The 72,089-nt window shown below is 44.2% G+C and overlaps 3 protein-coding genes across 3 annotated transcripts in view; 2 read left to right on the forward strand and 1 right to left on the reverse strand.

Annotated features, from left to right (window-relative positions):
• Positions 1-35,528: 35,528 nt before the first annotated feature.
• LOC111962609 (protein FAM180A) lies at positions 35,529-42,177 on the forward strand. Its single transcript, XM_023985821.2, has 3 exons — positions 35,529-35,753; positions 40,913-41,010; positions 41,124-42,177. The coding sequence occupies exons 1-3, from the start codon at positions 35,675-35,677 to the stop codon at positions 41,469-41,471; spliced, it is 525 nt and encodes a 174-aa protein (XP_023841589.1). The 5' UTR covers positions 35,529-35,674; the 3' UTR covers positions 41,472-42,177.
• Positions 42,178-45,703: 3,526 nt separating this feature from the next.
• LOC111961191 (solute carrier family 23 member 1-like) lies at positions 45,704-55,459 on the reverse strand. The gene is made up of 12 exons (XM_023983279.2): positions 55,102-55,459; positions 53,205-53,339; positions 52,682-52,839; positions 50,176-50,335; positions 49,442-49,623; positions 48,986-49,106; positions 48,662-48,818; positions 48,153-48,406; positions 47,842-48,006; positions 47,399-47,507; positions 47,143-47,238; positions 45,704-46,941 (listed from the first exon to the last, which is right to left on the reverse strand). Exons 1-12 carry the CDS (start codon positions 55,147-55,149, stop codon positions 46,679-46,681), a joined length of 1,848 nt encoding a protein of 615 aa, XP_023839047.1. The 5' UTR covers positions 55,150-55,459; the 3' UTR covers positions 45,704-46,678.
• A 12,093-nt stretch (positions 55,460-67,552) lies between these two features.
• Positions 67,553-72,089, forward strand: part of LOC139027590 (uncharacterized) — a 64,042-nt gene continuing 59,505 nt past the window's right edge. Inside the window, exon 1 of the mRNA XM_070443159.1 lies at positions 67,553-68,732. Within this exon, the coding sequence (XP_070299260.1) occupies positions 67,851-68,546 (696 nt within the window). The 5' untranslated portion in view covers positions 67,553-67,850 and the 3' untranslated portion in view covers positions 68,547-68,732. The remainder of the gene's footprint in view (positions 68,733-72,089) is intronic.

The following is a 72,089-nucleotide window of genomic DNA, read 5'->3' on the forward strand; positions in this document are numbered from 1 at the left end:
GGCGGTTGACGTCACCGACCTTCTAGCCATCATTGATCCATTTTTAATTTTCCATTGGTTTTGTCTTGTCTTCCCTTCCTGTGTATTTAACCCTCTGTTTCCCCTCATGTCCTTGTCAGAGATTGTTTGTTGTATGTAGGTGTGTTATTTGTTCTGGTGTGCGACGGGTTTTGCACCCTATTATGTTATTTTTGTATACTTTGGTTTTCAGAGGTTTTTTGAATGTTTATTAAACAGCTCCGTTTTTACCAAGTTCCTTCTCCTGCGTCTGACATCCCTGCCACCAGCACACACCGCATTACAGTTCCCTTGGAATCATACAATTATATAGGCCACTTGAAGAGATAGGTACAAAGACGGAAGAAAAACTAGCCTATAATGAAAAGTTATATCAGCAAACTCAATTATAATCTCATTAATTAGGAACACATATTTCTACAGTACAGTACTATTCTACTGCTGTTGGTGCAGTACAGGGAATTAATCATTCAAAATAGACTATAGACATACATCCGACTTACAGCAGAGACAGCACACAAAAAAACAGTTGTGCAGTTCAAAGGGGTCCGAGTCAGTAAATAACCTGGGAGAGTGTTGACATCTGTAAGGTCATGACATCTTTCTTTCATTACTTTGCTTGCCCCACTTTTCATTGCAGAATTATTCCGGGCCACTTTCATGTTGCCGAATAGGTTTGAACTCATAATTTTAAAAAGCAGTGATTTTCCTGTAAATTTTTTATGATATTTCCAAACTATGAGGTTGAAATAAAACTGAAATTGTGAAAATTATGATAATGCCCTTTTTGTGTAAATACAAAATAATAAGCCTGGAATTTCAGCCTGTTCAGGTGGGATGGAGTTTTTGGCTCAGATCATGATTCAACATTTGATCTGATTATACTGACCAATGACCAGTCATATTTTATTTGCATATGTATCCTCCTACTAGATGCTCTACAGATGGTCATGCTATCAACAAACTATGGTCATACTATCAACAACCTATGATTGGCAATCAGAGCTGTCTATATAAATATATTTACATTTGTATCAATGCCCACACTGTCACGTTCCTGACCTATTTCTGTTAGTTTGTTGTATGTGTTAGTTGGTCAGGACGTGAGTTTGGGTGGGCATTCTATGTTGTCTGTTTCTATGTTGGTTTAAGGGTTGCCTGGTATGGCTCTCAATTAGAGGCAGGTGTTTGGCGTTCCTCTAATTGAGAGTCATATTTAGGTAGGTTGTTTCACAGTGTTCGTTGTGGGTGGTTGTCTCCTGTGTCTGTATGTATGTTCGTGCCACACGGGACTGTAGCGTTTGTTTGTAGTCGTGTACCTGTTCGTGCGTTCTTCATGTTGTATGTAAGTTCCATGTTCAGGTCTGTCTACGTCGTGTTTGTTATTTTGTAATTTTCAAGTGTTTTCGTGTTCGTTTCGTAATTCAATAAATATCAGTTATGTCATCATACCTCGCTGCACATTGGTCTTCAGATCCCTCTCTCCTCTCCTCGTCCGAGGAGGAGGAATTAGAGAATCGTTACACACACAATCAGACTGAGCATTTCAATGGCAAAATGAGGCTCAGGGGGAAAAACAGGTTACAAAATATATTTGGATTTATTTTCATGAAATAAACACACAGTGATATACTGTATTAGACATACAGTGATGATTTTAAAAGACTGCATGGGGGCTTTAAGACTTTATGACTCTATAAAAGTCAAATGAAGGAAGAAAAAAACGTCAATTCTTTTTCTGAAGGTTAGCTTGTTATAACGGTAGCTCTCTCCTCTCGCTAAAACACTGCTCTTACTCTGAAAGAGAGTTTCTGCCTGTATATTTATGTGCTAGGAGGTCACTAACAGTAAAGCATGTAGCAGGAGTGAAACCAAGCAGTATATGTCTCTTACAGTGAAACTAAAGGGCAAAATATCTTAAACACTGGCATGGCTCACGCTGTGTTTGCAGTTCATGGGCGAATAGTAATTTTATCTGAGACAGAAACCTATATTGAATTTAGGAGCTGCTTCTCACATATAACTGAAGTGATGTTTAACTCAGTGCATAAGTGAAGTAATGTTTTCCAATCAATTAACACAGGAAGCAATATTGTTTTTTTTATTTGGTAACACTCACATATTGTTTGAGTTTCTTTCCGACCTCATTCTTGAAAAAAAAGTCTAGGCCTAAAATGTCTAGGCCTAAACTCAAGGCAGTTATAATGCATGGTTATAGTTATAATGCATGGTTATAGTTATAATGCATGGTTATAGTTATAATGCATGGTTATAGTTATAATGCATGGTTAATATGATCCTGTGGGTTGATCTGAACTCTCCACGTGGCCTTGCCTCGTCATACAACGTCATGCTCATTGAGACAGGGATTGTATCACATTAGGAACAGCCAGTCAATGCGTTGTTTGGGAAAACACTATGGGCCGGATCCAAAGGCCTAATCCTAGGTTCTACTGAACAGATGTATCATACCGTTACCTTCAGTGTCGGCTACCTTGTCATGCACACAATAGGTATGGACTGCCACTAATAAATCTACATCTGATTCTGAAGAAAAAGTACCATGAGTCCATTTAACATACCATCAGATGCCTAGTGTAGTTGTAGCCACAATCAGAGTAGAGAGGTTTCACCATCTAAGGCCTCCTCCTCCTCCTCCACCTCCACCTCTACTTTATTGACTCATGATTCAGTGAGGCTCACCCTAAGCTCCTAGCACCTGGTCCTGATCACAAGCTTGTCCTCCCAGATAATATATGGGTTAGACATGCTCTATATTCATTTTCATAAAGTGACTTCTTCAGAAAATGATAACGGATAGCAGAGTACAATGTAATAACAAAGCTTTATCCTGGTACTGTGTTGACTGTCTGGGTTGTGGGTGGCATTTTGGAATGCATGTTCGTCTACTGAAAGACATTTGCTTTCTATACCCCTTCATGAGTCTCTCCATCATTGCACTCTACCTTTCACACTGCACAAAGTAGCCTACAGTATACACTCTACCTTTCACACTCCACGAAGTAGCCTAGACATTCTATTATTTGATTGGATTTAGAACATAAATTCAATAGATGAAGATAAATGCCTTTCATATCTCTTTTATAACACAAGTGAGGCACATGAACTCCCTGTCTCACTCTTTGGTTTCCCCTGTCATAAATAGTGTCCAGTCAAAAGGGATTATTACCCTCTGGTTAACGGGGCCCCTTGGGTTAGCGTGTAATAATTTATCTAAGAACATTAAAATAATCTATCATCAAAAATAAGGTTACTGATAGAGTAGTGACAAGTAAAGACAAATGTTGATAAGAAAATAAACAAATACTGAACAAAAACTCCCAACCGTGAGTAATTGGCATTCAGTTGTTTTAAATGTCATTATATTTGCACAAATATCCATAATAGCTACCTAAGGTGTAAGATGGACACTTGAGTTCACTTATGTTTGTTAAGGCTTTGTTCACTTTTTAAATGGCCTTTGATGATTGTTTCTCAATCAACCACAGTCCCACTGGGCCCTCAAGTACAGTTGTAATTGAAATCAAAATATGTTTCAGTGAAAACGCTTGGACCAAACATAAAAAGGGACTCTCAACAGCCCTTAAAAACTATTTCTCAGAATCTAGCTAATGTTTTAGACATTCCCCTGTGCTGATGTGGTAAGGACTATCTTAAGGGAGCTCATGGGGTGAGAACAGAAGACGCTAAATCTTATTTTGGATAGTAGTTCAGGTCTGTCATGCAGCTGGACAAAAATACAGAGACAAAACTCTTGAAAACAAGCCCTGTCTCAGCCACAAGAACGCAACTGAAATGTGTGTTTTCAATTATATAAAACCCACTCAACCATAGTCTCCTTCATTTGGCTGCCTGTGAAGAAGTCTAAATTACATTTCTTCACAGTAAATCAGTACACTGTCATGTTAATGCACACACAATCTCAAACGATTTAAATTAGGAAAAAACGTGACAAATCCTAGGTTCTCCAAAACAAATCTGTAAATTCAAACTAAAATAGGTGGCCTACTGGCAAAATGGAAATATCTGTGGTTTTCAACTGAAGAAAGTGAGTGGTATGCTGAAAATAATTTGGAAACCTCCCCTGCCATGTTCTTGCATACTGTGGTGGAAAAGCGGGGAATACTGTCAACGTTAGCCAGGGGGAAGGCAAATATAGAATGATGTTCTAGAGTTAGGGTCTATTCGGTGTGAAATAGCAGATATGTTTGTATTGATGGAAAATATCTAATACTGATTCAGCAGTATTGTTTTTCTAATGTCAAGCATATGAGCTTTGCGTAAATTATTTTACTTGACTTTAGTCAAGTTGCCATAGTTCTGAAGTGTCTCTACAACCTCATTCATTCTTACAGTATATAATGCAACACATTGCTACTGATAGAGCCTCACTACCCAAGCATATATTTTAGACAGCCAAACGTATTTGAGAAAAAAGCAGTAGGAATTCTAAATAGAATGAACATGTCACTGCATCTGTACACAGCCCATCTGTAAATAGCACACCCAACTACCTCATCCCCATATAGTTATTTATTTTTGCTCTTTTGCACCCCAGTATCTCTACTTGCACATCATCATCTACACATCTATCACTCCAGTATTAATGCTGAACTGTAATTAATTCGCCACTATGGCCTATTTATTGCCTTACCTCCCTAATCTTACTACATTTGCACACACTGTATATAGATGTTCTGTTGTTTTATTGACTGTACGTTTGTTTATCCCATGTGTAACTGTGTGTTGTTTTTGTCGCACTGCTTTGCTTTATCTTGGCCAGGTCGCAGTTGTAAATGAGAACTTGTTCTCAACTGGCCTACCTGGTTAAATAAAGGTGAAATAAAAAAGAAATAAAACATTTAACTGTGAGAGTTGATAACAAAAGCCTCAGACTGTCTGTTTACCCCGCATATATATTTCAAGTTGCATGTTTATCAAAACATGTATTTGAGAGAGCCTCACTACCCAAGCATGTATTTTAGACAGCCAAACGTATTTGAGAAAAAGCAGTAGGAATTCTAAATAGAATGAACGTATCACTGATGACAAGATATTCAAGGGGATAAGATAGGGAGTTATACAAAACAATGAGTCCTTAAAGTGCTGTGAATTGTGGCCTACCCACTCCAGAAAGGACATGTCACCCCTTTAAATGTTTCCCAGCCTCTCTCTCCCAAAGGAAGATTTGCCTAATGACTTCCCATATGTGGAGCACAATGTGTTTGTCCCACTTGTTTGTCCCACTTGTTTTCGAGTTGTGCATTGTGCCATCAGGTTCTTCAGACCCTTTAATTGTCCCTAGATGTCTTAAACAAGGCTGTCAGTCTCTGGTCTCTGGGCCTGGGAACATGGTCACCACCACCCCTCTCCTGGGCAGATAACTCCTACCCACTGCCTTGGCGTGGAGATGTGGTTCTCTGGTTTTCTCTCTCCAACTTCCTACTTCTCAGTGTAGAGCCTCAGTGGCCTGGTGTTGAGGTTGGAATAGGGGACGGGACATCGGGAGAGGATATTTCCTTTCACGAATTCCTCATTTTCTTCCCATTACCAGGATGCTTGGGATTGCTGGCCAGTCACATTACCAGGATGCTTGGTGTTGCTGGGCAGTCACATTACCAGGATGCCTGGTGTTGCTGGCCAGTCACATTACCAGGATGCTTGGTGTTGCTGGCCAGTCACGTTACCAGGATGTTTGGTGTTGCTGGCCAGTCACGTTACCAGGATGCTTGGTGTTGCTGGCCAGTCACGTTACCAGGATGCTTGGTGTTGCTGGCCAGTCACATTACCAGGATGCTTGGTGTTGCTGGCCTGTCACGTTACCAGGATGCTTGGTGTTGCTGGCCAGTCACATTACCAGGATGCTTGGTGTTGCTGGCCAGTCACGTTACCAGGATGCTTGGTGTTGCTGGCCAGTCAGGCTGTTTGATGACATGCAAAGCGCAGACAGACCTCTTATTAGATTTGTTGACCACTTGAAGTCATAACTAAGGATAAAAGCAGCTAATATTTAGTCAACTACAGTATCATTTATTCAACTTTTCTGTCGTTCAAACTCAGATGTGTCTAATTGTGAAATACAATGCTCTGAGCATCAATTGATCACACTCCATAAGAAAAAGAATACACAAGCTCTAATTATTTTCCTGTAGGCTCTCTTACATTATAATCCCAAAATGTCTAATCCAGCAGTGGCTCATCCCATTTCACATCTCAACATGTACCTACTTGCCCTTTGATCTTTTGTTCGGCAACCCCTCCTCTGCTCACTGAGAGACACGCTCAGGCCCCTACTCCACTTCCACATCATCAACAGCGAGATTAAGCTCTCTCTGATCTATAATTTACAGTGCCCACTGCAGCCGTTCAGCCAAACAGCAGGCCATAGCTCCACTCTGCAGCCTGCCCAAACCTGAGTTTGCTGCTTGATATTTGTCAAGCTTTTAGCAAGCACTTTTATATACTGCCAATAAAGACTCTAGCAGAGAGTGGGGCTCTATAGGAGCGTGGGTCTGCTGAAGAAGGGTTGCCCATTGATGGAGTATTTTTTGCCATAAAGATCCTCAGCACGGTAGGAGGGATACATTCCAGAGCTATGCACGAAGCGTTATGGAAGACTACAGTCTTCCAGTTTCCATCGCTCAACACTCTTAGAAAAAGGGCTTCCAAAGGGTTCTTCGACTCTCCCTGTAGGAGAACCCTTTTTGGTTACAGGTAGAACTATTTTGGGTTCCATGGATTAGCCTCTGGGGAAAGGGTTCTACATGCAACCCAATAGGGTTCTTCCTGGAACCAAAAAGGGTTCTTCAAAGGGTTCTCTAATGGGGACAGCCGAAGAACCCTTTTAGATTCTAGATTGCCCTTTTTTTCTAAGAGTGTAGTCTATATGATTGTGTTCTGAATGTTTTAATACTGTTTTTAGGTATGGAGACTTCTTAACCATACATACTTTCCATGCCACTTTTTGCAGTACTATACCACTAGTACTGTACCACTATGTTTCCTCTATATCTTCCACACAAATTGGTGTGTATAGTTTAGTTTAAAAAAAAGGTATATAAAAAAAAAAGATATACTTTCATGGACGTTCTTGTGGACAGAGAAGTTGTAAATTGTAATTATTACCCACATACCCTTAGTAGATAGTTTTCGCAGTTATAGCCTGGTGGTCCTCTTCTAAATTAAAAGTGAATCCTCTCGTAAATCAAAAATGGCTCGGTGGAAAACAATAACCAAGACCTGGAGACAGCTAATGTATACAACAGTAAACACTAAGACGATTTCATCCCATTACTGTCCACATTAAGGCTTTCAAAGGGATTTTCTTTTCTGGGAGACGCTAATGTGGTTTACCAGTCTTTTTACCGAAAGGTATTGTGGTCTCCCATTGCACTGGGAGACCACAAAAAAAGTATCATTAAAATCTTATGAGGCAGATGGTAGATCTGCTAACAGGCTTGGGGTATAGGCAATCCACCGCAAGATATCAAATATTATTTTGATATGTGTTAATGCAGAGACATTGATATATGGCTGCTGAATGCAAGTTTGCCTGTTTGTTTTGATCCTAATCATGTGGATGTCTGTGGGTAGGAGCCGTTCCTGTTTCCCCTTGCTATAAGTCACTGTCAGAAACAGATTTTCAGCATCAGCACATCAGCTTTCTGCTATTGGGAAACTGAATAGAGTGAGATTCACAATGAATCAACAGCAGCAGAGTTCTGTATTCTGTATATAGCACACGAGAGCTGCAAGCCGGCGGCTGGCAACAGTGAGAAATTCTAGAATACACCCTCATTATTCTGTCTTGACCTCTAGGGTCAAAGTGAGGAAGGAAGCCGGATACAGTGCCAAAATGGAGCCGAGACACTTGCTTTGAAACCAGCCTCAGACAACAAGATTCACTGTTTTCAACTGCTGGAATTAGAAGGAAGTGGTATCTCTGGAATATATCATTACCTTCACCCCTTTTCCTTTGAATTATCCTGTTGCTCATTGGTGGTTGGGAACAAATGCCCCTAGCCAATACAAACAGCGCTCTCAGTCTAAATACTAATGGCTATAAAGTTGCTATATCTTATTTAGAAAACATTCTCTGTATTTGGTTCCAACAAAGGAGAAAGTCTGGGTATCTGAGTTCAGTTGAACCTTTTACCAGTCATTAATTCATGGGGGAAAATGCATTTTTAGAATGCAAGCTAGTTGATTGGTTGATTAGGGATTATTATGGTCTCCATAGTACAATTGAATGGAAGCAAAATTACTGCAATAATGGTTAGTCTTCAGCAGAGTTTCTCTTTGTTTTTACATACAAAAAATCTAAATCATTGTGGCTAGGTACTTTTGAAATGTCATGCAGTTATAATCTACCAAATAAAGCAGTTTGCAGTATGGCAAAGACTTGGCACTCCCTTTTTTATACAGTATTCACTGCATACATTATAGGGCTAGTAAACACATGTGGTCTGGCAAATCCAAACGCTCTAGGGCCTAAGGCTAGCATCTTACCCAAATAGCAGTCCCATGCTCTCATATGACTCTTAAAGTCAAATCTCTTCAGAGAGGCCACTTTCACATTGAGTTTGGAATATTCATATAGAAGTCAGCACATTGTAATTACAAATGTATCCGACATTGTCTAGTAGTGTCATCCTTTAGTCCCCTAACCAAATGATTCAATAAGGATTTAAAATGATTGGAAAATCCTATTGTACGTGTATCTCGTGTTGTTGGCATGCCAAGACTTTCTCAACATTTGGCTTTGGGTTTTGTATATCATCCCTGATTGTGCATTACTGTGTACATGTAATGTAGAATTGTGCAGTATACAACTGTGCAGTGTACTGTAATTTATTCACGAGGCACAGACTTGAATGCCCCTCTCCTCAGCATCATCGCTCAGCATCATCTGCCAAACCCACCTCATCTATGGAACCATACTACACAGTCATTAAAAAGCTATAAATGTACCATATATGCCGGCTTTCTCTTGTCTGCATGTGGCTTGGATTGAAATGATCTGGTATTTTCTCTGTCCTCTATCATTTTCAGAGATCAACCACCTCCACTTAAAGCAGAATGAAACATCCCCTATGGGAGCTCTCTTCAACCAGATGTTCACTATCTGACAACTCTGAGTGCACTTTTTCCATTCCACATAAACACTTGGAAAACAAATAAGAGAAGACTGGGAATAGAGTTTTGGCACTATAAACTGCCATGAATTTCAGGGTTGTAGACAATACAAAGCAGTAGCTAGAATGACTATACATTGGGGGAGAGAAAAATACACATTTGTCAGTGTGAATTTCCATTATATTCTTGTCATCCTTTCTGGTTACACAACTTATTTTTAGAATTTTGTTTATTAATGTATGTTTATTATTCTAAAAGTCAAAATGAGAATCTGATAGTTAAAAACTGTTCCTTTAATTCCTAACAAAGCATTAGAATGAAATGCAATGGAGAGAAGCCATGCATTCCTGGACTGCCCCAGAGCTAAGATTTGTCAGGTCTGTTTGATGCCCAGTGCTGTAGTAGGCTAGCCATAACATTCAATAAGACTGTGACGTGTGGTGCTCATCTTCATTGGATTGCCACTGAACACCTGGACTCATAGTCTGAGGAATGTTGGGGGGTTTCATCATGTATGATTTACATTCTGTGTCTCTGGAACTAACGCTGTAAATTGCTCACGTCATTGTACGTATCTGTCCTTAATACTACATTGATGTGCCTCATCCAAAATGAATGTCATTTGTACAGTACACATGGTTCAACACACAGAGTTGTCCATATTACTGGCAAGATATGTATCACACTACACCATGAATGTTGAGCACAGTCCGTGCTTCTTAGCTGCCATGTTGCAACATCAATTATTACCGCACAGTGTGTCCAACAGATTACCATTCGACATACATATGCATCATTTATTGTCACGCCCTGACCATAGTTTGCTTTGTATGTTTTATGTTTTGTTTGGTCAGGGTGTGATCTGAGTGGGCATTCTATGTTATATGTCTGGTTTGTCTATTTCTATGTGTTTGGCCTGATATGGTTCTCAATCAGAGACAGGTGTTTTGCGTTGTCTCTGATTGGGAACCATATTTAGGTAGCCTGTTTTGTATTGTGGGTTGTGGGTTATTGTCTATGTTAGTTGCCTGTGTCTGCACTGTTTATATRTAGCGTCACGTTCGTCGKTTTGTTGTTTTGTATAGTTYGTCAAGTGTTCTTCGTTTCGTTTCATTAAAAGAAGAATGTATTCACTTCACGCTGCGCCTTGGTCCTCCTCTCTTCCACATTACGACGATCGTGACATTTATTAAGACTTTAATGTTTTGTATAGGCACCCGTATGGAAAAGACACAGGAAGTTCACATGTGAACACATCTGAAGTGTTCCAAAAACACATGTTTTCATGTGATCACGTGATCTTATGTGAAGTAAAGCAACATGTTATAACATGAAACTAGACATGGGAACTTTCATGTGAAATCATGTGATTTTCCACAGGTGAAAATTTGTTTTTTCTGTAAGGGGAGGAACAACATTGTAGCAATGTTCTACTAATTTAAGACACTACAGTATTGTATGTACGAAGCCTGCAGCGTACTACTAACCATAACACTAAAAGATGCAGCCTGTGGTACAGAGTCATTATAAATGCACATTTCTTGGAAGCATTTAATTGGTTTGTGAATTTAATGCTTTTCGCCTCTAGTTAAAAGATCCATTAAAGCCATTCAAAAGTAGGATAAAGTTTGGTGTGTGTGTGTGTGTGTGTGTGTGTGTGTGTGTGGTGTGTGTGTGTGTGTGTGTGTGTGTGTGTGTGTGTGTGAATTGTACAGTCCGGAGAGAGAACACTTTGTATAATAAGACTAATGCACTCTCAGCGACACTTCTCTCTTCTGCTCAGGGAGGACGAGAGTGGAGACAGCATGGAGGTGCACTGAGCTGAGCCCAGCATGAGAGACACAATACAGAGAGGTTCACAACAGATGGAAGGAGCTTATGATTTAATAACATTGTTTATACCTGCCGGGTTGATAACATTTCAACAGATTGAGAGGAAAGACTGCGTGCTGCTGAATGTCAGCCAGAGGACACAGAACTGCGTATTTTTTAGAGGATGACTTTCAAGGTTTCACTTTAACTATGTAGTATAATATCTGTAAACTAAAGATCTATAAAAAGGGCAATTAAAAAAACTTTGGTAAGGGGTACATTTTAGCATATTAGTCAAAAGATCCACTCAAACTACTCAGGCTTTAGCAGAGTAGCTCATTTGATCCTGGGTGTCGGGATTACACTCAAACTGATGTATTTCAACTATTATTCTAGTTGGTCTCAACCTATACCAAATTGAACGGTGATATTATCCTAGCCCATATTGTTTGGTGGTTACAACATACATCCTTTAGATATTCAACAGTTGTAATAGTTTCTGCAGCAATATCAATGTCAAGACAAGCCTGACCTCTAACCCCAAATATTTTAAGAACCACACAATAATAAGAGTGTTACATTTTGCTTTGCAGCTAAAACCTCTATTGGCTTTGTTGGATCTTCAACATTCCCTTATGTAGAGAAAAGAAGAACAACTTGCAACTGTTATTAAACATGTGGCTATGGTTATGTGGAAAGGTCTAAAATTACACTGGATTTGCAAAACATCTTATGATCAACATTCAGAGCTCCATGTAGCCAATACAAACCCAAATCAAATATTTCACAATGGCTGTTTTATCTGCTTGGTGTAGTGGTTGTAAAAAAAATCACTTGCAAGCAAAAGGTCAAACAGGACCATCCTCCTGATACTAAAGTTCTGCGATGGCAAATCAACTGGAATTTTATAATTTTGTCCACTCTCCCAAAAAGAAAACTAACATATATTATCAGACTGAATGACATTGATTTTGCCTGATTTGTAACCTAGCATTTGGATTGTCAGCTTCCAAGACACTGGCCAATGATATACAGTTGGTGACATAGCCTGTGTACTCTAGAAATGTATAGATGATACATTAGCACACTGGGAGGAGGGAGAGAGTGAAGTATGTGTCCTGTTTGTTTAACTTGGAACAAGGCGCAAATCTTAGCACATTTTGGAATCCATGAATATTTCCATCTTAAACAATACGCATCTCATCCCTGACAAGCAATTCATCTGAATGTGTGTTTTTTCTTTTTATTGACTTGCTACTGGGAATTAGATTTCCAAGGCATTGTAATAATGTTTTATGAAGAATATCTTTCCCTGAATAATGTATACTGCTTATTGCCTGCCAACTCAACCAGGGCAGGGGCATACTGTATAAACCAATCTAGCTGGGGACTGTTTGGACTGCTGTGGATTTTCAGAGGTGTTTGTCAAAATGTCCTCTACTATCGCTGTGATCTGGAAGACAGAGTTATAAATGCTACCCTGCTCAGGCCCAATGGGTGCAATGAAAATCCACACAGCTCTAAATGGTACTTACTTGTATTGCATGAGCTATATTCAGAAAGCCTTTATGATAATTTCACACACCCACTCCAAACACATAATTCTCATTGACAAACCATGAATTAGAAGGAATTTATTTTTCTATAAAGCATCTTCTTCGCAGCACAGAACTGTAATCTGGGGATCTCTGTCATGTGGTGGATATTCTTGTTTCTGCTGCATGGAAGATTTCCATGATGTCATTGTGTCTATGACATAGACCAATATCATCTCCAGAGTGATGAGGATTGTTTACACACACACAATAGAAAAGTACATGTCGGTTCTGTAAATGTGTAAAGGTTTTATGTCACCATCATAAAACAGGATTATGTCTGGTTTTGATTGTAGTCTGATCTGGTGCTAGTATCGCAAAACCATTCCTCATATCAGGTTTTCAATGGCTACATTTCTGACACCTACAGTACAGTAAATATACATACACACTACATAACCAAGAGTATGTGGACAGCTGCTCGTCGAACATTTCATTCCAAAATCATTAATATGGAGTTGGTCCCCGTTTTGCTGCTATAACAGCCTGCACATTTCTGGAAAGGCTTTCCACTAGATGTTTGAACAGTCAAGTTCTTCCACATCGATCTAGACAAACCATTTCTGTATGGACCTCGCTTTGTGCACGGGGGCATTGTCATGCTGAAACAGGAAAGGGCCTTCCCCCAAACCTGTTTGCCACAAAGTTGGAAGCACAGGATCGTCTAGAATGTCATTGTATGCTGTAAAACAGCCCCAGACCATTATTCCTCCTCCACCAAACTTTACAGTTGCCCCATCCATTGGGGCAGGTAGCGTTCTCCTGGTATCCGCCAAACCCAGAATTGGGATTCATCACTCCAGAGAACGCGTTTCCACTGCACCAGAGTCCAATGGCGGCGAGCTTTACACCCCTCCAGCCGACACTTGGCATTGCGCATGATGATCTTAGGCTTGTGTGAGGCTCCTTGGCCATGGAAACCCATTTCATGAAGCTCCTGACGAATAGTTATTGTGCTAACGTTGCTTCCAGAGGCAGTTTGGAACTCGGTAGTGAGTGTTTGCAACCGAGGACAGACTATTTTTACACGCTACGTGCTTCAGCACTCGGCAGTCCCATTCTGTGAGCTTGTGTAGGCCTACCACTTCCCGTCTGAGCCGTTTTTGCTCCTAGACGTTTCCACATCACAATAACAGCATTTACAGTTGACGGCCAGTAGGGCAGGGCAGAAATTTGACGAACTGGCATCCTATGATTGTGCCACGTTGAAAGTCACTGAGCTCTTCAGTAAGGCCAAGGTTTGTCTATGGAGATGGCATGGCTGTGTTTTCAAATGTATACATGTGGCTGAAATAACCGAATCTACTAATTTGAAGGGGTGTCCACGTACTTCTGTATATGTAGTGTATTATATATGTACTGTTCTGTACTGTAGGGTGCATGCTCACACACAAACTGACACACATTACTTAATCGACTAACTCGCACGTGTCACAGTCATACTGTACTCACACACACACACACACACACACACACACACACACACACACACACACACACACACAGACCACACACACACACACACACACACACACACACACCACACACACACACACCACACACACACACACACACACACACACACACACACACACACACACAGACAGACAGACACATATCCCTCTGTGACTAATGAACTGATTTGAGTGTTTTCTTTGGCTCATTTGGTATTCTTCATTAATCAACCCGGGAAGAAACTTCCCCTGGCCCTTTGAACCATAAAGAGTCAAAACACAAATAAAAGTGAAAGTTTGCCTCAGAAAGGCTGAGCCGGTGAACTTGAGCAATGTGGCTGCTGTTCCTGCGTGTGTAGATTTATGAGATAAATGATTGGCCAGAGAGTTCTCTGTAATGTGTATCCACAGTACTCATCATCAGAAGGCTGAGAGAGAGGGATGGCAGCCCTGGAGACCCTACAGCTGGACTCCCAGATCACCTTTCAATACCAAAGCCCCGCTCTCTGAGCTGCTAATGTTTATGTAAATAACTTGAAAAGGAAATGTTCGGTTTCCCACAGAATGTTAATCGATTTACCCAAACAATGTATTAAATCACCTCATAGCCAGCCAACAGTATATGAGAGACAAAAAATTTTTGGTAACAATTTATTTGGATAGTCCATCTGTAGATGCTCTATAGACTATCTACAGACTATCAGTAACATTTCAACTAACTATCTACTAACCCTATCCCTAGCCCTTAACTCTTATCCTAACCCTAAACTTAACCCTTACCCTAGCCCTTATTCTAAACCTTACCTTAACCCTAACCGTAACCTTAGCAAGCAGTTGCTTATCAACAAATAGTTTGTTGATAGTATGACCATCTGTAAAACATCTACAGATGGATTATCCAAATAAAGTGTGACCCATTTTTCTTTATAGAATAATTTGGATTACATTGCATTTCACTGTAAAAGTATAGATATCTTGATTTGGTTTAGTGGCAGCAGGGAGATGAAATACAGAATGTTTGTTAATGCCTGTACATCATTTGCCTGAACCACTGTTCGTTGGGCTAGCTACACATTGGAGCTGGTGTGATTTACTGTGTTGGATGCCTTTCCCATTGAGTCAGCAGGGAAGAATGCACCTTGACCCACATCTTCCAGTAAACCTTAGACAGTCAATTCATTGTAACTGGAATACAAGAACAGTCAAGATCCAATATTTAAGCATATGCTTTTGCTCATGTCCTTGTTTTTCACCAGGGCCAGGCAACACAAAAATGTTGTGTGTCCTTGTAATGTCAGAGTAATCACTAAATACAATTGATTTTACATTTAAAAGTTCTCAATTTTCCTAAAGTCATTTAATAATAGTCTGCTGATAAAAGACTGGGTACTTTGACTTGCTAGTTAATTATTAAAGAGATCTAATGACCTGCAAAAGCTAAATTAGGATGATTAATTGACCCTCTGTTCCCAGAACCTCTGTTACCATGGAACAGTATGGATGCTTGTTTTGAAGTGGTCTGTTGAAGTGCATGGCAAAGGGAGGGACCTGCCTGCTTAGTTACTCTAACAATCATCTCCTAAAGTCTGTGAAGCAGTGAGTCGGTCAGGCAGGCAGTGGTGCCAGTGGTGAGATCAGACCACAGGGCAGCGAGTAGCTCAATATTACCAAACAAAGAAAAGTTGTTTTGATTGACCAACTATTGCATGTGACTTCAGAATAATCCTTGGTATGATACACGTCTCTTTCCCGAAACTCTTGAGCATTGGTGTGAGTTGCCTGTTACCAAATCAGTTTGTCAGCATTTAATCAGCCAGTGCTGGCACGAGCAGCCATAGGCTGAGCCTATAATAATAGACTCAGTGGACTCAGTGGAAGATGTTTTCATTCACTTTCTTGTTTGAAAGGGTAACACATCTACTAGACTTACTGTGCTCTCACTCAAACTTGAGGGTTTTTGTTTCCATGGCTTGCTGGGAATAACAACAAATGTCATGTGTTATTTCATTAATCAGGCTACAGTATTATCAGTATATATTTATACAGGACACAGTATTAGAGGTTATGTTTACTGCTATTTTTTACAAGTGGCTATTGTAATGGGGAATTCCATAATATATGAATGTCTAGACTTATTTAGCATAATTTAACACATAAAGCCCTCAGCCTGAACTAGTGGCTGGACTGTGTGAACCTAGTAGATGTCTCTGTTTCTTTTAAGGCTGAAAGTTGAAGGTCGGGTGAGATTAAAACACTAAAGTGATGGTGGAGATCAGAGGACATAAGAGAAACAAGCATATTTCATTTAATTTACCTCTGGGTTCCACCATAGGGAATTCCTCTCCTCTTATGGGGACATTAGACTTACTCAAACTGCATTACAGCCAAAGAGCAATCCTTGCATTTAGCACTGGACTATGATTTCATTACAGATGCTTTATTTATTTATATAAACTCAGATGACTACAAGGCTACGAATCGATGATAGTGCGACAAGCAACCCTATCCATCTCCTCCCAACCTCCCCTCTCATCTTGGCTAATCAACAGGTCAACCTGCTCCACACACCATTCATCCATCGCTGCTTACAGCATCCTTATAAAGTCTATCCCTCTCTTCAACTGTGGTTGCCTGACACATACTCCAGCCTAAAGTGTTGGCGCCAAGTGCACAGCTGTGAAAACAATCCTTTCACATGCATTTCCCAATTTTAGAGCTTGAAATCATTTTACATTTGGGGTCTTCCCAGCTAGCACATTTGGTTCCTTGGAAGTTGTGGGAACATATGTTTTCAGCTTCACATTGGTTCTACGAACGAAGCCATACGTTTCCTAACCGGTAAAATATAACTTTTTTTTAACATTCTGAGAACATAAGTAAACATTTCGCCTGTTCTGGGAAAGTTTATTTTTAGGTTGCAGGGAGGTTCTGAGGGCATTTTACTCTGGTTCCTTAAGTTTTCTTGGGAAGTTTTATTAATGCTCTGAGAATGGAAATAATAGGTAATTTCAGGTTTTTAAATAAATTCCTTAAAACTTTCACTGAATGTTTCAATAAAACTTTAAGTAACACTGCTAGCTTGTTTTGTCACGATCGTCTTGCTGAGAGAGAGTGGACCAAGGCGCAGCGTGTGCAAAATACATTCTCTTTTATTTGAGAAGGGAAAAACACGCAACGAACACTTTAACAAACTGAAACAAAAGTGAAGCTATAGACGTAAGTGCACACRCAAGCTACAAACGTACAACATAGACAATTACCCACATTAACCTAATGCCTATGGCTGTCTTAAATATGGCTCCCAATCAGAGACAATTAATGACATCTGTCTCTGATTGAGAACCATTCAGGCAACCATAGACACAGCTAGACACCTACACTAAACACAAACCCATCTACTCTACTTAACCCCCTAAACCATACAACCACCCTAGACAATACAAAAACACATAATATTCTGTTCTCTATCCATGGAATTAGTCTACTGCGCCACCAGGACGGAGCCAGCATGTCAAGTTTTTTAACTCATACAAAACTGTTATTTTTTGTCTATTCAAACAGACCCCATCAAAGGAAACAAACACTTGTTAAGATCAGGTGTGGTCAATGAGTGGGCTCAGCCAAAACACCTAAACACACTTTAAATAATATATATATTTCACCTTTATTTAACCAGGTAGGCCAGTTGAGAACAAGTTCTCATTTACAACTGCGACCTGACCAAGATAAAGCAAAGCAGTGCGACACAAACACAGAGTTACACATGGGATAAACAAACGTACAGTCAATAACACAATAGAAAAATCTATATACAGTGTGTGCAAGTATAGTAAGATTAGGGAGGTAAGGCAATAAATAGGCCATAGTGGCGAAATTATTACAATTCAGCAATTAAACACTGGAGTGATAGATGTGCAGAAGATGAATGTGCAAGTAGAGATACTGGGGTGCAAGTAAGCAACAACAAAAAAATAACAATATGGGGATGAGGTAGTTGGGTGGGCTATTTACAGATGGGCTGTGTACAGGTGCAATGATCGGTAAGCTGCTCTGACAGCTGATGCTTAAAATTAGAGAGGGAGAAATGAGTCTCCAGCTTCAGTGATTTTTGCAAATCCGTTCCAGTCATTGGCAGCAGAGAACTGGAAGGAAAGGCGGCCAAAGTAGGAATTGGCTTTGAGGATGACCAGTGAAAAATACCTGCTGGAGCGTGTGCTACGGATGGGTGCTGCTATGGTGACCAGTGAGCTGAGATAAGGCGGGGCTTTACGTAGCCAAGACTTATAGATGACCTGGAGCCAGTGGGTTTGGTGACGAATATGTAGCGAGGGCCAGCCAACGAGAGCATACAGGTCGCAGTGGTGGGTAGTATATGGGGCTTTGGTGACAAAATGGATGGCACTGTGATAGCAAATTGGATGCAGTCTGAGTAGAGTGTTGGAGGCTATTTTGTAAATGACATCGCCGAAGTCAAGGATCGGTAGGATAGTCAGTTTACGAGGGTATCTTTGGCAGCATGAGTGAAGGAGGCTTTGTTGCGAAATAGGAAGCCGGTTCTAGATTTAATTTTGGATTGGAGATGCTTAATATGAGTCTGGAAGGAGACACCTAGGTATTTATAGTTGTCCACATATTCTAAGTCAGAACCGTCCAGAGTAGTGATGCTAGTCAGGCGGGCGGGTGCGGGTAGCGATCGGTTGAAGAGCATGCATTTAATTTTACTAGCATTTAAGAGCAGTTGGAGGCCACGGAAGGAGTGGTGTATGGCACTGAAGCTCGTTTGGAGGTTTGTTAACTTCTTATGGCTGAAGGGGCAGTATTGAGTAGTAGCTTGGATGAAAGGTGCCCATTGTAAACGGCCAGCTCCTCAGTCTCAGTTGCTAATATATGCATATTATATATTAGTATTGGATAGAAAACACTCTAAAGTTTCTAAAACTGTTTGAATTAAGTCTGTGAGATGAACAGAACTCATATGGCAGGCAAAAACCTGAGAAGTTCCACTTCCTGTTTGGATTTTTCTGGGGGTGCCATATTTTCAACCAAGCTCTTATTCAAAATACAGAGAGATATGGATGGGTTTTCACTTCCTACGGCTTCCACTAGATGTCAACAGTCAATAGAACTAAGTCTGATGACTCTAATGTGAAGGGGGGTCGAAGGAGACAGAATTTAGTATGAAGTGCCATGAGGTGACCATGCATTCAACACGCGCGTTCACGTGAGAGGCAGCTCTGTTCCATCTCTCAATTGAAGTCGATTTAATTCTCCGGTTGGAACGTTATTCAAGATGTATGTTAACAACATTCTAAAGATTGATTCAGTACATCGTTGCCATGTTTCTACTGACTGTAACGGAACGTTTGGACATTTCGTCACGTTATAGTGGTCGCGCTTTGAGACTTTGGTTAGGGTATTTGGTAAACAATTCGAAAGTAGCTAATTTGACATAAATAACGGACATGAACGAACAAATCAAGCATTTATTGTGGACCTGGGATTCCTAGGACTGCATTCTGATGAATTCATCAAAGGTAAGGAAACATTTATCATGTATTTTCTGGTTTCTGTTGAGTCCAACATGGTGGCTAATTTGGCTAATCATCTGAGCTCCGTCTCAGATTATTGCATGGTTTATATTTCCGTAAAGTTTTTTTGAAATCTGACACAGCGGTTGCATTAATTCCACTACATCCACTCCACTAAATCTGTACTTTTTACTCCCATACATTTTCGCTGACACCCAAAAGTACTTGGTTACATTCCTAATGCTCAGGCAGAACAGCAATATTGTAGAACAGCAATATTGTCCAATCCTATCAACGTAACTATAAGGGCACAAGGCGATACCCAAATGCAGACACAGGAGGCAGATGGTAGAGCTCCGATATTTATTATAACAAAGGGAGTAGGCAAAGGCAAGTTGGGGACAGGTGAGAGTTCATAAACTAGATCCGAGTCCAAAACAGTACAAGGGGATAGGCAGGCTGGTAGTCAGAACAGGCAGAGTGGTAAGGCAGGTGGGGTCGGAGTCAGTACAGGCAAGGGTTGAAACCAGGAGGACTATAATCAAACAGAGACTGGGAAAGATAGGAGCAAGAGGAAAAATGCTGGTTGACTTGGCAAACAAGACGAACTGGCACAGAGAGACAGGAAGCACAGGGACATATACACCAGGGATAATAAGCAACACCTGGAGGGGGTGGAGATTATCACAAGGATAGGTGAACCAGATCAGGGTGTGACAGTACCCCCCCCCCCCTTTCTAGGGGCGCCACCTGATATTGGGGTGCTGGGGTGTTTGGCGGTGGAAGTCGGCGATGAGGGCTGGATCCAGGATGTCTCCAGCGGGAACCCAGCACCTCTCCTCCGGGCCGTAACCCTTCCAGTCAACCAGGTACTGGAAACCCCTACCCTGTGGTTGAACACACAGGAGGCATTTTACATTTTACAGCAGTAGACTCTAGAGATGGGAAAATAACGAATGAAACAGGGGGAACAGTTTGCGGGACTCTACCCGAAGCGGCAGGTCCCATGTGGACAGCCATACCCTCTGCTCAATGCAGTAGTGGGTAACTGGAGTCCTGCGGCGGTCCGCTTGTTGACGATATCTGGAGTTGGTCTTGAGAAGTGCTACTCGAGCCCTTCTCCAGGTACATCGACAGACGAACATCTGGGCCGAGGGTACGTTGACTTCCGGTTCTTGTTCTGGAAAGAATGGAGGCTGGTACACCATGGAGCACTCAAAAGGGGAAAGTCCCGTGGCTGAACAGGGAAGGGTGTTCCGGGCATACTCATTTACATTTACATTTTACATTTAAGTCATTTAGCAGACGCTCTTATCCAGAGCGACTTACAAATTGGTGCATTCACCTTATGACATCCAGTGGAACAACCACTTTACAATAGTGCATCTAAATCTTTTAAGGGGGGGGGGGGGGTCAGAGGATTACTTTATCCTTCCTAGGTATTCCTTGAAGAGGTGGGGTTTCAGGTGTCTCCGGAAGGTGGTGATTGACTCCGCTGTCCTGGCGTCGTGAGGGAGTTTGTTCCACCATTGGGGTGCCAGAGCAGCGAACAGTTTTGACTGGGCTGAGCGGGAACTGTACTTCCTCAGTGGTAGGGAGGCGAGCAGGCCAGAGGTGGATGAACGCAGTGCCCTTGTTTGGGTGTAGGGCTGATCAGAGCCTGAAGGTACTGAGGTGCCGTTCCTCACAGCTCCGTAGGCAAGCACCATGGTCTGTAGCGGATGCGAGCTTCAACTGGAAGCCAGTGGAGAGAGCGGAGGAGGCGGGGTGACGTGAGAGAACTTGGGAAGGTTGAACACCAGACGGCTGCGGCGTTCTGGATGAGTTGTAGGGGTTTAATGGCACGGCAGGGAGCCCAGCCAACAGCGAGTTGCAGTAATCCAGACGGGAGATGACAAGTGCCTGGATTAGGACTGCGCCGCTTCCTGTGTGAGGCAGGGTCGTACTCTGCGGATGTTGTAGAGCATGACCTACAGGAACGGGCCCCGCTTGATGTTAGTTGAGAACGACAGGGTGTTGTTCCAGGATCACGCCAAGGTTCTTAGCGCTCTGGGAGGAGGACACAATGGAGTTGTCAACCGTGATGGCGAGATCATGGAACGGGCAGTCCTTCCCGGGAGGAGAGCAGCTCCGTCTTGCCGAGGTTCAGCTTGAGGTGGTGGTCCGTCATCCACACTGATATGTTTGCCAGACATGCAGAGATGCGATTCGCCACCTGGTCATCAGAAGGGGGAAAGGAGAAGATTAATTGTGTGTCGTCTGCATAGCAATGATAGGAGAGACAATGTGAGGTTATGACAGAGCCAAGTGACTTGGTGTATAGCGAGAATAGGAGAGGGCCTAGAACAGAGCCCTGGGGGACACCAGTGGTGAGAGCAGGGGTGAGGAGACGATTCTCGCCACGCCACCTTGGTAGGAAGCGACCTGTCAGGTAGGACGCAATCCAAGCGGGGCCGCGCCGGAGATGCAAATCGGAGAGGGTGGAGAGGAGGATCTGATGGTTCACAGTATCAAAGGCAGCCGATAGGTCTAGGAGGATGAGAGCAGAGGAGAGAGAGTTAGCTTTAGCAGTGCGGAGCGCCTCCGTGATACAGAGAAGAGCAGTCTCAGTTGAATGACTAGTCTTGAAACCTGACTGATTTGGATCAAGAAGGTCATTCTGAGAGAGATAGCGGGAGAGCTGGCAAGGACGGCAGTTCGAGAGTTTTGGAGAGAAAAGAAAGAAGGGATACTGGTCTGTAGTTGTTGACATTGGAGGGATCGAGTGTAGGTTTTTTCAGCAGGGGTGCAACTCTCGCTCTCTTGAAGCGGAAGGGACGTAGCCAGGGTCAAGGATGAGTTGATGAGCGAGGTGAGGTAAGGGAGAAGGTCTCCGGAAATGGTCTGGAGAAGAGAGGAGGGATAGGGTAAGCGGGCAGGTTGTGGGCGGCGGCGTCACAAGACGCGAGATTCATCTGGAGAGAGAGGGGAAAAGAGGTCAGAGCACAGGGTAGGGCAGTGTGAGCAGAACCAGCGGTGTCGTTTGACTTAGCAAACGAGGATCGGATGTCGTCGACCTTCTTTTCAAATGGTTGACGAAGTCATCTGCAGAGAGGGAGGAGGGGGGAGGAGGGGGAGGGGATTCAGGAGGGAGGAGAAGGTGGCAAAGAGCTTCCTAGGGTTAGAGGCAGATGCTTGGAATTTAGAGTGGTAGAAAGTGGCTTTAGCAGCAGAGACAGAAGAGGAAATGTAGAGAGGAGGGAGTGAAAGGATGCAGGTCCGCAGGGAGGCGAGTTTTCCTCCATTTCCGTCGGCTGCCGGAGCCTGTTCTGTGAGCTCGCAATGAGTCGTCGAGCCACGGAGCAGGAGGGGAGGACCGAGCCGGCCTGGAGGATAGGGGACATAGAGAGTAAAGGATGCAGAAAGGGAGGAGAGGAGGGTTGAGGAGGCAGAATCAGGAGATAGGTTGGAGAAGGTTTGAGCAGAGGGAAGAGATGATAGGATGAAGAAGGAGAGAGTAGCGGGGAGAGAGAGCGAAGGTTGGGACGGCGCGATACATCCGAGTAGGGGCAGTGTGGGAAGTGATGGATGAGAGCGAGAGGGAAAAGGATACAAGGTAGTGGTCGGAGACTTGGAGGGGAGTTGCAATGAGGTTAGTGGAAGAACAGCATCTAGTAAGATGAGGTCGAGCGTATTGCCTGCCTTGTGAGTAGGGGGGAGGGTGAGAGGTGAGGTCAAAAGAGGAGAGAGTGGAAAGAAGGAGGCAGAGAGGAATGAGTCAAAGGTAGACGTGGGGAGGTTAAAGTCACCCAGAACTGTGAGAGGTGAGCCGTCCTCAGGAAAGGAGCTTATCAGGGCATCAAGCTCATTGATGAACTCTCCAAGGGAACCTGGGGGCGATAAATGATAGGGATGTTAAGCTTGAAAGGGCTGGTAACTGTGACAGCATGGAATTCAAAGGAGGCGATAGACAGATGGGTAAGGGGAGAAAGGGAGAAGCCACTTGGGAGAGATGAGGATCCCGGTGCCGCACCCGCTGACCAGAAGCTCTCGGGGTGTGCGAGAACACGTGGGCAGACGAGGAGAGAGCAGTAGGAGTAGCAGTGTTATCTGTGGTGATCCATGTTTCCGTCAGTGCAAGAAGTCGAGGGACTGGAGGGAAGCATAGGCTGAGATGAACTTCGCCTTGTTGGCAGCAGATCGGCAGTTCCAGAGGCTGCCGGAGACCTGGGACTCCACGTGGGTGGTCGCGCTGGGACACAGGTTAGGGTGGCGCGGCACGCGGTGTGAAGCGTTTGTATGGTCTGTGCAGAGAGGAGAGAACAGGGATAGACAGACACATAGTTGACAGGCTACAGAAGAGGCTACGCTAATGCAAAGGAGATTGGAATGACACGTGAACTACACGTCTCGAATGTTCAGAAAGTTAAGCTTGCGTTGCAGAAATCTTATTGACCAAAATTATTAAAATGATACGTACTGCGGAAGTGGGCTAGCTAGCAGTGGCTGCGTTGTTGACTTTGTTTGAGAGTGTCGCTGGCTAGGTAACTCGGTAGCTAGCTATGTAACCTCGGTAACTGGTCGTTAATTAGTATAAACTACACAATTGTCTTAGATACAAGGCACAGGAAAAGACAACTATGTAGCTAGCTAACACTACACTAATCAATCGTTCCGTTGATCCGTTGAATGTAATAGTTTCTACAGTGTTGCTATTCGGTGGCTAGCTGGCTAGCGAGCAGTGTTGACTACGTTACGTTACGTTAAAAGGACGAAAAATAGCTGGCTAGCTAACCGAATTAGTCTAAACTACGCAGTTATCTTAGAAACAAAGACAGCAAAGACAACTATGTAGCTACTCCACCCAGACCAGTTGTCGGCACCAGGTAGTGGGGTTGGTTGAGGTCAGGCATCTTAGAGTAGTCTCCAGGTCCTGGTTAGCTCGCTCCGACTGGCCATTAGATTGGGGATGTAATCTGTAGGATAGGCTGGCCAACACCTTCCAGAACTGAAACGAGAACTGAGGACCCCGGTCGGAAACCATATCCACCGGGAGTCCATGGATCCGTAAGACGTGCTGCACCATGAGCTGGGCCGTTTCCATGGCAGAGGGAGGTTTGGGGAGAGGGATGAAATGAACGGCCTTTGAGAACCGATCCACCACCGTCAGAATGATGGTTGTTACGGATACAGGTATCCTGTGTGTGTATTTGTTTTCTTTCCTTCTGCCCTAGTCACAGGTGTCACTCATCAGTCGCCAATCAGTTGCCACTGAAGACACACCTGCTCCTTTTCCCTTACCCAATCACATCCCCTTTCCCTTGGTTTAAAAGTATCCCAATTAGTTCTCTCTGGAGATCTCTCTTTTGTTTTTGCACCTACATGTCACTTTGTCCGTTATCCTGTGAATATTGTATTGTTATGGTGTATGACTGTTTGTTTGTGGGAAAAGGGGATAACCAGCCAAGTTGCCCATGGGCCTACATTACCCGTAGGAAAACAGTTTCTAAATACCCTAGTTAGAACTGGGCGGACCACCCACTGTATTTTTGGTTAGTTAGCTAGCTGTTCTTAAAGCATGCTAGACTAGCTTAGGGGTTTATTTGGATATTTATTATTTATTTCCTTGGGTCCAGCTCAGCCCCTTTTTCCCACACCCCATTACTGTGTGTTTAAAATAAACCTGAAGTGTTTGACGGTAGATTTAGGTTGGCTGTGGTTGTTTTAGTTCTCACTGTTACTTTTTCACTGGGGTGATTTGCATGAGATATGTTACGGGTCTCGTTTCCATCCCCCCTAGACTGCAGGGCCAAAGGGGTTCGTAACACTGGTGCCAACAGATGGGGGAAGCCCAATGACAAAGTCCAGAGAGATATGGGACCAGGGACGATTAGGCACCAGTAGTGGCTGAAGAAGCCAGAAGGAGCTTGCCGTGGTGTCTTGTTCTGAGCACACACCGTGCACGGGGCAACGAAGGCAGAGACATCAGGAACCATTGTGGGCCACCAGAAACGTTGTCGGAGGAATGCTAGGGTACGGCGGGAACCTGGATGACAGGTCAGCCTGGAGGAATGAGCCCATTCCAGGACCGGACTGAGTTAGGGACAAACAGCCGGTTAGCCGGGCCCCCTTCAGGTCCAGGCTGGGAACGTTGTGCCTTGCAAACCAGGGTCTCAATCCCCCAACCCACTGAGGTTGCAAGGCATGAGGTAGGGAGAATGGTTTCGGAGACCGAGGGTGTGGCAGAGGAACTGTATAGGTGGGAGCGTGTGTCAGGCTTCACATTTTTGGAACCTGGGCGGTAGGAAATGGTGAAGTTAAATCTTGCAAACAAGAGAGCTCACCAGGCCTGCCTGGAGTTAAGGTGCTTGGCTGTATGGGGATATTCCACATTTTTATGGTTAGTCCAGAACAAGAATGGCTGTTCTGCTCCTTCCAGCCAGTGCCGCCACTCTTCCAACACAATCTTGACCACCAACAGTTCTCGGTTTCCTACGTCGAAGTTTCTCTCTGCAGGATTGAGACGATGGGACAGGAAGGCACAGGGATGAAGCTTTTGGTCCTGGGCAGATCGCTGGGACAGGATGGCCCCCACTCCAACGTCAGAAGCATCAACCTCTACCACAAATTGAAGGGACGGGTCTGGATGGACGAGGATGGGTGCTGTGGTGAACCGATGCTTCAGGTCCACACAGGCTCTGTCGACAGCTGGAGACCATGTGAATGGTACTTTGGGAGAGGTGAGTGCAGAGAGGGAGGCCGCCAGGGTACTGTAGCCCCGAATGAAACGGTGGTAGAAGTTAGCGAAACCCAGGAAACATTGTAACTGCACCCTGGACGTAGGTTATGGCCAATCTACCACTGCTTTCACCTTTCTAGGATCCATTTGGACATATCCCTCAGCGATGACATATCCCAGAAAGGAGATTGTCGAACGGTGGAACTCACACTTCTCGGCTTTCACGAACAATTGGTTCTCCAGGAGGCACTGAAGGACCTGTCTGACATGAAGAACATGTTCTTGGGCAGACCGGGGAAAAAACAGGATGTCGTCAAGGTATACAAACTCAAAACGGTTTAGCATGTCCCGGAGCACATCGTTTACCAGAGCCTGGGGACAGAGAGGGGTTGAGTGGGAATACCAAGTTCAGAAACAATAGTAGCATCCATAAAACTTTCATCAGCCCCAGAGTCAATGAGCACTCGGAGAGACTTAGACTGGTCTTCCCACAGAAAAAAGCACAAAAAAAGGAGTGCAGGTGATGGGAATTAAGGAACTCCCAGTCTGGCTCACCAGAGCACTTGTACCCACCAGAGGCAAGGGTTTTCTAACAGGGCAGGTAGCTACATAATGTCCTGCCCCTCCACAGTACAGACAACAGTTTGAACTCAGTCTACTTGACCGTTCCCCAACCGATAACCTAGCTCTTCGCAGTTGCATAGGCTCAGGAGTATCCAACTCACCCGTCATTGATGATTCTCGGGGAACCTTGGGTGTTTTTGGCTCTCCTCGGAAATACAAATGTCGGGGATTTCCGGATTCCTTAGGACGAGTGCCATCATACGAACGAGTGTTCCCGAGACCCGACCTCCTCGTAGGCAGCCATCAATCCTAATCGAAAGTGCGATAAGGGAATCTAGGTCCAGTGGTATTTCCCGAGCTGCGAGCTCGTTTTTTATCCCATTCGACAGTCCATGGAGGAAGGTGTGGAACAGAGCCTCCGGATTCCAGGAACTCTCGGCGGCCAATGTGCAAAAATCTACTGCGTAGTCTGCCACACTACGGGAGTTTTGATGTACATGCATTAGCTTGAGCCGCCTCCCTCCCGGGCACCGGAGAATCGAAAACCTTCCTCACTTCTGCCATGAATTCCTCCTAGCTCTAGCACACAGTGGATTGCTGCTCCCACACAGCTGTTGCCCCGGAGAGCACCCTTCCAGACATTAGCATGATGAAATACGCGGTCTTCGATTGGTCCGACGGGAATGAAGAGGGCTGGACTTCGAAGATGAGAGAGCACTGGGAAAGTAACGCCCGGCAGGTACCAGAATCGCCTGCATAATGTTCCGGAGGAGGTAAGCGGGGCTCTCGGGGAGCCGGGGTAGGTTGAACAAATCCACCACTAGTAGGAAGGTTACTGGGTGGTTGGGAGGTCTCAGATGTGGCGTGCTGCCTATGAGCTAATTCACTGATTTGCTCCATTATCACCTTGAATCCTTGGTCGTGGCGTTCCGTCAGGGAACAAAGCCCTTCTAAAAGGTCCCGAAGTAGCTCCTCATGCCTCCCAATGGTGGCTCCCTGCAGGGAGACAACGTGACGGAGCTTGTCCAAGTCTGCTGTGTCTGTCATGACCAGTTAGTACTATAAGGGCACAAGGCGAGAGCCAAATGCAGACACAGGAGGCAGATGGTAGAGCTCCGATATTTATTATTACAAAGGGAGTAGGCAAAGGCAGGTCGGGGACAGGCGAGAGTTCATAAACCAGGTCAGAGTCCAAACAGTACCAGACGATAGGCAGTCTCGAGGTCAGGCCAGGCAGGGGTCAGAAACCAGATCCGAGTCCAAAACAGTACAAGGGGATAGGCAGGCTGGTATTCAGAACAGGCAGATTGGTAAGGCAGGCAGGTTTGGAGTCAGGACAGGTAATGGTTGAAACCAGGAGGACTAGAAACAAACAGAGCCTGGGAAAGATAGGAGCAAGGGGAAAATGCTGGTTGACTTGGCAAACAAGACAAACTGGTACAGAGAGACAGGAAACACAGGGATATATACACCGGGGATAATAAGCGACACCTGGAGGGGGTGGAGACAATCACAAGGACAGGTGAACCAGATCAGGGTGTGACAATAACGCATTGTCATTCCTACTGCCTCTGATCTGGCGTACTCACTAAACACAAATAGCATGTTTGTAAATTATGTCTGAGAGTTGGAGTGTGCCCCTGTCTGCTTGTAAAGAAAAAATACAAAAAAGAAATGTGTGCCTTTTGTTTGCTTAATATAAGGGATTTGATGTATAGCAATTCATTTTACTTTTTAATTCTACTCAAGTGTGACAATTGAGGACTTTTTCCACCACTGTACTTAAGTACACTTAAAACCAGATACTTTTAGACTTTTACTCAAGTTGTATTTTACTGGGTGACTCACATTTACTTGAGTCATTTTCTACTGAGGTAAATTTACTTTAGCTCAAATCTGACAATTTAGCACCATTTCCATCACAGTACAATTGACACTGTTTCTTGCCTGTCACCTTGGACATCGTGTACTGTCCCTCTGTCCCTCTGTCCCTCTGTCCCTCTGTGTCTCTGTGTCTCCCTGTCTCCCTGTCTGTCTGTCTGTCTGTCTGTCTGTCTGTCTGTCTGTCTGTCTGTCTGTCTGTCGTCTGTCTGTCTGTGTCTGCTGTGTCTCTGTGTCTCTGTGTCTCCCTGTCTGTCTGTCTGTCTCCCTGTCTCCTGTCTGTCTGTCTGTCTGTCTGTCTGTCTGTCTGTCTGTCTGTCTGTCTGTCTGTCTGTCTGTCTGTCTGTCTGTCTGTCTGTCTGTCTGTCTGTCTGTCTGTCTGTCTGTCTGTCTGTCTGTCTGTCTGTCTGTCTGTCTGTGTCTCTGTGTCTCTGTGTCTCTGTGTCTCCCTGTCTCCTGTTCCCTGTCTGTCTGTCTGTGTCCCTGTGTCTCCCTGTCTCCCTGTCTGTCTGTCTGTCTGTCTGTCTGTCTGTCGTTCTGTCTGTCTGTCTGTCTGTCTGTCTGTCTGTCTGTCTGTCTGTCTGTCTTGTCTGTTGTTGTCTGTCTGTCTGTCTGTCTGTCTGTCTGTCTGTCTTCTCTCTCTTTCTCTTCACCTTTCTCATGAAGCAAGTCAACAATAGGCAGGCCCAGGTGGATGAGAGGAAGTTGTGAAAGCTGGGACAGAGCAGAGGAGGATCCAAGAGGAGTGGGAGGAGAACCTTGACTGAAGTAAATAAAGGACAGAAGGTCTGGCTGGCTGGAGGTCTGGAGTCATATCAGTGAAGTGTCTCAGAGTAGGAGTGCTGCAAGGGAGGGGGTTCCTAGATTAGTACTCCTACTCTGAGGCGTTTTGGACCCGATTCAGACTTAGGAAATGTATCCCTTTCCTACGCACACCTTTTTCTACGCACTTCTCAGTAGTTGGTATTCAGACTTACCTTATGCAGTTGTGTAACGGGCTTTGCAGATGTGGTTCCCTTGCGGGCGCTGAATACATTTAATTCAACTGCTGAAATGCTTCCCACATGCTGACCAACAGACTTTCTCGTGGATTTTCTCGAGTGGACTAATGAAACAAATACCAAAAGATCATTTTGGGGTTTTCCTTTAAGTTCAAGGTCAGAATATTCATAGAGAGAAAAGTGCATATAAAGGGAATTGCTATCCATTTATGCACGCTTAACTCAGGTCGGAATTTCCCCCAATGAATACGAGCCCTGGTGTCCTGTGTGCTAAGAGGGGGGTGAGAGAGCCTGAAACCTCATGGAGCTTCTGGCACTGTAGTAGGATCATCTGTCGCCCCCGGAGACCGGAGGAGGTGGATTGTGGGGCGATGAGACCAGGATGTTGAGCAGACTTTATTAAGGTCTGTGTGTCTCTGGGGGGAGTCGAGTGTTTAGGATCTAAATGTTTTGGAGAGCTTCAAGTTAGAAATGGGAGACAATACGGTGGAGTTCTCAGAATTTCCGCTATTCTCCTTTTGAAGTCTCCTTTTTTAAATGAACTAAAAAGTAAAGGAAAGTATTAACAGTACAATTTCAGATGGGAACCATAGAAATGAAGTCTAAATCAAGATAAAATTGTTCACGAATCACAAATATTTGGTGCCTCATAACAGTTTAACTTCTGAGAACCTTTATGTAAATAATATTGTTCAAGAATTACAAATGTTTGGTGCCTCATAACAGTTTAACTTCTGAGAACCTTTGTCTAAAAGTTGTTCCCTTTGGCGGTCTTGCTTGTATCGAGGCTGAAGTAATCTTTATAACCTAGACTGATAGAAAAATCATACAAAATTATCATAAATCCACACCAAAGATTACATTTTTCTCTCAGTAGATATGCTGGAGAGTCATTATTGGAGTAATCTGAACTGCATCAAGGTGGAGTATTGTGCATATTTGACAAATCTGACCATAGTGGAATATTGTTTTATTCTATTCTCATAGGTTTAATATATAAATGGAGTTTTTCGCTCAGTGGGGGATTTAATACTGTCATTTGTCAGAGTAATTGTGCTCAGTCAGTGCAGGATCCAGCATTTTCCCACAATGCTGTTTTCGGTGCAGATTTGATATAGCAAATATGGCCTGTCCTAGAAAGTCACGTTTTCTGTGGGGATTTGTTGACTTCTTCATGTGGTTAATTACAATGATCATTCTGCTGTCTATGAAGAACAGATGGACAATGGATTTGATGGTCATGCTTGGTGAAGTGTGAATGAATAAGGGGACATTTGTTCAGTCCCAAAACTCAATGTTGGTAGAGTTTAAAAAGGAATGGTGGACAGAGAAGGGGGAGGAGAGCTTCACCAACTGATTTTAGCCTGAGGATAGAGTACTGTAATGATGACAGCTGGCTTCTGAAGCGACTATGATCTCTCTGGAGCCAGATTGGGAAGTGCTTAGAGTGTACTTTAGCTTGGATAAGATGTGCTGACATTAAGTTTTCAGCCCACAACGTAGCATCACTATAGGACAATTATGAGTTATATTGGTTTACCTTAAAAGAAAACTACACCGAGAAACTATCTTTTGGCATTTGTTTAATTAGTCCATTGTTGATATTGGCACAAAATATTTAGCATGTCAACAATCAAGTTGACAAGATATGTGTAACTTTCAAAATACAGAAATCTGGCCCGTATGATGCATTTTGCATCATATAATGCCAAACGCAGCATCATATGATGCAAAATGCATCATACGGGACAGATTTCTGTATTTTGAAAGTTACACATATCTTGACAACTTGATTGCTGACATGCAAAACATTTTGGGAGAATATCAACAATGGACTAATTAAACAAATGCCAAACGATAGTTTTTGGGTGGAGTTATCCTTTAAGGTACATAATGCTGTTCTGGATAGGCCTATTGGTTTAGGCAGAATACTACCAAAACATCAGAACACTATTTGCTTAATTTTCCAAGGGGAATTATGTTTGCTGATCTTAAAAGTATACTCACTGTACTTCTATAGCTGTGCACTATTGCTTTATGCATTGCTGTGAAGCTAACAGATAAACAGGGGCAATGGTAGTTGAGGGAATTCGCTGAAAGGTTATATTCTGTTGGCTGCTGTCATCTAGTGGACATTTGATGGTAGCATTGATGGTTTCAGGACATTTTCAAACAAACCCTAAATGAGTACAGTCAATTTAGTTGTAGTTTTTGATTGGCCTACAGTATTAGAATTGACTGAGAGCATTAGTTTGAGAAGACTGCCATCTTCTGGCACATTGCAGTAGGACACTGAAATTGCTTCAGTATGTAATCTTGGCACATAGAACCAGGTCCCATGTTCACTCTGACCAAATACTTAATGGTAACAGTCTGTCACAAGAGACTACTTTAGTAGAGGATGGGAAGCATTGAGGAACAAACAGTGTGGCAATATTACAGTTTGCATGCCTGAGCTGGGTGAAAACGTGGACAATAGACAGTGAACCTGGAAAATCCTTCCAAGAAATGTTCCATACATCACACAGTACTACACATGATGAATCAGAATGTATCTGCCCAGTGAAAATCTCATATTCTGTTAACCCAAATAATGTTGTTCACCCGTCTTATGCTCATATTTGTGGCCAAAGCATAAATTGGAGAAAAAACACTTAGAAAACCCCATCTCAAACCTGTATCTCAAACAGAATGTTTGAAAACACTTGCTATTTTCTCATAGAGAATTATGTCATCCTGCCTCATTGGCTGAACTGGCCAATCAGCGGTCATCTCACATTAATATTTGTAATGGCCGGTATACGGCCACACCATTCGGTTACACTTTATTTGGATAGTCCATCTGTAGATGGTCTACAGACTATCATTAACATTTCAATGAACTATCTGTTAACCCTAACCCTAACTCTAGCTCTAACCCTAACAATAACCCTTGTCCTAACCCTTACCCTAACCCTTACCTTAGCCCTAACCCTAGCCCTAACCATAACCTTAGCAAGCAGTTGCTTATCAACAGATAGTTTGCAGATAGTATGACCATCTGTAGAGCATCTATAAATGGAAAATCCGGACTATCCAAATAAAGTGTGACCCACCATTCTGTTGTTGGGGTACGCCCACACCCTTCCAAAACAGATAATCTGCTTTTTAACAGACTTAATTTTAAAAATTGTAAGGAAAAGCATTTCACTGATATTGTAATGAATTATAGGTCATATTTCATAGAAATCTGAAATACGGGCCAGATACTTGAAGGGTTTGTTCTAGATGTGACAGTGAGTACTACATGTTTTACTCTTCTGGTTCTGTTGCATAAGTCCAGTCCTAGAATTCTGTCAGTGCTTAGGCATGTCCTGAAGAAAGTTCCTCACATATTTAAGTTTGTCAATAGATAACTTTACTTCTACAATAGATAACTGTACTTCAACAATAGATAACTTTACTTCTACGATAGATAACTGTACTTCTACAATAGATAACTGTATTTCTACTTCTACCATACTTTCTGCAAAGCTATGTCTATTTTGACATGACTTTTACTGTAACAGCATAAAGACAATTACCTTCTCCCTTTTTCTATGAATTCAATTAAACTAGATAAATATTCACTCACATATCAATTATTTCACATTCTCACATAGACTGTGGTATTACTAATAGGGCTAGGAGAAGAAACTACGTTACATAGGGCAACTCTTTGAATTGGAGTGTGACCAAAAACAACCAATTTTCTTTTAATTTCCCCTGTGAGAATAGAATGTTTGTCCAATGTTTGTCCAATGTTTGTTCTAATTTAGAGATTCTATGGTGGCCCCATCCATCTTTCCAACTATAACACTGTCTCTGCATTCCCTGGCAGCTTCATGACGGCCACATCTCATCAGTATGAGAGTGTCTCACTGGTCCTAAAGAGAGAGGAGTTCAACTTCGAATCAGAGGATGCATTATAAATTAAGGAAAAACTGAGCTCTTTCTGAATTACGTTTAATTTACTGTATGACTATTGTTAGCTATAAGTTGCACAGAATGAAACAAATTCCATAACACTACTAAATCACACATTTCTTCTTAGTGATGTTTCTTCTTTTGGTGATCTTACTGCCAGCCTTGGAATAGGATCTCTTTGAAGAAGCTTCTTCAGATGGTTTGTATATAGGCATTGGCTGTGTTCATTCCACCGTGTGTTTGGATAGCTATAATTTCTAGTAATAAATAATAATACCCATAATAATCATAATCATAATAATAATACATTTAATTTGTAGAGCAACAATATGCTGTGTTGGGTTGTGTGTTTGGAGTGTGAAGTCTCCACACTCCACCTCCCAGAAAACAAAACTGGGTTGGTTCCCTGAAGTGTTCCTGGAATAGACACACACGTTCCAAGTTCCAACCCTCCCAAGGATCCTCTCATTAGCACAAGCAGAACTAATGTTGACCATGGATACAGAAACATGGCTCAGCAGTCTGGACAACAATAAATGCTTGCATTCATCCATTCACAAACCTCAAACTCAAGGCAGAGTCCAGTAATATGTCCTCAAAGCTTTTTTTAAGCAAAAAGGGAACATACACTGATTATACAAAACATTAGGAACACCTTCCTAATATTGAGTTGCATCCCACCTGTTGCCCTCAGAACAGCTTCAATTCATCGGGGAATGGACTTTACAAGGTGTCGAAAGAATTTCACACGGATATTGGCCCATGTTGACTCCAGTGCTTCCCACAGTTATCAAGTTGGTTGGATTTTCTTTGGGTGGTGGAACATTCTTGATACACACTGAAACTGTTGAGCATGACAAACCCAGCAGAGTTGCAGTTCTTGACACAAGCCTGGCACCAACTATCGTACCCTGTTAAAAGGCACTTAAATATTTCGTCTTGCCCATTCACCCTCTTGAATGGCACACATACACAATCCATGTCTGAGTTGTCTAAAGGCTTAGAAATCCTTATTTAACCTGTCTCCTCCTCTTCATCTACACTGATTGAAGTGTATTTAACAAGTGACATCAGAGAGGGATCATAGCTTTCACCTGGATTCACCTGGTCAGTCCATGTCATGGAAAGAGCAGGTGTTCTTAATGTTTTGTGTACTCAGTGTATATTATTGATGAACACAAGATGTTCCACAGAAGAAACTGGACTGCACTTATTAACATCAATGTACTTAACGTGATCAGAACTAGGAGGAAAGTTCAGCATTAAGGAGAAGGAGGAAGAAGAGAAAAGGAAGATAATGAAAGAGAAAAGAGGAAATGATCGTAAGGCGCGCTTACGGTCAGAAGAGGACAAGGAGGCAACAGTAAGAAGTAGACGTGTCTCTCTGGGTCTGATGACTGCCAGATGACAGCACCAACAGTGTCAGCTGGTTTGAGAGAGAGAGAGAGAGAGAGAGAGAGAGAGAGAGAGAGAGNAGAGAGAGAGAGAGAGAGAGAGAGAGAGAGAGAGAGAGAGAGAGAGAGAGAGAGAGAGAGAGAGAGAGAGAGAGAGAGAGAGAGGGAGAGAGAGAGGGTGAGAAAGAGATAGAGGGAAAAAAAAAGGAAAAAAAAAAAAGAAAAGGGGAAAAAAAAAAAGAAAAAGGGGGAGGGGAAAAAGGAAAAAGAAAAAAAAGGGGGAGGAAAAAGGAAAAAGGAGAAGAAGGGAAAAGGAAAAAAGACAAAAATAAGAGAAAGAAAAAAAAAAAAAAATGAGAGAGGGGGAGGGGGAAGGAAGAAGAGAGAGAGAGAGAGAGAGAGAGAGAGAGAGAGAGAGAGAGAGAGAGAGAGAGAGAGGAGGGTACTATAGTGACACAGGATTTCAGAAAGGAGGAGAGTAGTTGCAGTGGTGGGATGGTCTGAGGTTTTTCCCAGTGGAGTGACTGGTCCTTGATCGTGGTCCTGGACCTGTGGCTCTGTCCAGTCTGTCCCTGGCTACTGGATGCCAGGTGGATTGCCAGGTCACCATGATGCCCTGGAAGATGGTCATTGTTGCACTATTCTACTGCAATATCAACACATGTGCCACTTATCGGCATAACAAAGGTAAGAATATCTTCACCCATATTAATGTGTTCAATTGGAAATGTTATACAGTTTACAGTATGTTTATATGCAATGATTATGTTTAATGTTGCTGTGTAATTGTAACCTGTGCATATGCCCTTTTAAAGGGTACGTTTTGCTGCAGTAGTTGTCCATAAATATAATTGATAGGAATGCACCTCATTCCCAGATGCTACATTAAACTCAACAGTAATTCTGCCAAATAATTCAAGGCATTACTGAGAATCAGCTCATTGTGGATTAGAATATGTATCCAGTGATGGAAAGATAATGTAATGCTCTTATTCCAGAGAAAGGACAGATTAACGACCATTCTGTTATGATAGTCACAAAGTCCAATATCATTCCTGGTATCAAATGTCAAGCTAAAGTCATTTTACATATGCTTCTCTCTTGGCCTCAGCATCGCCGTCTCAAATCCAGAAGACTAATACAGAATATAGACTTACCCTATCCCATCCCCATCACACAGAAAACTGCAATCAATAGTTAGCCTAGTCACACATTTAATTCTGTCCTCTGTGCTTTGTCTATCCAGCTGTAACCTCTGATTGAGCAAAGTCATTTCACAACAGTATGTGTTAACATTACCGATTAGTATGTACACAGATCCAGCAGCAGCATCCACCAGCACAGCTGTAACATGCTGCATACATCACAACAATGTGCAAGCTGTGTGGTGGGGAGTGTACTGGGGATATTTTGGTCTTTTGATTTTTTTCTGTGTTTATTTAGAATTAAAGGAGTGACATTGAAATCATTGTTTTCTCTCCAGCTGTTTCGATCCATCTGAAATTCAAGTGCCCTACAGATGGACCTTAATGATGCTGAGCAACTGTAGCAGTGCTGTACTTGGTTGGATAAATGATTTGACATCAGAAAAATTCAGATAATTTCTAAGAAATAGAATGGAGAACTCTTTTGTACTGTATATACACTTGGAAAAAAGGGTTCTAAAAGTGTTCTGCAGTTGTCCCCATAGGATAATCTATTTTGGTTCCAGGTAGAACCCTTTTTGGTTCAAGCTAGAACTCTTTTGGGTTCCATGTGGAACCCTCTGTGGAAAGGGTTCTACCTGGAACCAAAAGGTTTTTTAAAAGGGTTGACCTATCGGGACAGTATAAGAGCCCTTTTTGGTTCTAGATAGCATATTTTTGTTCTAATAGTGTACAGGTGTAGCTGCCAAGAACTCACATTTCTGGTCCTCCAGAACAGTTGGGTCCCATTTTCTAGCACAATTAAACTATGGTCCTTAACGACTTGTATGTTTAAAGTTCCATTTCGGTTTATGTGTCGGCTACTGGGCTCAATGTGTGTATGAACTATCCGCATCTGTTTCTGATATGAAAACAATGAAAGGGCTTCAAATATGAACTGCAGCAGGAAACTGATAGGCCCCTGAAGAATGAAAAACACACCACCAGAAAGTTTTCAAAGCTGTCTTGAATCTGGCTAAACTAGGTATTTTGTAGTTTTTGTTTTGGTTATTCTAGATATTGTTATGTGATGTGTTGTGGCAATTGGATCATACGGAAAAACATGTTCTTAGAATGAGAGGATTGAAGCTCAATCAGTACAATGACAGCTCAGGAGTACTGTCTTTCTAGCTTTTCTTGGATTATATTTGTTGATATTTGTTTCTCCTGGCTCTACTATTTTTGTATGGGTGGAGTGTCTAGAACATTGTTTGACATGCTCTGGTATATCTGATGAAATCATATCAACTTTGTGTTTGCTATTACACACATTCTGAAGTCATAGCAATCTCAATTACCTCAATGGAAAAGTAGTGATCAAATAGCATGAATTGTTTGATTTCATCATGGCATCAACAAATCTTATTAGCTGAATGTACTAAAATAAAGGCAAACAAAAACCTTATCTCCATGTAGAACATTTGACTATTTTGGGGTGTGAATAAAAATATATAGAAAGTTTTGCCCACGATGGACAACATATACAGTATGTGCTAGTACACTCTTAGAAAAGTCTCCGAAAGGGTTCTTCAGCTGTCCCAATAGGAGCAACCTTTTCAGTTCCAGGTAGAACCCTTTTCAGTTCCAGGTAGAAGTAGAACCCTTTTAGGTTCCATGTAGAAAGGGTTTGTTATGGAACCCAAAAGGGATCTACCTGCAACCAAAAAGGGTTCTTCAAAGGGTTCTCCTATGGGGAGAGCCGAAGAACCCTTTAAGGTTTGAGATAGCACCTTTTTTTTCTAAGAGTGTATGCTTGTATGCGGAACCCTTCGTTTGGCTAGGTGTCTACTGCATGGCTCCTGTCTCTATGGTCCTAGGACCCATCTCTGTTTCCAACTGGCAAGCGATAGCTTTGTTATGACGCACTCCTCTTCGCTTCCTGATGATTTTCTTCTAAACTTATCAGCCCTTCTTAAACAAGTACTATTTCAGGGCCTTCATTAGCTGGATTGACTGTAAACACCAAAGGAAGCACTGGAGAGAGTATTCCAAAGTTTCATTCCTGGTATGTGCACTCGGGAATGTGCTCATGTCCAATAATGGATTTCCTCATTAGAGTTTGTTTTTCAAAGAACATCTGAATAAGATTTGCTTGTCAATGCACACTGAGTGTACAAAACACTACGAATAATTTGTTAATATTCAAACCCTTTGCACGTTTACAGCACCTCTGTCTGACATTTGAATGGAGCTGCAGTGGATAGCTGCCAATTTACGGGCTTCTGACCAAGTCTGCTATTTATATTTTTCGTAGCTGTCTATTTACCACCACAAACTGATGCTGGCACTAAGACCACACTCAACGAGCTGTATAGGGCCATAAACAAACAAGAAACAGCGCTCCTAGTGGCCAGTGATTTTAATATATTTATATTTTTTGGTCATTTAGCAGACGTTCTTATCCAGAGCGACTTACAGGAACAATTAGGGTCCCTCTTGCCTTGCTCAAGGGCACATTGGCAGATTTTCACCTAGTTGGCTCGGAAATTCTAACCAGCAACCTTTCGGTTACTTGCCCAACGCTCCTAACTGCTAGGTTACCTAATGCAGGAAAACTGAAATTCGTTTTACCTCATTTCTACCAGCATGTCACCTGTGCTACTGGAGGAGACAAAACTCTAGATCACTTTTACTCCATACACAGAAACTCATACAAAGCTCTCCCTTGCCCTCCACTTGGCAAATCTGATCATCACTATATCCTCCTGATTCTTGCTTGCAAGCAAAAATTCTGAAGTACCAATGACAGCTCAATACGGAAGTGGTCCGATGAAGCGGATGCTAAGCTACTGGACTGTTTCACTAGCACAGACTGGAATATGTTCCAGGATTCATCCGATGGCATTGAGGAGTTTACCATATCAGTTACCTGCTTCATTAATAAGTGCATCAATGACATCATCCCCACAGTCACTGTATGTACATGTCGCAACCATAAGCCATAGATTACAGGCAACATCTGCACTGAGCTAAAGGCTAGAGCTGCTGCTTTCAAGGAGCGGGACACTAATCTAGACTCTTACAAGAAATCCCACTATGACCTCCGACAAGCCATCAAACAGGCAAAGCATCATTACAGGACTAAGATCTAATCGTACTACGCCGGCTTTAATGCTCGTCGGATGTGGCAGGACTTCTTAACTATCATGGATTACAAAGGGAAACCCAGCCACAAGCTTCCCAGTGACTTGAGCCCACCAGACGAGCTAAATGCCTTCTATGCTCACATCGAGGCAAGCAACACTGAACCATGCATGAGAGCAGCAGCTGTTCCGGACGACTGTGTGATCACACTCTCCGTAGCCAATGTGAGTAAGACCTTTAAACAGATTAACATTCACAAGGCCGCAGGGCCAGATGGATTACCAGAATGCATACTCTGAGCATGCGCTGACCAGCTGGCAAGTGTCTTCACTGACGCTCTCAATCCCTCTCTCTCTTTGTTCTCTATATTTTTTCCCCCTGTCATGTACAGTAACAATGCTTGTTCAGCATAACCGGTTTGTGTCTTTACAATATTTGTGGACTTGCGGAAATATGAATAGCTTTGATGTCATAGAACAGGGATCATCAACCAGATTCAGCCCCGGGCCAATTTTTTCTTGAACGGATGATCAGGGGGCCGGAACATAATTACAAATAATTTGTAGACTGCAAATTCACTGGAAGAAGCCCAAACAGATATAATATTTGACAAAAACATAATCATTTCAAACCCTGCTTGCTTTTGTATACGATCGCCACTCTCTATTATGCTGGGAATAAAAAATCACTTGGAGCTGATATCCTGGGTTTTTATAGTCTTTTATGTCCAACAATAAAAATCGAACAACAAAAAACCTAGGTGGGGGGAGTAAAACCACTCGCGGCCCAAATTTGGCCGGCGGACTGCCAGTTGAGAAACCCTGTCATAGAATGATTTACAATCCTGTATTTGGATTGAGATGAGAATCCAGATAGCAGATTTCAGTAAGTGGTGGTCCTTATTCCATGTGAAACCAACTCAAAAGATGAGTAGGTGAAATGTTCTTTGGGAAGTGTCCTGCTATGACCAGGTCACATGTTCTGGTTAGCACTCACTCTTAAAACCAGTGTCCAATGTTGCTCTGGTAAGTGAGCTCTGTCTATTTATGAAAAGCAGACTCATCTCTAAGTCAGTCCGTAAGTCAGTCTCTCCACCTCTCTCTCTCTCTCTCTCTCTCTCTCTCTCTCTCTCTCTCTCTCTCTCTACTCCTCTTCTCGTCTCTCTCTACTATCTCCTACTCTCTCTCTCCTACTCTACTCTCTCTCTGGTATCCCATGTGCCTCTCTGCTTTGAATTCTCTGCCTTTGAAGCAAGAAGTAATTTCTTACAGTCTGCTGATCAGAGACATTCGTAAGGTCATACATTTCAGGTTTCTCAAACTGAACCGTGTGGTGCTCTATGGTCCTCACATGTCTGTGAACATTATGGCTGTAAAGTCTACCCTGTTATATACAGTACCTGTCACAGCATGCAAGGTGTACTGTATGTTAGCCTTGTCTCGGGAATTCATCTTAATATGCAATACATCTGGTTCAAGCCACATGGTCCGCATCGCATGATGAAACCCTGGGCAAGAGTTAAAGAGAAAGTAGTAGGTTGGATAACAGTCTCTCTCTCTCTCTCCCTCCCTCTTTCAGTCCTTTACCCATCAACTGTTCGAGTGAAGAGAGGGATGGCATCAATGGTGAACCCCACTTTTCAGAACTCCATAGAGGATGTCAATTTACTATTTGAGGTGAGACATTTTCCTTGGATAACTACAGTAGCAAATATTGTAGGAATTCTTTGAGTTAGCAACCAAAAATATGAGTTTGTAATGAGTCTACTGTTTTTGGCTGTGCTGTGTAGATCCTGCTGGCTGGCCTGCAGTTTGGAGACGAGCACACTCTGTTCTCCGTGCAGGACGAGGAGTTGGCCTCCCTGCGGAAGACCAAAAAGCTGGAAGTCATCTGCGAGGACATCCTGCCCAAAACACTCTCTGATATCCGTCGCCTGACCTCTGACCTTTCCAATCACATGGGCCACCTGCGCCTGGAGGACTTTGAGCGCACTGTGCTGACCATGGTGTACACCGCCCAGCGGCTGGCCAACGCTACCACAAACCAGCAGAGAGACTTGTGGGCAGAGTCCTTTGTCAGTTTGTACAGAGCTATCAAGCTGGACCTGACAGCTGAGAACGACCTCACAGCTAAATGATATCGCAATGTTGGGGATTGATACTATACTGATACATATCACTGCCTTTATTTCCAGATCTCTATTGGAGAAGGAATTTCTCTCATTTTCTATTATTCATTATAGATACGATGTTTCAGCATGATTTTCTTGGCAACCCTTGAGGACTATCGTATCACATGGACTCAAAATTAAAGTTTCTGAGATATACTTTAATCCTCTTGCTGTTTTTTATATGCAGTGGGACAATACATTTCTTTGATTTATTTCTAACTTTTTTAAAGGTTTATTAGTAGTGTTACCCTGAACTAAATTGGAAATGCGGAGAAATCAGTATGCTTACATTCATTTTAAAAAATCTAGGTTTTTCTTTAAAAAGCACCAATTTTTGTAAAATTCGTATACAGTTCTTATACATTGTGTTATCATTAAATACAAGATCCACTGAAAATAAAAAAATATGAACAATGTACAACATTTCCAAGCTTTGAAAGAATATGTTTCACAGCAAAAATGTATTCACACCCCAAAAAGCCAAAAGATCCCTGCCAAAAGTTCATTTAGAAAATACAAAGCAAACCTATACAAGGGCCAGGATTCAATCCGATCAGCGGTAACCCTCGTTAGCCGACAAACGCAGAGCTTTCATAGATTTTTTGGGGGCCATTTATCTGCTTTACATGCTGACCATACCAGACGCGTCACGTGCGCGAGCGTTGCAAAATACACATACATGTTATTCAATCACTGCACCCACACTTCTCGCGCACGTCAGCGAGCATCTGCGTAGCCAGGCGCTAAAATATAACTTGGTTGTATTTGTGACGCTCAACGCACTGCAAGTCCTTCCTCTCCCATCTCCTCATTGGTTTTTAGGAGCATATACCCACGTTCCATCTTCTCATTGGTTTTTAGGAGCATATACCAACATGGGTGATTGAAAGATGAACTGAGATCCACACTCCAATCGGTGGTAATGCACCTTAAAGTTGGTTGCCAACCGACATATAAAGTCCAAATAATAATAAGAAGCCTGAAGGAAGGAGGAGCGATGACTAGAAACTCATTTGGTTTACCGTTTTATCTGTGGATTAATCGTCGGAGTAGAGGACTTGTGCATTTCAGGTAAAACAACAACCCAATGTTTATATCCCAGGACAAATTAGCTATCAAAAGCAAGCAAGCTAGCTAAATTGCCATAAATGTTTAATGCTTTTCGACTTGTCCCCAAATTAATATAATTGGTTCAGAGTTTGTTTGATATTTCAAACTGCGAGTCCTGATCGCGTCTGGTGTGGGCGGACAAAATCAACATGTGCGCGATACGGTGCACGCAGATGTTAGAGGTGTCAATATGTATAGCAGCTGCTGTTGTAGTCATTGTCATGAAACCACACCTGTCCTGATATCCTAGCCATGTTAAAAGTTCAGAATGAGAAAGTGTAGGCTTTATAGAAATAATGACACATTTAAAATCATTAAATCAAATCAAATCAAATGTATTTGTCACATACACATGGTTAGCCGATGTTAATGCGAGTGTAGCGAAATGCTTGTGCTTCTAGTTCCGTCAATGCAGTAATAACCAACGAGTAATCTAACCTAACAATTTCACAACAGCTACCTTATACACACATGTGTAAAGGGATGAAGGATATGTACATAAAGATATATGAATGAGTGATGGTACAGAACGGCATAGGCAAGATGCAGTAGATGGTATCGAGTACAGTATATACATATGAGATGAGTAATGTAGGGTATGTAAACATTATATTAAGTGGCATTGTTTAAAGTGGCTAGTGATACATTTTTGACATGTATGGCAGCAGCCACTCAATGTTAGTGGTGGCTGTTTAACAGTCTGATGGCCTTAAAGATAGAAGCTGTTTTTCAGTCTCTCAGTCCCTGCTTTGATGCACCTGTACTGACCTCGCCTTCTGGATGATAGCGGGGTGAAGAGGCAGTGGCTCAGGTGGTTGTTGTCCTTGATGATCTTTATGGCCTTCCTGTGACATCGGGTGGTGTAGGTGTCCTGGAGGGCAGGTAGTTTGCCCCCGGTGATGCGTTGTGCAGACCTCACTACCCTCTGGAGAGCCTTACGGTTGTGGGCGGAGCAGTTGCCGTACCAGGCGGTGATACAGCCCGACAGGATGCTCTCGATTGTGCATCTGCAAAAGTTTGTGAGTGCTTTTGGTGACAAGCCAAATTTCTTCAGCCTCCTGAGGTTGAAGAGGCGCTGCTGCGCCTTCTTCACCACGCTGTCTTTGTGGGTGGACCAATTCAGTTTGTCCGTGATGTGTACGCCGAGGAACTTAAAACATTCTACCCTCTCCACTACTGTCCCATCGATGTGGATAGGGGGATGCTCCCTCTGCTGTTTCCTGAAGGCCACGATCATCTCCTTTGTTTAGTTGACGTTGAGTGTGAGGATATTTTCCTGACACCACACTCCGAGGGCCCTCACCTCCTCCCTGTAGGCCGTCTCGTCGTTGTTGGTAATCAAGCCTACCACTGTAGTGTTGTCTGCAAACTTGATGATTGAGTTGGAGGCGTGCATGGCCACGCAGTCGTGGGTGAACAGGGAGTACAGGAGAGGGCTCAGAATGCACCCTTGTGGGGCCCCAGTGTTGAGGATCAGCGGGTTGGAGATGTTGTTACCTACCCTCACCCCCTGGGGGCGGCCCGTCAGGAAGTCCAGTACCCAGTTGCACAGGGCGGGGTCGAGACCCAGGGTCTCGAGCATGATGACGAGTTTGGAGGGTACTATGGTGTAAAATGCTGAGCTGTAGTCGATGAACAGCATTCTTACATAGGTATTCCTCTTGTCCAGATGGGTTAGGGCAGTGTGTAGTGTGGTTGCGATTGCGTCGTCTGTGGACCTATTGGGGCGTAAGCAAATTGGAGTGGGTCTAGGGTGTCAGGTTGGGTGGAAGTGATATGGTCCTTGACTAGTCTCTCAAAGCATGATGACGGAAGTGAGTGCTACGGTGCGGTAGTCGTTTAGCTCAGTTACCTTAGCTTTCTTGGGAACAGGAACAATGGTGGCCCTCTTGAAGCATGTGGGAACAGCGGACTGGGATAAGGATTGATTGAATATGTCCGTAAACACACCAGCCAGCTGGTCTGCGCATGCTCTGAGGATGCGGCTGGGGATGCCGTCTGGGCCTGCAGCCTTGCGAGGGTTAACACGTTTAAATGTTTTACTCACGTCAGCTGCAGTGAAGGAGAGTCCCCAGGTTTTGGTAGCGGGCCGTGTCAGTGGCACTGCATTGTCCTCAAAGCGAGCAAAGAAGTTGTTTAGTCTGTCTGGGAGCAAGACATCCTGGTCCGCGACGGGGCTGGTTTTCTTTTTGTAATCCGTGATTGACTGTAGACCCTGCCACATACCTCTTGTGTCTGAGCCGTTGAATTGCGACTCTACTTTGTCTCTATACTGACACTTAGCTTGTTTGATTGCCTTGCGGAGGGAATAGCTACACTGTTTGTATTCGGTCATGCTTCCGGTCACCTTGCCCTGGTTAAAAGCAGTGGTTCGCGCATTCAGTTTAGTGCGAATGCTGCCATCAATCCACAGTTTCTGGTTGGGGAATGTTTTAATAGTTGTTGTGGGTACGACATCGCCAATGCACTTGCTCATGAACTCGCTCACCGAATCAGCGTATTCGTCAATGTTGTTGTTTGACGCAATGCGGAACATATCCCAATCCACGTGATCAAATCAATCTTGAAGTGTGGAATCAGATTGGTCGGACCAGCGTTGAACAGACCTGAGAGCGGGAGCTTCCTGTTTTATTTTCTGTCTATAGGCTGGAAGCAACAAAATGGAGTCGTGGTCAGCATTTCCAAAAGGAGGGCGGGGGAGGGCCTTATATGCGTCGCGGAAGTTAGAATAACAATGATCCAGGGTTTTACCAGCCCTGGTAGCACAATCAATATGCTGATAGAATTTAGGCAGTCTTGTTTTCAGATTAGCCTTGTTAAAATCACCAGCTACAATGAATGCAGCCTCAGGATATGTGGTTTCCAGTTTACATAGAGTCAAATRAAGTTCGTTCAGGGCCATCGATGTGTCTGCTTGGGGGGGAATATATGCGGCTGTGATTATAATCGAAGAGAATTCTCTTGGTAGATAATGCGGTCGACATTTGATTGTGAGGAATTCTAAGTCAGGTGAACAGAAGGACTTGAGTTCCTGTATGTTGTTATGATCACACCACGTCTCGTTAATCATAAGGCATACCCCCCCCCCCCCCCCCCGCCCCTCTTCTTACCAGGAAGATGTTTGTTTCTATCGGCGCGATGCGTGAAGAAACCAGCTGGCTCTACCGACTCCGATAGCGTGTCTCGAGTGAGCCATGTTTCCATGAAGCAAAGAACGTTACAGTCTCTGATGTCTCTCTGGAATGCTACCCTTGCTCGGATTTCATCAACCTTGTTGTCAAGAGATTGGACATTGGCGAGTAGTATGCTTGGGAGCGGTGCACGATGTGCCCGTCTCCGGAGCCTGACCAGAAGACCGCTTCGTCTGTCCCTTTTACGGCGTTGTTGTATTGGTTCGCCGCCTGGGATCCGATCCATTGTCCCGGGATCCGCTTCGGGAAAGTTGTATTTCTGGTCGTAATGATGGTGAGTTGACGTTGCTCTTATATCCAGTAGTTCCTCCCGACTGTATGTAATAAAACCTAAGATTTCCTGGGGTACCAATGTAATAAATAACATGTAAAAAAACAAAATACTGCATAGTTTCCTAGGAACGCGAAGCGAGGCGGCCATCTCTGTCGGCGCCGGAAGTCAACATAATAGGGATAATAGGGATTTATATCAACCTAATTAAGATGTACATTACATCCCACATTCCAGTGTTTGAACTTGTAATGTGGCTGCATGGGATTTCTACTAATGCTACTGGGTGCATCCAATGGCATCCAATGGCAATGTGTGCGATAGGTAATGCCAGGAGCCGTTTGTGGATTATTTCAGCTCTAATGCAGTTACACCTCCGACACTGCCTAAACAAAAACAATGAAAAGCTATGCGTTTGTTGGCTAACGAGGGTTACTGCTAATCTGATTCTGGCCAAGAAGTGAGTAGAAAATGTCTGACTAAATAAGTATGGATTGCGTTCTTTTACAGTGTCTTAAGAGCAGGACAGGTGGTCCAAGTCACGAGAGCTGCCTTTGTTATTGTTGTTGTTGTTTTAGCCAGAATCTGGGCTTGCTCAGTGTTCATAGGGCCACTGATCTGATGATATGTGAGGGCTCTGGCTTCCCAGGTTGCTTGTTGGTCTCCAAAGAGTCCACCCCTGGCTTGTCCTGTGAGCTGGGTGCATTCAGAGGGAGGAACGGCACATATCGAACCCATGTGTAGGAGGAGAGGCAAGAGCTGATTCCAAATGGAAGGTTGTACACCTCGCTACTCTCCAAGGTGTTGCTGGAGTCGTCCAGGTGGATCTTGTTCCAGGCTAGGATGCCTCGCTCTCGCTTGGTTCCTGTGTGGCCCAAAGCAATGGCGTTAGAATGCTGCAACTCACCTATAACAGAGACTTGTGAATCTTAGGAAAGATGTATAATGTTTTTGAGGTCTGGGGAGGAGATGAACTAACACTGAATATGTCTACTCTTTACCTAATCATTACTCTATGTGAAACAGTTGGATAGATATTCCCCCTTATTCCTGGGTGGAAGCTTACCAGGAATGGTGTTGTCAAAGAAGAACCCAAAGAAGCCTCCAACAAACATGCTGGTTGTCAGAAGCACCTGCAGCAGTTGGTCCAGCTCGACCACACCTGACAAAGAGAATACAGTTCATCACACTGGGCCAATTCACATACTAGAGGAACCTTATATCTCCATGTTGATCTTCTGTTGAGCTTTTCCCCCAGCTTTTTTGTAAAGAAGTTTGAATGTTTTGTTTTACAGTGTTACATGCGTTATCTGCTCTGATACCTGTTGCTATGGCATCTGGGTTCTTGAATATCCAGTTTGGAATGACCAGTCCGGAAAACATGGAAAACCCAAAGATAAAGATGTTCCGGGAGGAGTTCATGTCTGCATACTGTCAAATGATAAGGAGAGAGGAGATGACAAATAAACAGAGCCAACCAGTCATTAGGGTTGCAAAACTTTCCCCAAATTCCCATATTTTCCATAAATCCTGGTTGGAGCATTCCCGGAGATCCTGCTTATTCCCTCCTGATACCAGACATATTTTAACTGGGATTTCTGGAAAACCTTAGAATTTTACCTGAATTTTGCAACCCTACTTGTCAGTAAAGACCTGAATGAAAAAGCCTTCATATGCAAAATGTCTTGTGGCCATTGTACAATAACAATGTGTAAATAAACCTAGGCAACTGTCCAAACTGGTTTGAGTCTCCACAGGAGTTTACCTGCAGATTTGAAACTCCAGCTGCAGATATGACCCCAAACATGACCAAGAACATTCCTCCAACCACAGGTGTGGGGATGGTGGTGAAAATGGCTCCAATTTTACCAAACAGTCCCATAATGATCAGCAAGACGCCACCAGCAATGATCACCATTCGACTGCCCACCTGCAAGAAAAGAGAACATTGTCTATTGAGACTGTTCACAGCTAATAGCTTTTATAAGTTCTATATTCCAAAAAAACATTGATTCAGCTCAGTTTAACATCTAAAAACAGATTCTATATTGAAAAATAGCCTCTAGCCCATCTCACCTTGGTGATCCCCAATGCTCCCACATTCTCACTGTAGGAGGTGGTTCCGTTGCCTGTGCCCCAGGCCCCAGCCAGCAGACAGCCAAGCCCCTCGATGCCAATGCCCCTGTTGATGGCATGCTTTGGGGGAGGAGGGGCCCCTGACAGCCTGGCACAGGCGTGGTAGTCCCCCACCGACTCTATCATGGAGGATATCACCCCAGCCAAGATCCCTACCACTCCCGCCAGGCTCACTGTTGGTAAGCCCCACTGACCTGAGTTTGGGTGGTTTGGGTGGTATAATACATTAGGGTCTTTTTAATAATGCACATATCAATAAACCATACATATTCATTACCCATATAGTACTAAAGGTTAGGGTTAGGGCTAGAATAGGTGATAAGCCCTGAGTTTTTCCTGACCATGTGACCTGACCATGAGACCAGACCAGGAAAAATGTATCCAAACATCTGATTATCAGGTTATGGAGTTGTTGCCTATGATTCCCCCTGAGCGGCTGTGCCTCCTACCTGGGTATGGGAATCTGAACCAGGGGGCTTGGACTATGACATCCCCCTTCAGGTCTGTGCGAGCCAGGTAGCCATATTGCTCTGGCTGTGAGGGCAGGACGTCAGAGATGGTGAAGATGTAGCAGATCAGCCATGACAGTGTGATGCCAAGGAGCACCTGAGGAAGACGTCACATACAGTACATGTAAATATGTTACACCAGTCATTATTAGGACCCGGAGTTTTTCCACACCACAGAAACTGACCATGGAAAACTCTGGGTCCTATATAAGGGCTTGAGAGAACAGTGAACAGCTTTGAGTCTTAATTTTCTAATGGACTTACTGGTAGAATCTGGAAGATGTAGATCTTGGAGGTGTGGAGTTTCTTGGTCTTGCTGTATGTGGGGAATGGTACAGGGATGTGTCGGAGGTACTGGGAGAACAGGATGATCAGAGCAGTCGTCCTGTAGGAAAGAGACTAACTCTGTTCACAAAGCAGAATGTGCCCTCTAGTTATGCACTTAGCATGGGTACCATCTTACAGTATGTAGCCATTGACATGCATGAATTCATAGCTTACGCCAAACCTGGTCTGGGACAGCTAGAGGGTGAACATGCTTTTGTTACAACCCTAAATCCAGCCGATTAATTGAATCTGGGAATATTTAATGCTGGGCAGGAACACAAACCTGCACACCTTATGGCTCTCCAGGTCAAGGATGGATGACTACAGGCTTGTGGGGGTTTTGAAGTAAAACCCATAAATCAGACTTAAATAACCATACTGAGAGGTACATACATAGTTGAGATGCCCCAGTGGTTCCCTGCATTCATTCCAGCTGAGTCGTATAGGGACAGGCCAATCAGAGAGATGGTGGGTGCGATGGTGAGGGGGCCAATGAAACGCATGAAGAGACCGATGAGGCCAGAGAAACCCACCAGGACCTGGAACAAGGAGCCCACCATGATAGAGCCCTGTAGCTGTAGAGGAATAAACCACATAAGCATATACACACAATCAATAATCACAATAAGATGGGAAATCCTATAGATGGGAATCCTGTAAATAATGTGTTGTCAAGGGTTATTAAGAAATGTTCAGACGTGGCTAAACATGCCCTCTATCTCTATAAAATACACTGAGTGTATAAAACATTAGGAAAACCTTCCTACTATTGAGTTGCAACGCCTTTTGCCCTCAGAACAGCCTCCATTCGTTGGGGCATGACTCTACAAGGTGACATCAATAAGTATTCACCTGGTCAGTCTATGTCATAGAAAGAGCAGGCGTTCCTAATGTTTTGTACACACTGTGTACTGTTTATGCCATTTAGCAGATGCTTTTATCCAAAACTTAAAGTCAGTACATACATTATACAATATGGATGGTTCCGGGAAGCAAACCCTGGCATTACAAGCGCCATGCTCCACCATCTGTCTCTCTCTCTCTCTCTCTCTCTCTCTCTCTCTCTCTCTCTCTCTCTCCTCTCTCTCTCTCTCTCTCTCACTCCATGTAATAATTGTGTCACTCACCGCTCGCATGCGGCTCTGCCACACCTCTACATACTCAGGAGAGGTTGCGTTGACCAGGGAAGCATTCTGGGTCCAGGCAGGGCATGTCCACTCTGGCATCGACAACATGGCCATGGAGGGAGCCAGCAAGGTGAAAGTACCACCCTGTAGAATGGGCAGTCTGAGGGGTAGAGAGAGAGATTAGGGAGAGAAAGAGAGAGGGGTAAGGGAGATAGAAAGCGCAAGAGAAAGAGGGGGAAGTATGATGTCTGAAATCACAATTGCGAAGATGTTCTGTCTAAAGTGTAGAGACTAGTACATAAGGAATTCATCCCCATAATCAATTTCACATTGAATTAGGATGAATTTAAATCCCTTTGCTTTGTAGTATCATCCGAAACAGACTTGTCTAGTACAGTAGTAGTCAGAGATGAGTATTGAGCTGAGATGCAGAGCACTACTGTAACATCATCCAAACAAAGGTTGCCTTTATGAATCAACCCCTCCTTTCCTTCCATAGAGAACAGTCTCAATCAACTCCCAGCCAAAGTGCCAGTCTTTAGCTAACCCGATCCAAAACACGCAACCTCCAGGTTCAAACAGCATGTCCTGACTCACACAGCACATTGTTTCTCTAGATCTAATTTTAGGCCTTGAAGGGCTGATTCAAATCTTGTGAGGACATTATGTAAAAACCATGTCTTTCCAATCAAGACTCCTACAGGTTAATGTAATCACTATCTGCTGTGTGTCTCCATCCTTTGATACATTAGGCCCCACTTTCAATTATACTACTGATGACAGATGGATCAGTAATGACAATGGACCCACTAAATACAGTGAAGTGATTGTTTGTCTGTGTAAATGTTGACTCCTATGGCATTACAATACAATTACCTACGTTTCTAACTGACATGTATAAATGTGTCACATCTCATATCCTGATCAGGGCTGTGCTGGAGTTTCACTCCCTACTAGCGAGTTCAACACGTCCATTGTTTTCCTCACAGCTGACCTCCAGGCTTTTGGAGATCTTTGCCTGCAGGAATGTGGACTTAATGTGAGCTAGTTTATCGACCTAATAAGATGGAAATTCCTACCTAATCCTGTTATAATGATATGATGCAGAACTCTGGGTCAGGTTATGGTTGGCCAGGTTGGACCTGGGCAGTTGGGCAGTGCCATACATGGCCTTACAGTACACCATAGACAGAACAACACCTTGCTTTTGGTACACCATAGATAGAACAACACCTTGCTTACAGTACACCATAGACAGAACAACACCTTGCTTACAGTACACCATAGACAGAACAACACCTTGCTTACAGTACACCATAGACAGAACAACACCTTGCTTACAGTACACCATAGACAGAACAACACCTTGCTTACAGTACACCATAGACAGAACAACACCTTGCTTACAGTACACCATAGACAGAACAAACACCTTGCTTTTGTACACCATAGATAGAACAAACACCTTGCTTTTGGTACACCATAGACAGAACAACACCTTGCTTACAGTACACATAGACAGAACAACACCTTGCTTACAGTACACCATAGACAACACCTTGCTTAAGATCACCATAGAATAGAACAAACACCTTGCTTACAGTACAACCATAGACAGAACCCAAACACCTTGACTACAGTACACCATAGACAGAACAAACACCTTGCTTACAGTACACCATAGACAGAACAACACCTTGCTTACAGTACACCATAGACAGAACAACAACTCTCGTTTTCCATTCTCAGTCAGAAAATAGATGTTTCTGAGAGAAATCTAGCACTTGCATACCATACTAAGACCTAGCTAGTGCACAATAATGGCACATGCTTTAATAACCTAAAGCCCCAGTGCCCACTGCATAATATCCTATTGTGTGAGGCTAATGCATCACACTGACCTGAAAAACATGCTCCAAAGGTCAACAGAGGCTTAGAAGGAAACTTAAGAACCCATAGTATACAGCCCAGTTCAGGGGTGTGAAACTCATTTTGCCCCGGGGGCTTCATTTGGTCTTCAACAAGGTCTGGAGGGCTGCACTACATTATTATGTTTTCCCTTGCCGTCAAAATTTGCAAAACAAATTTCTCTATCTATCCATTGTTTTGGGAATTTTCTATGCTCCCTGACTGTCTAGCGTTCATTTGGGTGATTATCAGCGAGCTGATAACATGTCTACACAGTTTGGATATGGTTTCATTGGTTTTAAAGTATATTGATTTCATGGAATTTATGGCACTTTGTTTTGATTCCAACATGACAAGACAACAAGGAGATGCCAAGCCTCGCCATCTACCTGTATGGTGTCTCCATATATCATGGGTAACTCCACCATCACAAGAGGTTATCTTTTAAAGGTCAATCTTCATTGACCATATAAAGTTTGGCCCCTTTGTTCTTTCTTCCCCTTGCGGTAGGCCCCCATCATGTCAACAGTCACTCTGTTGTTGCTGATGAATGATTGGCCCAAAGCCATATCCAACCAACCCCAGCTCCCCTCCTCACCTGATTCCAAAGGTGACCTGCAGCAGGGTGCACACGCCTGACACAAAGAAGATGGTGCTGATGAGGTGACCCTGGGTCAGGCTGTCATGCTGCAGACACAGACCCTGAGACAGGATCAGAGGGATGGCGATGATCCCTCCAAACGCTGTCAGGCAATGCTGAGGAGAGACAAGGGGGGATGAAGGGGAGAGAGGAAGAAGAGGAGATGCACTCATGAGGGTTAAACCCACCGAGGATACTGAAGCCAAGATGAGCAGCTGAAATAACAGGTACAGGTACAGTATTTGCCATCAGCCTCAACAAACATCCCACTGTTGGATATTTAAGATTGAGGTCCTCATGTGACTTGGTGGCTTTCTTTTTAATTTGAGCCCAAATTAATCCTGGGAAACAGGACTGTTCATCCAATTGATTACACTGCCTAATCAAATCAATGGAGCACTGAGGAGGCCCATCCTCTGCTGCACCCAGGCCAACCTCGACCAGTGAGCCTCCAATTATAAAAAGTAGGGCTTGGACCTACCTGGATGCCCAGAATGATGCAAAGGTACCAGGGTGGGATGTCTGTGACACAGTAAGCCAGTTTGTTCTTGTCATCCTCCTCAGAGAGGTCGGAGCCCTCTCCATCCTTCTCCAGATCACAGAAACGCCCATCAATCTACAGGACAGAGACCAGGGTCGCATTCATTGGGGCACAAATGGGTCTGACAGACATAATATCACTCATAACACAGGCATAATATCGCTCATAACATAGGCTTAAAACCTTTTAATGCAGTGAGCTAAATCAGGGTCACACAGAGTGATTCTTGGTAGTCTTAAATAAATCTACTTTGAAACTAAAGTATATACCTCACACACATGGTTATGGGCTTAAAATAAGAAGACACCTATACCATGTCAGATATTGAGTTGAAATGTATTTGATTTTGAGTTTGCATCCCAATATTACACTTTATTTACATTACAGAAGACTTAAATATAACAAAACTGTTTGACATAGAAACACTGAATTTTCGTCTGTTTAAAAAAAAGTATCTTTATTGATGATGGAATTATGAAAAATAGGAATAACATTTCACCCATGAGGCCAAAGAGGGCGCTTTTGGTCATTCACTGCAGGAAAGGGCTACTATCACCCATAGGGGTTTTAAATTATTTACTGAAAGTGTTTCGCTAAGACATTCTGGAAACCCGTGTCGCGTATAGTTGTATACCAAAGCCAGCCTATCAGTGCTTGCTGAATAGATTTACTCAGAGATGTGTGTAGACTGTTTGCTTACACTATGGAAGTTTAGTTGCTAATTGTTTATGTCAAATTTGACTTGAATGTTGACTGTATAGCGTACAGTATATGATATAAGATGAATACATTTCTTATCTCATTATACTACACAAATCCTTTATTTCAGGCAAACATTATATGATTTTGATCATGGGGTTGGGGAGGTGTGCCCCTTTCTGTACAATGTACATTTCTGGACAATATTTATGCAGAAAATAAAAGCCTTATTAGCTACTTATATACACACGTATAAACTACAAATTAGTGGCTAATATGTGTAGCTAAATACATTTTCAGGGCTATCATGGACTAAATCAATTTTATCAGAAATATATGTGTCAACAAATCAACAAATTCAACATTTCGCATAGAAACCCAGTATCCTTCAAGTTTTTTCTTGCCTCTTACTGTTTCCTGTAATTTTGCGGTCAATTATTTGCACCAGAGAACCATTATAAGTAAGTTATGCATGAGGGACTAATTGCGGGTCAGGTGATCGTACCGGCGGAACCATATAGAAAGTTAACAACACTTCTCAGCCTAATAAGAATGAGCAGCTTCATTCTGCTCAACCAAATCCATAATAGAGCACACATCCTATTTCAAGGTATACAAGTGACTGTTGGGTTGAAGTAGCATTCATATAAACAAGACCCATTCTAAGGAATTCAAGTCACTCAGTTCTTATCAATTCACTCAGACTTCTTGGAAATGATTAACTTACTATTGTAGCCCGTTATAGTATTACAAAACTACAATATGCAATCTGAAGAGTACCACATGTGTTATGATATGGTAATTAGTTAAGAGGAAGAAATCAATATATCACCAAGGCTGAAAATCACTTGGAATGTGTTTCTTTGTTTGAGTTTACACATTCATCTATGTGCAGAAAATGCATTACATGTGTTCCCTCAGAACTTGTACCTGTAATAGGTGGCGCTCGCAAATGTTTGTCTCCGATACTAAGAAACTATCATTGTTGAATATTGTGTAAACATATCTAAATGTTACAGTGTTTATGCTTTACAGACTGGAACTTTTAGGTTTACTATGAACATAATCTTTACTCAAAGTCACTGCAGCAAATGTCAACATAATCCTCCAGCACGGGAATAATTGTGTTTATACTTACAGCAAATGCGTAGTTTTCGAGACCATTGCTTTCCTTTTCTGGAGCCATGGCTCCAGTCTGGACTCAGCTAGGATGTTGGGTCCTCTGAGTTATGAGTGAATAATCTCAACAGGCGAACAAAGAGGAGAGAGAATACAGGAGAAGGAGAAAAAAAGAGAGATGAGGGGAGAGAGAGAGCAAAATAGGGGAAGGAGAGATGGAGAGAGTTAGAGAGAGTAAGTAAAGAGAGATTTGAACACGAGACTACTGCTGTTGCTGATTGTAACTGAAATAAGTCCCACCACCAGCCTCTCATGTGAACCCAATTACAACAGCAAGGCAAGCAGCTGATCAGAACCTCGCGACCGTAGAATAGAACCTTTCAGGGCACTAGCTCCACCTCTCTTTCTCGGTCTCTCTTTTATTGGCATGACAAAAAATGATTGTGTTGCTAAAGCACAATGTTGAACTAATAGAAACAATAACACATTTAGAGTCATTGGAATCCTAAACACTCTTTACTGTATAACACTGACATCAGTACCGTATACCAGAGAAAAATACTGTATGTGATTCAACCTCCTCCCCCTTCTCCCCCTTCTAATGAGCCAAACTATGACATATAACATCTCTCTCTCAATTCAATTTCAATTTAAGGGTGTTATTGGCATGGGAAACATATGTTTACATTGCCTAAGCAAGTGAAATAGAGAATAAAGAAAAGTGATATAGACAATAAAAAATTTACAGTAAACATTACACTTAAAAAAGTTGCTATTATGTATATATACAGTGTTGTAATGATGTGCAAATAGTTAAAGTACAAAAGGGAAAATAAATAAACATAAATATAGGTTGTATTTACAGTGGTGTTTGTTCTTCACTGGTTGCCCTTTTCTTGTGACAACAGGTCACAAATATTGCTGCTGTGATTGCACACTGTGGTATTTCACACAATAGATATGTGTCACGCCCTGGCCTTAGTATTCTTTGTTTTCTTAATTATTTTGGTTAGGTCAGGGTGTGACATGGGGAATGTATGTGGTTTTTGTAGTGTCTAGGGTGGTTGTAAGGTTTAGGGGGTTTATTAGAGTAGTTGGGTTTATGTTTAGTATAGTAGTCTAGCTGTGTCTATGGTTGAGTGTAGGTATCTWGGAAAGTCTATGGTTGCCTGAATTGGGTCTCAATTAGAGACAGCTGGTTATTGTTGTCTCTGATTGGGAGCCATATTTAAGGCAACCATAGGCTTTAGCTGGTTGTGGGGAATTGTCTATGTTGAACGTTTGTAGCATGCATGCATGCATGCATGCATGCATGCATGTATGTATGTATGTATGTATGTATGTATGTATGTATGTATGTATGTATGTATGTATGTATGTATGTATGTATGTATGTATGTATGTATGTATGTATGTATGTATGTATGTATGTATGTATTTATGGTTTTTAGTTTTTTGTCATGCATGCATGCATGCATGTATGCATGTATGTTATGTATGTATGTGTGTGTATGTGTGTATGTGTGTATGTGTGTGTATGTGTGTGTGTGTGTGTGTGTGTGTGTGTGTGTGTGTTGTGTGTGTGTGTGTGTGTGTGTGTGTGTGGTGTGTGTGTGTGTGTGTGTGTGTGTGTGTGTGTGTGTGTGTGTGTGCACTACGTTTATAGCTTCACGGTCGTTTGTTGTTTTTGTATAGTTTGTAATAGTGTTTCGTTTCATGTTCATCTTCGTAGAAAAAACAAAAGAAGATGGCTTATTTTCCACATGCTGCGTTTTGGTCCGTCTCTCCTCCACACGATCGTGACAGAATTCCCACCAACATCGGATCAAGCTCTGGACCGCGAAGTACCAGGAGAATATAACCGCCCCAAAGCTGAGCTGGAGGCAGCGAAAGCAGAGAGGCGGAGATATGAGGAGGCAGCAAGGAAACAAGGCTGGAAGCCCGTAAGTCAAACCCAAAAATGTCTTGGGGGGGGCTCTCGGGTAGTTTAGTTGGGTCAGTCGGGAGACGTGAGCCAACTCCTCCTGCTTACCGTAAGGAGCCGGTGAGGGCGGATTTGGAGGAGAGTGACGCAGAGACAGTAAAGGAGTTAATGGAGAAATTGGAGGAGAGAGTTATGAGGGATGTATTGGTTTTGTGGCATGAGGCACGGCATCCGTCCGATGAACGTGTTGGTGATTTAATGTCACCGGGAACAGCTCTCCATACTCGTCCTGAGGTGCGTGCTAGCCGTCTGGTTAAGACAGTGCCTACAGCACGCACAAAGCCTCCTGTGCGTCTCCAGAGTCCTGTGCGTCCTGTTACTGCTCCTCGCACTAGCCCTGTGGTGTGTGTTCCCAGCCCAGTACCACCAGTGCTGACACCACGCACCAGGCTTCCAGTGCTTATCCAGAGCCCTGTTCCTCCTCCACGCACTCTCCCTGTGGTGCTTGTCTCCAGCCCAGTGCCTCCAGTCCCGGCACCACGCACCAAGCCTCCTGTGCGTCTCCAGAGCCCTGTACGCACTGATCCTTCTCCCCGCACTCGTCCTGAGGTGCGTGCCCTCAGCCCGGTACCACCAGTTCTGGTACCACGCACCAGTCCTATAGTGCGCCTTGAGAACTCAGTGTGCCCTGTTGTTGTTCCCCCGCACTAGCCTGAAGGTGCGTGTCCTTAGCCCGGTACCTCCAGTTCCGGCACCACGCACCAGGCCTACAGTGCGTCTCAGCCGGCCAGAGTCTGCCGTCTGCCAAGCGGCGCCTGAACTGCCCGTCTGCCAAGCGGCGCCTGAACTGCCCGTCTGCCAAGCGGCGCCTGAACTGCCCGTCTGCCAAGCGGTGCCTGAACTGCCCGTCTGCCCAACGGCGCCTGAACTGCCCGTCTGCCCAACGCCGTCTGAACTGTCCGTCTGCCAAGCGCCGCATAAACTGCCCGTCTGTATTGAGCCTTCAAAGCCGCCCGTCTGCATGAGCCTGCAAAGCCGCCCGTCTGCCATGAGCCTACAGAGCCGTCCGCCAGACAGGAGCCGCTAGAGCCTTCTGCCAGACAGGAGCCGCTAGACCCTTCCGCCAGAAAGGATCAGCCAGAGCCTTCCAGACCGATCAGCCAGAGCCTTCCGCCAGACCGGATCAGCCAGAGCCTTCCGCCAGACCGGATCAGCCAGAGCCTTCCGCCAGACCGGATCAGGCCCAGAGCCTTCCGCCAGACCGGATCAGCCAGAGCCTTCCGCCAGACCGGATCAGCCAGAGCCTTCGCCAAGACCGGATCAGCCAGAGCCTTCCGCCAAGACCGGATACAGCCAGAGCCTTCCGCAGAACGGATCAGCCAGAGCCTTCCGCCAGCCATGACCAGTCAGAGCCGTCAGCGAGCCATGACCAGCCAGAGCCGTCAGCGAGCCATGACCAGCCAGAGCCGTCAGCGAGCCATGACCAGCCAGAGCCGTCAGCGAGCCATGACCAGCCAGAGCCGCCAACCAGACAGGATCTGCCAGAGCCGCCAACCAGACAGGATCTGCCAGAGCCGCCAACCAGACAGGATCTGCCAGAGCCGCCAACCAGACAGGATCTGCCAGAGCCGTCAACCAGACAGGATCTGCCAGAGCCGCCAGCGCAGCCATGGCGTCCAGAGCCGTCAGCCAGCCATGAGCAGCCAGATCCGTCAGCCAGCCATGAGCAGCCAGATCCGTCAGCCAGCCATGAGCAGCCAGATCCGTCAGCCAGCCATGAGCCGTCCAGCCAGGATCCGCCAAGAGCCGTCCAGCCAGGATCCGCCAGAGCCGTCATCCAGCCAGGATCCGTCCCTCAGTCGGAGCTGCCGTCCTCAGTCCGGAGCTGCCGTCCCTCAGTCCGGAGCTGCCCCTTATCCTGGTGCTGCCCCTTATCCTGGTGCTGCCCCTTATCCTGGTGCTGCCCTTATCCTGGTGCTGCCCACCTTATCCTGGTGCTGCCCTTAGTCCGGTGCTGCCCCTTAGTCCGGTGGCCCCCTTAGTCGGTGCTGCCCTTAGCCGGTGCTGCCCCTTAGTCCGGTGCTGCCCCTTAAGTCCGGTGCTGCCCCTTAGTCCGCCGTGGGCTGCCCCTTAATCCAGTGGGGTTAATGTGGAGGGTGGCCATTTGGAGGAGGCTACGAAACGGGTAGTGACTATGGTGGGGTGGGGACCACGACCAGTGCCGGAGCCGCCGCTGGGACGGACGCCCACCCAGACCCCCCCTAGACTTTGTGCTGGTGCGCCCGGAGTTCGCACCTTAAGGGGGGGTTATGTCACGCCCTGGCCTTAGTATTCTTTGTTTTCTTAATTATTTTGGTTAGGTCAGGGTGTGACATGGGGAATGTATGTGGTTTTTTGTAGTGTCTAGGGTGGTTGTAGGTTTTAGGGGGTTTATTAGAGTAGTTGGGTTTATGTTTAGTATAGTAGTCTAGCTGTGTCTATGGTTGAGTGTAGGTATCTAGGAAAGTCTATGGTTGCCTGAATTGGGTCTCAATTAGAGACAGCTGGTTATTGTTGTCTCTGATTGGGAGCCATATTTAAGGCAAACCATAGGCTTTAGCTGGTTGTGGGAATTGTCTATGTTGAACGTTTTGTAGCGCGCGCGTGTGTGTGTGTGTGTGTGTGTGTGTGTGTGTTGTGTGTGTGTGTGTGTGTGTGTGTGTGTGTGTGTGTGTGTTGTGTGTTGTGTGTGTGTGTGTGTGTGTGTGTGTGTGTGTGTGTGTGTGTGTGTGTGTACGCACTACGTTTATAGCTTCACGGTCGTTTGTTGTTTTTGTATAGTTTGTAATAGTGTTTCGTTTCATGTTCATCTTCGTAGTAAAAATAAAAGAAGATGGCTTATTTTCCACATGCTGCGTTTTGGTCCGTCTCTCCTCCACACGATCGTGACAATATGGAAGTTTATCAAATTGGATTTGTTTTCAAATTCTTTGTGGTCTGTGTAATCGGAGGGAAATATGTGTCTCTAATATGGTCATACATTTGGCAGGAGGTTAGGAAGTGCAGCTCAGTTTCCACCTCATTTTGTGGGCAGTGTGCACATAGCCTGTCTTCTCTTGAGAGCCAGGTCTGTCTTTGGCAGCCTTTCTCAATAGCAAGGCTATGCTCACTGAGTCTATACATAGTCAAAGCTTTCCTTAATGTAAAGGTCTGTGTGTAGCTGGTGCAGAGTCAGGCGGAGGACAGCAGAGATGAGTAAATAAAAGTAACTTTACTCAAAGTCATCAAAATACAAGAGAATTACCAAGCCCAATGCGGACCACAATACAACAAACAATTACTCACAAATACAACATGTAGAACAGGGGGTTAAATAATAAACAAGTAATTGAATAAGTGAAGCCAGGTGTGAAAAAACAAAAACAGAACAAATGGAAAATGAAAAATGGCTCGGCGGTGGCTAGAAACCAGGTGACGTCGACCGCCGAACGCCGCCCGAACAAGGAGAGGGACCGACTTCGGCGGAAGTCGTGACACTTCATTTTGGGTCAGTCACAATGGTCAAGTATTCTGCCACTGTGTACTCTCTGTTTAGGGCCAAATAGCATTCTAGTTTGCTCTGTATTTCTATAAATTATTTCCAATGTGTCAAGTAATTATCTTTTTGTTTTCTCATGATTTGGTTGGGTCTAATTGTGTTGCTGTCCTGGGGCTCTGTGGGATCTGTTTGCATTTGTGAACAGAGCCCCAGGACCAGCTTGCTTAGAGGGCTCTTCTCCAGGTTAATTTCTCTGTAGGTGATGGCTTTGTTTTGGAAGGTTTGGGAATCACTTCCTTTTAGGTGGTTGTAGAATTTCACGGCTCTTTTCTGGATTTTGATAATTAGTGGGTATCGGCCTAATTCTCCTCCACATGCATTATTTGGTGTTCTACGTTGTTCACGGAGGATATTTCTGCAGAATTCTGCATGCAGTCTCAATTTGATGTTTGTCCCATTTTGTGAAATCTTGGTTGGTAAGCGGACCCCAGACCTCACAACCATGAAGGGCAATGGGTTCTATAGCGGATTCAAGTATTTTTAGCCAGATCCTAATTGATATGTTGAATTTTATGTTCCTTTTGATGGCATAGAAGGCCCTTCTTGACTTGTCTCTCAGATTGTTCACAGCTTTGTGGAAGTTACCTGTGGCCCTGATGTTTAGGCCGAGGTATGTATAGTTGTTTGTGTGCTCTAGGGCAACGGTGTCTAGATGGAATTTGTATTCGTGGTCCTGGCAACTGGACCTTTTTTGTCTTACTGAGATTTACTGTCAGGGCCCAGGTTTGACAGAATCTGTGCAGAAGATCTATGTGCTGCTGTAGCCCCTCAATGGTTGGAGAGAGAAGCACCAGATCATCAGCAAACAGTAGACATTTGACTTCAGATTCTAGTAGGGTGAGGCCAGGTGCTGCAGACCTGTGTGTTTTTTTGCCAATTTTAACCGCACACTTGTTGTTTTGTGTACATGGATTTTGTAATGTTGTATATTTTTCCCCCAACACCACTTTCCATTAATTTGTATAGCAGGCCCTCATGCCAAATTAAGTCGAAAGCTTTCTTGAAATCAACAAAGCATGAGAAGACTTTGCCTTTGTTTTGTGTTTGTCAATTAGGGTGTGCAGGGTGAGTATGGTAATTTGGTAACAAGCCCATTTGACATTTTCTCAATACATTGCTTTTGCTGAGGAAATGTACGAGTCTGCTGTTAATGATAATGCAGAGGATTTCCCCAAGATTTCTGTTGACGCATATCCCACGGTAGTTATTGGGGTCAAATTTGTTTCCACTTTTGTGGATTGGGGTGATCAGTCCTTGGTTCCAAATATTGGGGAATATGCCAGAGCTGAGGATGATGTTAAAGAGTTTAAGTATAGCCAATTGGAATTTGTGGTCTGTATATTTTATCATTTCATTTAGGATACCTTCAACCCCATAGGCCTTTTTTGGTTGGAGGGTTTGTATTTTGTCCTGTAGTTCATTCAATGTAATTGAAGAATCCAGTGGGTTCTGGTAGTCTTTAATAGTTGATTCTAAGATTTGTATTTGATCATGTATTTTGGTGTTTGATCTTTGTTGTAGAGCCTAAAAGATTGAACAATCCGTACATCTCCGTTTTGGATAGATAACTCTTCATGTTGTTGTTTGTTTAGAGTTGTCCAATTTACCCAGAAGTGGTTAGATTCTATGGATTCTTCAATTACATTGAGCTGATTTCTGATGTGCTGTTGTCCGTATTGTATTTCTGTATTGTTTTAACGATTCACCATAGTGAATACGTAGGCTCAGGTTTTCTGGTTTTCTATGTTTTTTGTTAGATGGGTTTCTCAATTTCCTTCTTAGGTTTTTGCATTCTTCATCAAACCATTTGTCATTGTTGTTAATTTTCTTAGGTTGTCTGCTTGAAATTTTTAGATTCGATAGGGAAGCTGAGAGGTCAAATATATAAATAAATAAACCAAATATAAAACAAATATACTGCCAAGTTTACACCTTCACTATTACAGTGAAACATTTTGTCCAGGAAATTGTCTAGAATGGATTGAATTTGTTGTTGTCTAATTGTTTTTTGGTAGATTTCCACACTACTTTCCTTCCATCTATAGCATTTCTTAATATGACTCAGTTCCTTTGGCTTTGATGCCTCATGATTGAGCAAAGCTCTGTTAAAGTAGAGTGTGATTTTGCTGTGATCTGATAGGGGTGTCAGTGGACTGATGTCACGGATCCCTCTAGATCTTTCATCATGCACATCTGTCCCCTATTCCCACTAGTATTTGTATATTTGTATATATGTGCCCTTTGGTTTCCATGGTCTTGTTGATTATTGTTACAATGAACCTTTGGTGCGTGTGAGTACCTGTGCTGTGTGTTTTGGGCTTTCGTGCCCTTGTGGATTGCGCAGATGATTACGGGTCTCGTCCCGTGTGTTAATCATTGTGCGTGTGTGTTATTTATTCGAGGTACACCTCGCTCTTTTGTTTTGTGTTTCTACCCTTTGTGTTTTGTTACGTGTTTGTTTGGTCTTCGTCCCCGTGCCTTTACACGGCACGCCGTAATTTGGGCTGCATAAAACCCAGATCACACATTCCTGCGCCTGTCTCTCGAATTATTGTTACCAACGTGACAACTGACTGTGAACGCTCTAAGAGACTCTGGGTTGAGGTCAGTGATAAAGTAGTCTACAGTTCTACTGCCAAGAGGTGATCTATACTGTAGGTGTACAGTACCTAGCATAGGAGTCCCCTCGAAGCCTACCATTGACTATGTACATATCCAGCGTCCGACAGAGCTGCAGCAGTTGTGACCTGTTTTTGTTGCTTATGTTGTTGTAGTTATGTCTAGGGGGCATATAGGGGAGGGAATGCTGTCACCTCCAGGTAGGTGTTTGTCCCCATGTGTGCTGAGGGTGTCAAGTTCTTGTCCAGTTCTGGCGTTTAGGTCGCCACAGACTAGTACATGTCTCTGTGCCTGGAAATTGTTGATCTCCCCCTATAAGATGGAGAAGCTGTCGTCGTTAAATTATGGGGATTCCACTGGGGGGATATAGGTAGCACACATGAGCACATTTTTCTCCGTTGAGACCATTTCCTTATTAATTTCTAGCCAGATGTAAAATGTTCCTGTTTTTACTAATTTAATAGAGTGGTTTAGGTCTGCTCTATACCAAATTAGCATACCCCCTGAGTCTCTTCACTGCTTTACACCTGGCAGTTTGGTGGATGGGTGTAACGTCCTGACCAGAGTTATTATGTGTTTTGCTTGTTTAGTGTTGGTCAGGACGTGAGCTGGGTGGGAATTCTATGTTGTGTGTCTAGTTTGTTCTGTTTCCTATGTCCAGCCAATATGGTTTCCATCAGAGGCAGATGGTAATCGTTGTCCCTGATTGAGAATCATATATAGGAGGCTTGTTTTGTGTTGGGATTTTGTGGGTGTTTGTTTCCTGTAATCTGTGGTTGTCTGCACCAGATAGGTCTGTCTCGGTTTTTTGCACATTTTGTTATTTTGTATGTTGTTTGTAGTGTTTCACTTGTTCTTTTATTAAACATGTTGAACACTAGCCGCGCTGCACTTTGGTCCTCTCCTTCAACTATGGAAGAAAACCATTACAGAACCACCCACCAAACCCGGACCAAGCAGCGTGGCAACGGGCAGCGACAGCAGCAGAGAACAGACAGAGGAATGGACATGGGAAGATGTCTTAAACGGCAAGGTTGCTACACATGGGAGGAGATCCTGGCTGGAAAGGATCGCCTCCCATGGGAACAAGCTGGAGGCAGCGAGGAGAGCAGAGGCAACCGGAGAGAGGAACCGGAGGTATGAGGGTACGCGACTAGCACGGAAGCCCGAGAGGCTCACCCAAAAAATTTCTTGGGGGGAGGCTAAAGGGGAGTGTGGCGAAGCCGGGTTGGATAACCTGAGCCAACTCCCCGGGCTTACCGTGGAGTAAGAGGGCGTCGTACTGGTCAGACACCGTGTTATGCGGTGGAGCGCGTGTCCCCAGTACGCGTGCTTAGCCCAGTGGGGCTATTCCACCTTGCCGCACTGGTAGGGCTAGTTGGGCATCGAGCCGGGGTGCCATGAAGCCGGCCCACATATCTGGCCTCCAGTACGTCTCCTCGGGCCGGCGTACATGGCACAGCCTTGCAGGTGGTGTCCCCGGTTCGCCTGCATAGCCCAGTGCGGGCTATTCCACCTCGCCGCACTGGCAGGGCTACGGGGACCATTCAACCTGGTAAGGTTGGAGAGGCTCGGTGCTCAATAGCGCGTGCCCTCCTTCACGGTCCGGTATATCCGGCGCCACCTTCCCGCCCCAGCCCAGTAACCACGTGCCTACACCACGCACCAGGCTTCCAGTGCATCTCCAGAGCCCTGTTCTCCTCCCGCACTCGCCCTGAGGTGCGTGCCCTCAGCCCGGTACCTCCAGTTCCGGCACCACCGCATCAGGCCTATAGTGGCGTCTCAGCCGGCCAGAGTCTGCCGTCTGCCCAGCGGCGCCTGAACTGCCCGTCTGCCCAACACGTCTGACCGTCCGTCTGCCCAGCACCGTCTGAGCCGTCCATCTGCCCAGCGGCCGTCTGAGCCATCCGTCTGCCCAGCGCCATCTGAGCCATCCGTCTGCCCAGCGCCATCTGAGCCATCCGTCTGCCCAGCGCCATCTGAGCCGCCCGTCTGTCTCCCGAGCCATTAGAGCCTTCGTCAGTCAGAGAGCCGCCAGAGCCGCCAGCCAGTCAGGAGCCGCAGAGCCGCCAGCCAGTCAGGAGCCGCCAGAGCCGCCAGCCAGTCAGGAGCCGCCAGAGCGCAGCCAGTCGAGCCCCAGAGTCGCCAGCCAGTCAGAGCCGCAGAGCCGCCAGAGTCAGAGCCGCCAGAGCCGCCAGCCAGTCAGGAGCCGCCAGAGCCGCCAGCCAGTCAGGAGCTGCCAGAGCCGCCAGCCAGTCAGGAGCTGCCAGAGCCGCCCTACAGTCATGAGCCGCCTACAGTAATGAGCTGCCCTACAGTCATGAGCTGCCCTACGGTCATGAGCTGCCCTACGGTCATGAGCTGCCCTACGGTCATGAGCTGCCCTACGTCATGAGCTCCCTACGGTCAAGCCCTACGGTCTGAGCTGCCTACGGTCATGAGCTGTCCTACAGTCATGAGCTGTCCTACAGTCATGAGCTGCCTTACAGTCATGAGCTGCCTTACAGTCATGAGCTGCCCTACAGTCATGAGCTGCCCTACAGTCAGGAGCCCTCATCAGGAGCTGCCTACAGTCAGGAGCTGCCCTACAGTCAGGAGCTGCCACTCAGTCCGGAGCTGCCACTCGTCCGGAGCTGCACTCAGTCCGGAGCTGCCACCAGTCCGGAGCTGCCACTCAGTCCGGAGCTGCCACTCAGTCCGGAGTTGCCCCTCTGTCCTGAGCTACCTCTCTGTCATGAGCTACCTCTCTGTCCTGAGCTACCTCTCTGTCCTGAGCTACCTCCAGAATCATGTGGGGGCCTTGGGGAGGATTCTTAGGCTAAGGTCGTGGGCGAGGGTCGCCACTCAAAGGACGCTAAGGAGGGGGACAAAGACAGTGGTGGAGTGGTGTCCTCGTCCACCGCCGGAGCCGCCACCGCGGACAGATGCCCACCCAGACCCTCCTCTTGAGTTGTAGGGGTGCGTTCGGAGTCCGCACCTCAGGAGGGGGGTACTGTAACGTCCTGACCAGAGTTATTATGTGTTTTGCTTGTTTAGTGTTGGTCAGGACGTGAGCTGGGTGGGAATTCTATGTTGTGTGTCTAGTTTGTCTGTTTCTATGTCCAGCCTAATATGGTTCTCAATCAGAGGCAGATGGTAATCGTTGTCCCTGATTGAGAATCATATATAGGAGGCTTGTTTTGTGTTGGGATTTTGTGGGTGTTTGTTTCCTGTAATCTGTGGTTGTCTGCACCAGATAGGTCTGTCTCGGTTTTTGCACATTTTGTTATTTTGTATGTTGTTTGTAGTGTTTCACTTGTTCTTTTATTAAACATGTTGAACACTAGCCGCGCTGCACTTTGGTCCTCTCCTTCAACTATGGAAGAAAACCGTTACAATGGGACTCTGTAACCTAGATTGCAGCCAGTGGGTCTGTCCCCTTTATACCATGTTTCTTGTAGGATTACAATGTCTGCATTTCCAATTTCTTTGAGGAATCTGGATTCCTTCTCTTTAGGCCAAAGGCAGTTGACCTCAGACCTTTTATATTCCAGGATGAGATAGTAAAAGTTTTCTGTTCTATAGTGGCTAGTGTTATTTTTGTGTGATTTATGCCCAGACCATCACAGTAGGGTTTCGCTCTCTATCTCTCTCTCACAGACACACACACACACACACTGGGCACACAGTCTTCTCTCAGGACAAAGGTTCTTTTACATAATTGAAAGATTGCATGAGTGGAGTAAATATTTGTATTGAAGGATGATCCTGTGTACTAAGCGTCAGTATAGAGACAAAGTAGAGTCGCAATTCAACGGCTCAGACACGAGAGGTATGTGGCAGGGTCTACAGTCAATCACGGACTACAAAAGGAAAACCAGCCCCGTCGTGGACCACGATGTCTTGCTCCCAGACAAAACTAAACAACTTCTTTGCTCGCTTTGGGGACAATACAGTGCCACTGACACGGGCCGCTACCAAAACCTGCGGGCTCTCCTTCACTGCAGCTGACGTGAGTAAAACATTTAAACGTGTTAACCCTCGCAAGGCTGCCGGCCCAAACGGCATCCCCAGCCGCATCCTCAGAGCACATGCAGACCAGCTGGCTGGTGTGTTTACGGACATATTCAATCAATCCATATCCCAGTCTGCTGTTCCCACATGCTTCAAGAGGGCCACCATTGTTCCTGTTCCCATGAAAGCTAAGGTAACTGAGCTAAATGACTATCGCTCTGTAGCACTCACTTCCATCATCATGAATTGCTTTGAGAGACTAGTCAAGGACCATATCACCTCCACCCAACCTGACACCCTAGACCCACTCTAATTTGCTTACCGCCCCAATAGGTCCACAGACGACGCAATCGCAACCACACTGCACACTGCCCTAACCCATCTGGACAAAAGGAATGCCTATGTAAGAATGCTGTTAATCGACTACAGCTCAGCATTTAACACCATAGTACCCTCCAAACTCGTCATTAAGCTTGAGACCCTGGGTCTCGACCCCGCCCTGTGCAACTGGGTACTGGACTCCCTGACGGGCCGCCCCCAGGTGGTGAGGGTAGGAAAGAACATCTCCACCCCGCTGATCCTCAACACTGGGGCCCCACAAGGGTGAGTTATCAGCCCTCTCCTGTACTCCCTGTTCACCCATGACTGCGTGGCCATGCACGCCTCAAACTCAATCATCAAGTTTGCAGACGACACTACAGTGGTAGGCTTGATTACCAACAACGACGAGACGGCCTACAGGGAGGAGGTGAGGGCCCTCGGAGTGGGGTGTCTGGAAAACAAAACAAAGGAGATGATCGTGGAATTCAGGAAACAGCAGAGGGAGCACCCCCCTATCCACATCTACGGGACAGTAGTGGAGAAAGTGGAAAGTTTTAAGTTCCTCGGCATACACATCACGGACAAACTGAAATGGTCCACCCACACAGACAGCGTGGTGAAGAAGGCGCAGCATTGCCTCTTCAACCTCAGGAGGCTGAAGAAATTCAGCTTGTCACCAAAAACACTCAAAAACTTTTACAGACGCACAATCGAGAGCATCCTGTTGGGCTGTATCACCGCCAGGTACGGCAATTGCTCCGCCCACAACCGTAAGGCTCTCCAGAGGGTAGTGAGGTCTGCACAACGCATCACCGGGGGCGAACTACCTGCCCTCCAGGACACCTACACCACCCGATGTCACAGGAAGGGCAAAAAGATCATCAAGGACAACAACCACCCGAGCCACTGCCTGTTCACCCCGTTATCATCCAGAAGGCGAGGTCAGTACAGGTGCATCAAAGCAGGGACCGAGAGACTGAAAAACAGCTTCTATCTCAAGGCCATCAGACTGTTAAACAGCCATCACTAACATTGAGTGGCTGCTGCTAACATACTGACTCATCTCTAGCCACTTCAATAATGAAAAATGTATGTAATAAATGTATCACTAGCCACTTTAAACAATGCCATTTTATGTAATGTTTACATACCCTACATTACTCATCTCATATGTATATACTCTACTCTATACCATCTACTGCATCTTGCCTATGCTGTTCGGCCATCACTCATTCATACATTTTTATGTACATATTCTTACCTTTACACTTGTGTGTATAAGGTAGTTGTTGTGAAATTGTTAGATTACTTGTTAGATATTCATGCATGGTCGGAACTAGAAGCACAAGCATTTCGCTACACTCGCATTAACATCTGCTAACCATGTGTATGTGACAAATAAAATTTGATTTGATTTGATTTGTAGTGGATGGTGCTTGTTTACCATCACAAGAGAGCACTTTAGGTAAATGGAGTTTCTCCATTGAACATGTTTATCTTCAGTGGGGAGTCGGCCGGTTCTGGAAAAGCAGCCCTGGGGTTGTAATCCATATCTTGCTTTAAAGACAAAATAGTTTGTGGAGAAAAAAAAATAATGTCAAATTAAATTCCATTACTGTAAACATAAAATCTCAGGGGAGCATTGAGATATTTGGCCTAGCGCTATTCCACACCTCCTCTGAAATCCTTGGCAGTCTATAGGCCAAATTAACCCATCCTCTTCTGAAATGCCAGGTATAGACCACCCCCACCACCCCAAAATATTGATTCAAATAATCTTTAAAGGGGTAATCTGTAGTTGCTACATCCATATTTTTATCAGAACCCAAAATATAAGCTCTGTTTGCAAACAAAGTAAATGTAAACAAACACTATATAACCTCAAAACATAATTTTGATATCATGGATGGTCGGTCCATGGATCCATAGCTCTGTCTATGAATTTGAGAGTCGTTAAATTTCTCCAACCCCATCCCTCAGCTTTTTACCAAAAGAGGGGTGGGGGATTTGCTTTGTTATTTTTTCAACTGCTGATTGCTACTTTAAGGATTTTTAAATGTATTTATTTCACCCCCTAGAGTCGATGTCCATGCCCCAGCAAAAATCGAATTAGCATAATAAAAAAATCCCCAGAAGAATCTTTGGGTTTTAAATACAGATGTCTCAATCCACCGCATCCGCTGATGTCGCACTTCCACATCTGCGGTGAAAGAGGCTTCTCACAAAATCTTCTGTAGCGTCTTAACGGTCTGAACACAATGGTGTTCTCCATTTTGCTCTACGACCCCCACAAGTGTCTGAAGGTACAGCCGATCTGCTGTGATCTGTAGCGTCTGAACAGTTTAGGCTACACACTAATATGACCCCTCTGTGGAAAGGTGAGACTCTCACAAACACGTACAGGTTGTTTTGCTCTAGGATGCCCACAGGCCTCACAAGACTCGTCTTAAGGTCCCCTGGTATACTGCTGGCAGGGGGAGGGACTACTAAACATATGATGGCACATGAACAAATCCTGGTCATTAGCATGCAATAGTGTGGTCACTCTGTAATGGCCGGTTTGAAATCAACTTAATGATGTGCTGTTCAGAGGGGATCTGGAATCTGGCCCAATAATTGGCGAGTATCCACTGGGCCGCCGAGGTTTGTCATGAGTTCCCCTCGTGTGTGTGTGTAGACATTACTGTCACGTTACCATATCAGTCCCTACTAGTGTCACTCACAAGACTTCCCTCTGTGATGGAGACATGCATCAGTCAAGCCAAACACTTTTACTCAAAGGCACATGATGTCCAGACAGGGGAGCATCTGTAATGTATTCTACATTATGTTGTTATTATTGAATTGGGTTAAAGGTTGTTAGGTATCATGAAAGGTCTTTCTTGATTTTCATTGAAGTGTGGATCATGAGTACATGTTTGTTTTTTAAAGCATTGAGTGGTTAAAGACACGGCAGTGGGAAAACCCTACTGTGCAAGAATCATTCTGACTAATGTACCCTATGCACCCTTAGGGAGTGAACGTTATTTATAACAAGGGTTACATGGAGAAAATCTGACCTCTCTGTAATGAAAATGTGTTGTCCTCCCTTCAGCAAAATACATTTTACCTAAACCCTCCCTGAACGCCTGAAAAACAAGTGACTCTCCCCTATACTCAAAATAATAATTAAAAGAAAGTGGATAGCAGAGAACACTGTCTACCGTTTATCCTCACTTTTGCACAGACCAGTTTTAGAAACTGGTCTTTGTCCTGTAAGTATTACAGTGCCTTCGGAAAGTACTCAGACCTCCTGACTTGTTCAAAATTTTGTTACTTTACAGCCTTATTCTAAAATTTATTTTAAAAAATGTATCTCAGCAATCTACACACAATACCCCATAATGATAAAGCGAAAACAGGTTTTTTGAATTTTTTGCAAATTTATTAAAAATAATAAACAGAAATACCTTATTTACATAAGTATTCAGACCCTTTGCTATGAGACTCGAAATTGAGCTCAAGTACATTCTGTTTCCATTGATCCTCCTTGAGATGTTTCTACAACTTGATTGGAGTCCACCTGTGATTGGACATGATTTGGAAAGGCACGCAGCTGTCTATATAATGTCCAGTTGACAGAGCATGTCAGAGCAAATACCAAGCCATGAGGTTGAAGGAATTGTCCGTAGAGCTCTGAGACAGGATTGTGTCGAGGCACAGATCTGGTGAAGGGTACAAAACAATTTTGGCAACCATGAAGGTCCCCAAGAACACTGTGGCCTCCATCAATCTTAAATGGTATGGAACCACCAAGACTCTTCCGAGAGCTGGCCGCCCTGCCAAACTGAGCAATTGAGGGAGAAGGGCCTTGGTCTGGGAGGTGACCAAGAACCCAATGGTCACTCTGACAGAGCTCTAGAGTTCCTCTGTAGAGATGGGAGAACCTTCCAGAAGGACAACCATCTCTGCAGCACTCCACAAATCAGGCCTTTGTGGTAGAGTGTCCAGACGGAAGCCACTCCTCAGTAAAAGGCACATGACAGCCCGATTGGAGTTTGCCAAATGGCACCTAAAGACTCTCAGACCATGAGAAACAAGATTCTCTGATCTGATGAAACCAAGACCTCTTTGGCCTGAATGCCAAGCGTCACGTCTGGAGGAAACCTGGCACCATACCTACGGTGAAGCATGGTGGTGGCAGCATCATGTTGCAGGGATGTTTTTCAGCGGCAGGGACTGGGAGACTAGTCAGGATTGAGGCAAAGACGAACGGAGCAAAATACAGAGAGATTTACATTTAAGTCATTTAGCAGACGCTCTTATCCAGAGCGACTTACAAGTTGGTGCATTCACCTTATGATATCCAGTGGAACAACCACTTTACAATAGTGCCTACAATAGTACAATAGATCCTTGATGAAAACCTGCTCCAGAGCGCTCAGGACTTCAGACTGGGGCGAAGGTTCACCTTCCAATAGGACAACGACCCTGAGCACACAGCCAAGACAACGCAGAAGTGACTTCGGGACAAGTCTCTGAATGTCCTTGAGTGGCCGAGTCAGAGCTCGGACTTGAACCCGATCGAGCATCT

This window comes from Salvelinus sp. IW2-2015, linkage group LG4q.1:29 (assembly GCF_002910315.2).
Source record: "Salvelinus sp. IW2-2015 linkage group LG4q.1:29, ASM291031v2, whole genome shotgun sequence".
In the NCBI taxonomy this organism is placed as follows: domain Eukaryota; kingdom Metazoa; phylum Chordata; class Actinopteri; order Salmoniformes; family Salmonidae; genus Salvelinus; species Salvelinus sp. IW2-2015.

Bases quoted from the DNA above. Each gene is read 5' to 3' on its own strand.
- LOC111962609 (XM_023985821.2), top strand. From the start codon at position 35,675: ATGATGCCCTGGAAGATGGTCATTGTTGCACTATTCTACTGCAATATC. The intron at 35,754-40,912 runs GTAAGAATATCT...TCCCTCTTTCAG, and splicing joins CACTTATCGGCATAACAAAG to TCCTTTACCCATCAACTGTT. The intron at 41,011-41,123 runs GTGAGACATTTT...TGTGCTGTGTAG, and splicing joins ATGTCAATTTACTATTTGAG to ATCCTGCTGGCTGGCCTGCA.
- LOC111961191 (XM_023983279.2), bottom strand. From the start codon at position 55,149: ATGGCTCCAGAAAAGGAAAGCAATGGTCTCGAAAACTACGCATTTGCT. The intron at 50,336-52,681 runs GTGAGGAGGGGA...TCTACCCCTCAG, and splicing joins CAGGTCACCTTTGGAATCAG to ACTGCCCATTCTACAGGGTG. The intron at 46,942-47,142 runs GTAAGCTTCCAC...TGGGCCACACAG, and splicing joins CTTTGACAACACCATTCCTG to GAACCAAGCGAGAGCGAGGC.